Source organism: Eleginops maclovinus, chromosome 20, assembly GCF_036324505.1.
Source record: "Eleginops maclovinus isolate JMC-PN-2008 ecotype Puerto Natales chromosome 20, JC_Emac_rtc_rv5, whole genome shotgun sequence".
NCBI lineage: Eukaryota > Metazoa > Chordata > Actinopteri > Perciformes > Eleginopidae > Eleginops > Eleginops maclovinus.
In genome coordinates, this window is record NC_086368.1 from 30,795,331 (window position 1) to 30,861,378 (window position 66,048).

Consider the following 66,048-nt stretch of genomic DNA (forward strand, 5'->3'; position numbering starts at 1 on the left):
AATATGCAGTACAGACTCCTCCGGTATTTAGTAATATGCAGTACAGACTCCTCCGGTATTTAGTAATATGTAGTACAGACTCCTCCGGTATTTAGTAATATGCAGTACAGACTCCTCCAGTATTTAGTCATATGCAGTACAGACTCCTCCGGTATTTAGTAATATGCAGTACAGACTCCTCCGGTATTTAGTAATATGTAGTACAGACTCCTCCGGTATTTAGTAATATGCAGTACAGACTCCTCCGGTATTTAGTAATATGCAGTACAGACTCCTCCGGTATTTAGTAATATGCAGTACAGACTCCTCTGGTATTTAGTAATATGCAGTACAGACTCCTCCGGTATTTAGTAATATGCAGTACAGACTCCTCCGGTATTTAGTAATATGCAGTACAGACTCCTCCGGTATTTAGTAATATGCAGTACAGACTCCTCCAGTATTTAGTCATATGCAGTACAGACTCCTCCGGTATTTAGTAATATGCAGTACAGACTCCTCCGGTATTTAGTAATATGCAGTACAGACTCCTCCGGTATTTAGTAATATGTAGTACAGACTCCTCCGGTATTTAGTAATATGCAGTACAGACTCCTCCGGTATTTAGTAATATGCAGTACAGACTCCTCCGGTAGGGGGCAGCCGCTTCCAGCAATAGCTGAATGAGGTCAGAGCCCCGGAAGCAGAAGAGGACCTTCCTGATTGTTTTCGTCGTGTTTGCACCGTTTCTTCACTGTTTCTCCTCAGGAATCCTATATAATATACACTTATTTTCTTCTGATAAAATCGTAAGCATCCGCGGCAGAGATGGTGAGTAGCAGGAATACATTATAAATGTTTTAAAATCCTCAAAAAGCTGAAACACATGTAGCTGCTAGTTAGCATGCTAACCTGTTGGCTGGAGTTGAGCATGTTAGCTCAACGGGCGGATAATTGAAAGTTAGAAAACATTCCGGAGATTAAAGTTTAAAAACCTCAAGATAAATAATAGAGAGAGAATATAAATGACATTATGAGAGGGAAAGCTTCTGTTCAGGCCCGCAAAGTAACAGATCTCCAGATGTGTAAATACATAATGATTCAATGGACTTTATGTTCTTTTGTCATTCGGGTTTTTATTAAATGTTATAATAATAATAATAATAATAATAATAATAATAATAATAATAATAAATACGAGTTAAGGAGTCTGGTGTGGACTTAAAGGACTTTCCAGACCAAATACTCTCATTTAAATGTGATTATATTTGTACTGTGTGTGAGCTGCCGTCCACCTTTTAAACTAAATGAGTATCCCTAAGGAGATTGAGTTGTATTTGTATTATTATGAAAGTGTATTCATTTGTCATGTTGCTTTAGTCATGATGAAGTTTTCTGTGTGATGTTATTTATGGATTATTGTGTTGTTTTCTACAGGCAAGAAACGCAGAGAAGGCCATGTGAGTTTATTCATATGCAGATTTAATTCATTCATTCATTTCTGTTTATTATCAATAAATCTCTGCTGATATTAAACTGATCTCTCTGTTTCTCTCAGGACGGCTCTGGCTCGGTTCAGACAGGCTCAGCTGGAGGAGGGCAAAGTGAAGGTCTGTTTACTTTAGTGCAGGTCTATCGTTAAGCATGTGTACGGCCGCTCATTATTGTTGTTGTTTTTATTATTTACCTGTCTGATGATGTGCACCTGTCTCACCTGTCTGATGATGTGCACCTGTGTCACCTTTCTGGTGATGTGCACCTGTGTCACCTTTCTGGTGATGTGCACCTGTGTCACCTTTCTGGTGATGTGCACCTGTGTCACCTTTCTGATGATGTGCACCTGTCTCACCTCATCTGCAGGAGAGGAGACCGTTCCTGGCGTCGGAGTGCAGTGAGCTTCCTAAAGCTGAGAAGTGGAGACGTCAGGTAAACATTAAAGTATCTCCCCTTCCTGCTGTTGGCCAATCATACAGCTTTATATGATCATTACACACTACACTACAACTCCCATGAGCCTCAGCTCCTGTTGCCTTAAAGACCAATGCTGTGTGTGTTTCAGATCATCAGTGAGATCTCTAAGAAAGTGGCTCAGATCCAGAATGGTGAGTTTCAGTCAACCTGTTGTTCCATTGATCACTAACGGTCACCATGGAAACAAGGTCTGTCTGTCTGTCTGTCTCTCTGACCGCCCTGTCTGTCTGCAGCTGGTCTCGGGGAGTTTAAGATCCGGGATTTGAACGATGAGATCAACAAGCTGCTGAGAGAGAAAGGTCACTGGGAGGTCCGGATCAAAGAACTGGGAGGCCCGGACTATGCAGTGAGTACCATCCTGAACCAGTTACCATACTGGGACCACTAACTGTACTGGATATAGACAACATAGGAATTTGGGAACATAAGACTCTCAGATCTTACTTCTGGATCTTAGGACTCTGGAAACTTAGAACCATGAAACCTAGGACTCTGGAAACTTAGAACCATGAAACCTAGGACTCCTGGAAACGTAGAACCATGAAACCTAGGACTTCTGGAAACTTAGAACCATGAAACCTAGGACTCCTGGAAACGTAGAACCATGAAACCTAGGACTCCTGGAAACTTAGAACCATGAAACCTAGGACTCTGGAAACTTAGAACCATGAAACCTAGGACTTCTGGAAACTTAGAACCATGAAACCTAGGACTCTGGAAACTTAGAACCATGAAACCTAGGACTCTGGAAACTTAGAACCATGAAACCTAGGACTCTGGAAACTTAGAACCATGAAACCTAGGACTCTGGAAACTTACGATCATGAAACCTAGGACTCTGGAAACTTAGAACCGAGAAACCTAGGACTCCTGGAAACTTAGAACCATGAAACCTAGGACTTCTGGAAACTTAGAACCGAGAAACCTAGGACTCTGGAAACTTAGAACCGAGAAACCTAGGACTCTGGAAACTTAGGATCATGAAACCTAGGACTCTGGAAACTTAGAACCGAGAAACCTAGGACTCTGGAAACTTAGGATCATGAAACCTAGGACTCTGGAAACTTAGAACCGAGAAACCTAGGACTCTGGAAACTTAGAACCGAGAAACCTAGGACTCTGGAAACTTAGGATCATGAAACCTAGGACTCTGGAAACTTAGAACCGAGAAACCTAGGACTCTGGAAACTTAGAACCGAGAAACCTAGGACTCTGGACCCAGGAACTGAACTCTGGGATCTTAGGACGTACTTAAGACGTGTTTGTGAGGTTTTGACGGCTTGATTCTCAAGCTAAGATGATGTGGTTTTGAGGTTCTGAGGTGCGTTTCTGTGTTTCAGCGAGTCGGTCCCAGGATGTTGGATCACGAGGGGAAGGAGGTTCCAGGAAATCGAGGATATAAATACTTCGGAGCAGCCCGAGACCTGCCCGGAGTCAGAGAGCTGTTCGAGAAGGAGCGTACGTAAACACCGTCTTTACTTCCTGTTCTCTGTCATCGTCACTGTGCTGTCGTCTGATTGGCCCTCTCTGATCATGTGACCCCCCTCAGCTGCCCCGGCGCTGAGGAAGTCGAGGGCGGAGCTGATGAAGGAGGTGGACGCCGAGTATTACGGCTACAGGGACGAAGACGACGGAGTGCTGCTGCCTCTGGAGGCGCAGTACGAGAAGCAAGGTCTGGCTTCTGATTGTCACTCAGGAAACCATCTGTGTGTGTGTGTCTCTAAAACCTCCAAATAAAGCTGTTTGTGTGTTTGTGTTGCAGCTGTGCAGGAGGCGGTGCAGAAGTGGAAGAAGGAGAAGGAATCCCGTCTGTCAGGAGACAAACAGCCGGAGGAAGAGGAGGAAGAGGAGAGCATCTACAGCGCTCACAAAGAGGAGGTGATGTCTCAGCATCAAAGATAGAAAGATTTCCTTGAGTCGACTCCGACATTTATTATGATCCTTGTTGTTGTTGTTGTTGTTGTTGTTGTTGATGTTGATGTTGTTGAGGTGACTTCCTGTTTGTGTGTTTGCAGCCTGAAGATGAGGAGAGCCGGGAAGACCTGGAAGGAGAGGAGGGGGGGGTCACTTTCATGGCACACGTTCCTGTTCCGTCCCAGAAAGAGGTGACACACACACACACACACACACACACACACACACACACACACACACACACACACACACACACAGTGTTGGGAGGGTTGCAAATGTAATCTGTAACAAAAACTACTTCATCAAATTTAACCAGTAATCTCAATGTCTCTGTCTCTCGCTCCTGTCTGTCTCTTTCTCCTGTCTGTCTGTCTGTCTCCATCTCCTTTCTGTCTCTCTCTCCTGTCTGTCTCTCAGGTAGAGGAGGCTCTGGTCAGGAGGAAGAAGATGGAGTTGTTGCAGCGTTACGCCAGCGAGACGCTTCAGGCTCAGAGTCAGACAGCCAGGACGCTGCTGGGCCTGTGACCGGTCTGTCTCTCTGTGACCTGTCTGTCTCTCTGTGACCCATCTGTCTCTCATCATTATGGAACACTCGCGCTCCTATTGGCTAGCGCTCTCAACACATTGTATGTGATAGGCTAAGGGGCGGGACATCTCTAGGCGGTCAACCAATCACAACAGAGTCGGCCAGCTAAGCGTAGACTATAACTGTCTTGCTGTGACCCGTCTGTCTCTCTGTGACCCGTCTGTCTCTCTGTGACCCGTCTGTCTCTCTGTGACCCGTCTGTCTCTCTGTGACCCGTCGGGCTGTTGATGTAAATACCTATTTTTTTATTTTGTCCTGTTTCTCATTAAAAACGTTTTCCAGAAAATGTAGTCGTCCAGTCGATTTGTTCTATAGATTTCGAGGACGGATGATGATGATGATGATGATGTCTTTCTAAGAAGTTTGACTTATTTTCAGAATGTGAATTTTGAGGGAAATTCTTTCTTTTAACTCAAAATTACGACTTTTCCGAATCTTGAATTTTTCGTACAATTTCCTTTATTTTAAAGACTTGTTCCTTTTCTCAGATCTTATTCTAAATGTTCTCTTCTCATCAGAATTCTTAACTTTTCTCAGATCTTATTCTAAATGTTCTCTTCTCATCAGAATTCTTAACTTTTCTCAGATCTTATTCTAAATGTTCTCTTCTCATCAGAATTCTTAACTTTTCTCCAAATTGTCTTTTTAAGAATTTTGGCTTTTTTTCAGTGTCTCGACTTTTCTAACAATTCAGAATTCTCTCAGAGTTTTGACTTGTGTCCCAATTCTTACTTTTTCTGAGAGTAATTTCTTTTTCAGATGCAAATTTTTATTCCAGATTTTTGGCATTTTGTCTTTATGTATTTTCATTTATCACCGGGTTTCACTGCTCAAACACCTCTGGGACCAATAAAGGGTCACCTTATCTCATACACTTTGGGGTTTCAGACCCCTGGGAATATCAGTGATGGTGACTGCACACACACACACACTTAACTCATCAGTCCCCCCCCCCCCCCCACTCGCTGCACACCTTTGTAAACTGTTGGTTCACCTGTGGAGATGCTGTGGTTCTCTGCACCATGTGACCCCGTCTGTCTGGCAGCTGATTGGTTGATTGGCAGCGTTCTGCATCATGTGATGATTAGAGGCTGAACGCGGCATGTGATGATGTCATGTGAGGAGAAAAGTGCCATCAGCCCCATCCAATCTTTGTGTGTGTTGTGTGTGAGGGAGAGTCTGTGTGTGTATAAATGCTCAGCAGCAGCTCCTCTGCAGACAGACAGCATGTGGAGTCGAAGCATCCTGCAGACGTTCAGATCCAGCAGCAGACAGGTCAGTGTGTGTGCATGTTTTATAATGATTGATCATTAAAGTGTTCTCAGAGCTGGTAAAGGTGCAGCTAGTTTTAAAGGCTTTGTATACTGCAGGGTAGCTGCTGGATTTACTGCAGGGGAACTAAAGTCAGATTTAAGGGAGATTATATTTACCATCAGTAATCCTAATCTGCCTAGCAACTACAGGTGTTAAATACATGTAGAGGAGTAGAAGTACAGAGTAGCAGAAAATGGAAAAACTCAAGTAAAGTACAAGTACCTCAAAAGTGTACAATACAGAGTACATGTACTTTTCAGTCCATGCACACACACCTGTAGAACCCACTACAGGAGAGGGAACACCACAGAAGAAGAACAGGGTCTCTTTAATATGTATTACCTGTATCCCAGGCGGGTGTCCTCTTCGATGTGGATGGCGTCCTGCTCCGCGGTCCCTCCGTCATTCCTGCAGCACGGAGAGCTTTCCGGAAGCTTCTGGACCGAAACAACAACTTCCTGTTTCCTGTTGTCTTCGTCACCAACGCAGGAAGCTGTCAGAGACACACCAAGGCCCAGCAGCTGTCTCACCTCCTGGGGGTCCAGGTAGGAGATTTGCTCCCTGTGTGATCTGCTCTCTGATTGGCTCCCTGTGTGATTTGCTCTCTGATTGGCTCCCTGTGTGATTTGCTCTCTGATTGGCTCCCTGTGTGATTTGCTCTCTGATTGGCTCCCTGTGTGATCTGCTCTGTGATTGGCTCCCTGTGTGATTGGCTCTCTGATTGGCTCCCTGTGTGATCTGCTCTGTGATTGGCTCCCAGGTGTCTCCGGAGCAGGTGGTTCTGTCCCACAGTCCTCTGCAGACGTTGGGTGATTTCCATGATAAATGTGTGCTGGTTTCGGGTCAGGGCCCGGTGACCGACATCGCCAAAACGTATCCTTCACATGCGGGCCGCCAAGGCTCATGGGTATTGTAGTTTAGAGACCTTCAGCTGAGGCATACATACATAGATCTGTGTTGGACCCTGACGGTCTCAGTCTGGGCTTTCGGAAGGTTCTGAGTGTGCAGCAGCTCCGAGACCAGCACCCCCTGCTGGACATGGTGGACCACAACCGCAGACCCGACCTGTCTGTGAGTGACCTTTGACCTCTGACCTCTTACCTCTGGTATCTGACTTCTGGTGTCTGGTCTATGTGCTGTTTCGGTCAGTAGTGTCTTCAGACAGCAGAGACTAAATTAACTCCCTGCGTCTCTGTTTCAGTTATCCCCTCTGAAGACGTTCCCCAAAATAGAAGGTAACTACACAACAAACTACACAACAGACTTCACAACAAACTACACATCAAAACTACACCACAGACTACACAACACTCTCACAACAAACTACACAACAAACTACATTTTGTATCTCGTTGACTTTCTCCCTGACTTCGTTTGGCCGTAGCGATCATCCTGTTCGGAGAGCCAATCAGATGGGAGACAAACCTGCAGCTGCTGATTGACGTGCTCCTGACCAATGGGAGTCCAGGACGCGCGTATGACGTCCCGCTTCTAGCCCAGCTGCCCGTGCTCGCCTGTAACGTCGACCTGACGTGGATGGCCGAGGCGCCGTCACCAAGGTAACCGCACAAACAGGAAGTCAGGTAACCTCCTGTCCCCTGGTCTGGAGGTCAATGGTTTTCTGAATGTGGTTTTGGTTGTTAGTCTGAAAGAAGGTCTGTGGTTAACACGAGCTGAACAGAATTTAACGTTTTGTTCTACAACTTGAAACACCAGTCAGTCGGTCCGGTGCGATTTGACCCGCTGTCTCTCCATAGGTTTGGTCACGGGGTGTTCCTGCTCTGTCTGGAGTCCGTCTACAGGAAATTGACGGGGCGCGAGCTGCAGTACGAGGCGCTGCTGGGAAAACCCAACCTGCTGACCTACCAGTACGCAGAGAAACTGCTGAGACTGCAGAACCACAACCACAAGATCAGCACCATCTACGCCATCGGGTAACCACACCCTCTAACACCTTAACCACACCCTCAATAGCACCTTAACCACACCCTCTAACACCTTAACCACACCATCTAACACCTTAACCACACCCTCAATAGCACCTTAACCACACCCTCTAACACCTTAACCACACCCTCTAACACCTTAACCACACCCTCAATAGCACCTTAACCACACCCTCTAACACCTTAACCACACCCTCTAACACCTTAACCACACCCTCTAACACCTTAACCACACTCTCAATAGCACCTTAACCACACCCTCTAACACCTTAACCACACCCTCAATAGCACCTTAACCACACCCTCTAACACCTTAACCACACCCTCAATAGCACCTTAACCACACCCTCAATAGCACCTTAACCACACCCTCAATAGCACCTTAACCACACCCACTAACACCTTAACCACACCCTCTAACACCTTAACCACACCCTCTAACACCTTAACCACACCCTCAATAGCACCTTAACCACACCCTCAAACACCTTAACCACACCCTCAATAACACCGTCAGGTAACCAATGCCTCTTCTTGTTGCCTAGCGACAACCTGATGACGGATATCTACGGTGCTAACCTGTACAACCGTTACCTGGGTGAGCAGCACGCCGCCATGACGACCCAGACTAAGCTTGTGGCCCAGGGGGCGGGGAGTCATGTGACGGAGGAGGCGCCAGTGTCCGCTGAGTGTCGCTCCATACTGGTGAGTGAGCTCCTCTGTGGGACCATTTATACACAACTGATTCCTGCAGGTGTTTAACGCAGGGGTTTCTTCAGGTGTGCACGGGCGTCTACAACCCCCACTCCCCTCTGCCCGGCGACAGTAGCAGCGTGTTCACAGAGACGCTGGTTCAAGGCCACGGGGACCTGCAGCTGGACCAACACCTGGTGAAGCCGCATCACCTGGTGGAGGACGTGGAGGCGGCCGTGGACCTGCTGCTGCAGCGGGAGAGCATCTGACCTCTGGAGGGGACGACCTTAAGGAGCAGTGTCACGTGACCGCCCCCCTGCAGGTTGTAGCTCGGGTGACCAGGTGCCAACCCAGAGACAAAGAGAGTGTTTGTGCGGGACAATGTTGGACATGGGACGTTACTGCCATGCTCAGAGCTAGTTTAGGTTTAAATATAATGTCTATCTAGTGAAAATATTAGCCTATAAGTATTTTCCTTGTTTTGGTTAAGAATTTCTAAAGAAGTCGATCTAATTTTGTCCTTTGCTAACAAAGAAAGGCTATTGAAATGTTTGTGTCATTGTTTAAATCATTCAACTATGAGAAGTTAAATATATATTGTATACTTTAAAAATGTACACTAAACATATTTTATAATATCTATTTATTTACTAATTCCCTCTCCCTAAGTGTGTTTACGTTTTTTACATTTCTCAGTTTTGCTCCGTCTACTCCTTTCTGAAAGCCGTGTTGTAAACACATGAACACAGATGGTGTAGGAGCCTAAATGCAGTTTGTTGATGTATGACTTCGGTGGTTCAGTTCATGTTCAAAATGACAGGAATTAATAACTCATATTTGGAAGTGTGTGCTGTGATTGTGGCATCTTGGTGGCTGTGTGCCTTTTGATGTATTTTTGGTGCACTCAGGGGAGGAGTTTCCGGGGTTAATCTTGGTCAGACAGACAAAAGAATGCAGGAGTGGAGCCACAGTTTTTGATCTCTCTCTCTCTGGATTTTTGGAATCATTTTATAACTTTTGTAAAATGACATTATTTTCTATGCTTATTTTCTTGAATCAAAGTAAACTGTTGAATTTACCGAAGTGTCCTGTGGATTTCTGATGTGGATTACGACGAGGGAAATTGTTACGAGCGTCAAGCTAAGGTTTCAATCATTGGAAAGCTTCAGATGGGATGTGCCTTTTTTGGATGTTGTGATGAAACTGTTGTTCAATAAGGTTTAAAACTGGAAATTCTCTGAAAATAACCAAACGGTGTATTACGACAATGGCGACAGGAAGTGGAGAAATTGCGCAGAAATAGTCGTGCTTCCGGTACGGATCGGGCAGCCTCGCGTGAGAAAGAATACAGCTTTGTGAATTATGGTGTTTTAATCGCCACCGCCCAAGCAATACAACCAACCCATAATCAGCACATAGAGACATTAACATCCCATTTGTAACATTTCTACAAAATAAATATGATACAAACAAAATGATTGAAAACTTTACACTAGGGTGTAAATATAGCTGTTTTTCACAAAGCTGTCTTCTTTTAATGGAGGTATACCTTCATCAAAGGCTACTTCAAGCCGGACAGGATAGGTCTAACTTCTAATCATAGTGGGCATTAGGCTACACCAAGCACAATGAATCTCACCCATTAACAGTCGAAATCTGAACTAAACAGGATGCACACATCCCCACTTCATAAGTCAGCATTGGATAAAGCTAAATCTCCGTTTAGCATGCTAATCACTAGCAATATAAATTAAACTGCAGACACTAACGAGCTCTTATTTGACTACTTTTACAACTTTTTGTGTTGGCATGTAAATATCCAGTCAAAAACGAACATTGGCTTCATGATTGATGCTGGATCTGAACCACAGATCTTTCGGGGTAATCCCGCTCCTCTACCCACTGTTAGGGATGGGAATCGAGAACCGGTTCCTGTTGAGAACCGGTTCCTTGTGTTTCAATTCCATGGAACCGTTTGGCAGCTCGTTAAACGATTCTCTTATAGATTCCAGACCGCACGGTTTATGTAACGTTATTTACGCAGCAAGGTACACACGAATGATTCAGTAAGCCCGGCTTGACGTGGCGTAGTTGCTTGGTTACGCAGGTGACGCTCGTGATACTTTTTACAAGTCTGAAATGGCACCCCTAAGGTTAAAACGGTCCAAAGTGTGGCTTCATTTCACATTACATAAGGATGGCAACAGGGCGTTTTGCAACCACTGCAAATTGTTGATAACATCGGCGGGAATACTTCAAATATGCATAAACATCTGCGCACACAACACGGGATAAACTTTAACGAGTGTCGCGTTTTTGATGCCCTTCGGAGTGACAGCAGCCAAGCTTCTACGACCACCGTGACCTTGGGGGCTAACACCGAAGGCAACTCTGGTGGTAAGTAGCTATCCCACTGACTAATCCTTAATGTGATTCCTAGTAAATTATGTACCACGCCATTTCTGGAAATAAACCCATTTCCTACCTCTCCTTGGGGTAATTAAGGGAGTTTATGTTTCTGGTTAATCAAGCCGTTCCTTGCTAGCATGTTTAATTAGCTTACTTGATGGCAAGGCATCCGTAGTTCTAGGGAAGAATTCTAGCTGTTGCTATGTAGCTAATGAAACATGCTAGTAAGTTGCGCCGCCGATTCAGGGAGCCAGAGAAAGGTGACGCTCATTTATTTAAATCAAAGGGAGGTGGGAAATTAGTTTATTTCCCGAAATTGCTTTTTCATCAAACAAATGCCTTCTTCGTTAGATTTAGAACAAGATGATGACCGGGACGAGACGGGTAGTCTGGCTGACTCAGAGGCTAGCAGCACTTGCTCCCGTTTACCTCTGGCTTCTATTTTCGTCGAGGCAGGCAGAAATAAAATGTCCCAGGCAAAGGTAGAAGAATGTCACCGGGCAGTTACCAAATTTGTTGTTAAGGGTTTGCACCCATTTTCTACAGTAGACGCCCCTGAATTTCGGTAGGTGAATGTGAGGTTGTTGTCAGATTATCAAATGTCAGATTAGAATAGAATAGAATAGAATATTTTCACAGCCCCGTCTTTCCCTGGCTCAGAAGGTGGATCAGGAAATCCAGTTCTACAAAAGCCTGCCCTCCATCCCCTGCAGGGATAGCGCCGCACTGTGGTGGTGGAACAAGCAGGATACGCTGCCCTTGCTATCTGGACTGGCTGAAAACTACCTCTGTGTGCAGGCTTCCTCCACCCCATCTGAGAGGGTGTTCTCCACGGCTGGAGACACCATAAGCCCCGAAAGATCCCGTATCCTTCCAGAAAAAGCAGATATGCTCATATTTCTGCAAAAGAACTGTTAATTTTCCCTACTACTACTTGAGTGCACACACACACACACTCACACTCACACTCACACTCACACTCACACACACACACACACACACACACACACACACACACACACACACACACACACACACACACACTGTGCTTGTGATTACATTGTTCTTGTAATTACATGATTCAGTATTTGTTATTTGTTGTTATTTGTTACATTTTCTTGTACAGAAAAGCAGATATGTTCATCTGCAAAAGAACTGTTAATTTTTTTTACACACACACACACACACACACACTACTTGAGTGCACGCACACACACACACACACACACACACACACACACACACACACACACACACACACACACACACACACACACACACACACACACACTTGTTATTAGAGATTAATAAGTAACTGTCACAATAGAATATTTTTCATTAAAACAAAGATAAATGTTACATCAAACTGTTTATTCTCCTTTTTCCCCCAAATTGGAATCGATAAGAGAATCGATAAGGAATGGATTGAATCGTTTCACAGAATCGATAAGGGAATCGGAATCGTAAAAATCTTATCAATTCCCATCCCTACCCACTGTGCTACGACACTTCTCATGAATGATGAAATGCAATAATGTACAACACCTAGCCTCGGTTTCTGGGTAACGATAAACGAATTCAAAGACCGTACTTCTGGATTTCGCTTACAAACTGACGGTTTTATGCGTTCACGAAACAAAGATGATGGAAATCAAACACCACTTTTCCATCAAAAAGCTTGTTGTAAAAATCATAAATTGTTAAATATAACACCTAGGTTCAGTAGCTCTGTGCCTGCCAGTGTGCGCTATGGTGCGCGCCGACCCTTGCCGACGAGAACCCGCATGAGAGATGTGACGCAGTACGTAACCGCCTCATTACGCGCATGTGCAGCCGGGATGGAACGGACCGGGCACTTAGAACGCCTGGTGAAGTAAAAGCTCTCTACCGTCCAGCAGGGGTGACAAAAAGAAGCCGGGTTTTATAGAGGTCTATCAGCGGCCTCGCTCTGCCACTGTCTGAGCGAAACGTCGTTATAATACCAAACAGTCCAGTCTTTAAATGTTAATAAACTGATAATCCTGCTCTGGCTTAATCCGTCACACAGCACACCTAGGTAGAACAAAGGATGTATTTGTTGATTGTATACAACTGAGTTCTTTCATACCTTCATATTTTAAAAATGTATTTGATATAGTTTTTTGTTTATATCAATATAAATAAGAAACTTCAGAAAACCTGTAAAAGTAAATAACTGTTTTATTCACAACCAAATCCACTGAGCATACACACACGTCACTTCCGTATATTTGTATTTTATTCATTTCTCTGTACTGCACAGGTTTTATAGGGCTATTCTATTTTCTTTTTTTTAAATTTATTTCATGACCTGCCCAAAATGGCGGAACAGGCACGACGTTTGAAAACAGGAAGCGGGACACTCTTTGCGCACGCGCAGTGTGTTTCCCGTGCTCCCTGTAAAGATGTCTGAGCGGCGGGGAGGGAGAGAGCGGAGGATCAGAAACAAGAGGACAGAACCACAGACTCTACGCTACTTAAACAGACAAGGTAAGCACCGGCGGCCCCACAGAGACTCTCTCCCGGCACTGACATGCAGCGGAAGGTGTCGGCCCTCTGAGGAGCCGGACTCCCGGTCTGTAGAGTGGCTAAGTCTGTATAAAAACATTAATAACACAGAGCGGGAGCGCAGCGCTGTGGCAGGGGCGTGTCCGCCATCTTGTGAGAGAAGTGGCGCCCAAACAGCAGCTGTCGCTCAGCGCGGGGGCCGGAGTTAATCGACTTAATGGAGGGAAATACAGGGAGCAAGATCCCGGCTCCGGGTTTTTGGATTAATGTATCCCAGTTCGGCCCACCGTGGACCGACTCTGAGCGACGCTGTGATCGAGTGTTGAGCCCGGAGAGCAGCCGCAGCTTTGTGTTTACTCCCCCCCCCTCCTTTTACTTCCCCCTTCTTCTCCTTCGTGTTTGTTTGGAATGCCGATATGCGCATGCGCCTAGTCAGAGCGCTCAATCCTGTGTATGAGAGCAAAACAAGAAGCTTTATGATCAGAAGAATAATCCTCACAGCTGTGATTCAACACCTGATACACACTGCGTGTTCACTGGGGGTTACATTCACATATTGATTTCTGTGATCAGATTTCATCTAAACATCAGTCCGTTTACCGCCACATTCACACGGGCTGTCACCGTCACTACAGTACACAATATTACACTAGTTCAATCACAGTGTAATATAGTATATTCCTGTTTCCTATAGATGTTGATCTCTCCTTTGGGTTTGATTATGTGTGTTTACAGTTCCTGTGCAATCACCTAATGCTGAAGCACAATCATCAGAGGTGTAAAGTAACTAAGTACTGTAAATACACTTTGGAAACACTTGAGTATTTCAATGTTTTCTACTTTGTACTTATACTCTACTTCAATTCAGAGGTATATTGTATACTTTTACTTTGATACATTTATTTAAAGCCTTTAGTTACTTTCCAGATTTGGATTAATGATGGTAAATATAATCTCCCTTAAATCAGACTGTAGTTCTCCTGCAGTAAATCCAGCAGCTACCCTGCAGTATACAAAGCATTCAAACTAGCTGCACCTTTACCAGCTCTGAGAACACTTTGATGATCAATCATTATAAAACATATCAGAGATATTATTCTGAAATGGACCAATCAGACAATGACTACTTTTACTGTCGCTACTTTAAGTACATTTAGAGGAGAGTACTTTCTACTTTCACTGGAGGAACATTTAGAATACTTTTACTGTGACAGAGTATTCCTACACTCTGGTACTTCTACTTTACTCAAGAACAAGACCTGAGTACTTCTACTTTACTCAAGTACAAGATCTGAGTACTTCTACTTTACTCAAGTACAAGATCTGAGTACTTCTACTTTACTTAAGTACAAGACCTGAGTACTTCTACTTTACTTAAGTACAAGACCTGAGTACTTCTACTTTACTCAAGAACAAGACCTGAGTACTTCTACTTTACTCAAGTACAAGACCTGAGTACTTCTACTTTACTCAAGTACAAGATCTGAGTACTTCTACTTTACTTAAGTACAAGATCTGAGTACTTCTACTTTACTCAAGTACAAGATCTGAGTACTTCTACTTTACTCAAGTACAAGATCTGAGTGCTTCTACTTTACTCAAGAACAAGACCTGAGTACTTCTACTTTACTCAAGTACAAGATCTGAGTACTTCTACTTTACTCAAGTACAAGATCTGAGTGCTTCTACTTTACTCAAGAACAAGATCTGAGTACTTCTACTTTACTCAAGAACAAGATCTGAGTACTTCCTCTTTACTCAAGAACAAGACCTGAGTACTTCTACTTTACTCAAGAACAAGATCTGAGTACTTCTACTTTACTCAAGTACAAGACCTGAGTACTTCTACTTTACTCAAGTACAAGACCTGAGTACTTCTACTTTACTCAAGTACAAGACCTGAGTACTTCTACTTTACTCAAGTACAAGACCTGAGTACTTCTACTTTACTCAAGAACAAGACCTGAGTACTTCTACTTTACTCAAGTACAAGATCTGAGTACTTCTACTTTACTCAAGTACAAGATCTGAGTGCTTCTACTTTACTCAAGAACAAGATCTGAGTACTTCTACTTTACTCAAGAACAAGATCTGAGTACTTCCTCTTTACTCAAGAACAAGACCTGAGTACTTCTACTTTACTCAAGAACAAGATCTGAGTACTTCTACTTTACTCAAGTACAAGACCTGAGTACTTCTACTTTACTCAAGTACAAGACCTGAGTACTTCTACTTTACTCAAGAACAAGATCTGAGTACTTCTACTTTACTCAAGTACAAGACCTGAGTACTTCTACTTTACTCAAGTACAAGACCTGAGTACTTCTACTTTACGCAAGAACAAGATCTGAGTACTTCTACTTTTACTCAAGTACAAGATCTGAGTACTTCTACTTTTACTCAAGTACAAGATCTGAGTACTTCTACTTTACTCAAGTACAAGATCTGAGTACTTCTACTTTACTCAAGTACAAGACCTGAGTACTTCTACTTTACTCAAGAACAAGATCTGAGTACTTCTACTTTTAGAAAAGTAAAGAGGTTTTTGAACATTAAAACATGGAGACATGTCCCAGGAAGGACAACAAATACTAATACACACCTGAACATCAGCAGGATACGGTCCATTTAATTAATTAATAAATATAATTTAAATCTAGATTGCGCCCTCTACTGTTTAAAAAGGTACTTGCATTTAATTGTCTAAGAATCCAAGTTAACTGAATAAAGAAGTTGCATTCTCTCTATGCTGTGTTTTATTTTGAAGGTTAAAGTGTGTCTTCCTCTCCTGCAGACCGATGACGTCATTCTGAAGAGGAGCTGAAATGTCCAATGACAGCCAGGGATCGGTGAAGGGGGAGGTGGCCATAATTGCCTCTCCCTCCGGCTCCGCCTCCTCTCAGGGACCTCCCCTTTCTCCGTCCAAACCACCTGAGCTGCCAGGTAACCTGTCTGTCTCTCTGACCTGTCTGTCTGACCGGTCTGTCAGTCTCTCTGACCTGTCTTTCTCTCTACAGATGAACTGGTGCAGGCCGGGTGGTCTAAGTGCTGGTCTCGGAGGGAGAACCGTCCATATTATTTTAACAGATTCACCAATCAGAGTCTGTGGGAGGTGCCGGTGCTGGGTCAGCATGACGTCATTGTGAGTGACTTTTCCTTTAAGACTGGTTTAACAACAACACCAACAGGAAGTTATTCAGAGAATGTTAAAGAGATATTTAAATAAAGCTCTGAATACAGGGCAATGGATTGTGATGTAAAGGACTTTATCTCTGCCTGTCTGTCTGCAGTCTGATCCTTTAGGTCTCAATGCGGCCCCTGCAGAGGGGGGGGACAGTAACCTTGGTAACGGCCAGAGGAAGAGGAGGATCTCTGAGGAGCAGGGGGCAGGGCCTAACAGCATCAAACGACCCAAGGTACTAAATAATCAAATACAAAATAAAGAAAATCTAAAGTTTAGTTTTTGGTGGCAATAATTATTTCCAAAAGAAAGAAATAATTGTGTTTAATATCTGGACTGCTTTCCCCCAGGAGCTGATATACAGGAACTGTGTAAATGTGGAGTCATTGTTGACACTGCTCTGTTTCCAGGTGGAGCCCACTACACCCATTTCTCCCAGCACCCCCGGGGTTAAACCCTGGAGCTCCGCCCCTGAGGACAAACAGGCCCCGCCAGCCACGCCCACAACTCCAAGCCCTGCCCCCGCTCCCTACAGACCAGCTGTGTGAGTCCACGCCCCTCCTCCCCCCATTGTACATCCGGTCATCACATTGCAGTGATTTAATTTAGTTTTTGTTCTTTTAAGGATCTACTGGGATCTGGATGTCCAGACCAATGCTGTAATCAGAGAGCACCCCCCTGCCAACCACCTGCCCCCCCACCCTGAGATTGAGCTGCAGAGAGCTCAGCTGGTCACCAAACTCCGGCAGCACTACCAAGAACTGTGCCACCAGAGAGAAGGTACCCCTGATGGTCCTGAACAGGACCAGGTTCCTCTCTGGAGGTCTTGACCTGAGACCTGTTTGATTTGATGGTCCTGACATCGGACGAGCTCTAACCCAGGTCAAGTCCCAGGTCAAGTCCCTGGTCAGGACCAGCTGATCCAAGACGGGTCAGGGTTACAGTTGTCCCACGTAAGGACTAATAAATCCCAGATTAGGACCAAGAACTCCTACATATCCTGGGGTTCGTCTTTACGTCAAGTCCCAGGTCAGGGTCGTACTGATCAAAGATATGTAATAGTTCTTGGCCCTCACCTGGGATTTGTTGGTCTTCGCTTTGGACTTGACGTGAGACTAACCCAAAACTTTTTATTTAGCAGTCCATTTTTGTTGTTTTTACCTGGGACTAATAGAAGTTATTGGTCCTGACCTGGGACAAATAGAAGTTGTTGTTCTTGGTCCTGACCTGGGACTAATAGGAGTTATTGGTCCTGACCTGGGACTAATAGGAGTTATTGGTCCTGACCTGGGACTAATAGGAGTTATTGGTCCTGACCTGGGACTAATAGAAGTTATTGGTCCTGACCTGGGACTAATAGGAGTTCTTGGTCCTGACCTGGGACTAATAGGAGTTCTTGGTCCTGACCTGGGACTTGTTTGTTTTGCCATTAGACTCACTCTACCCTTGACCTGGGCCCTGACCCTAACCCCATGACTTGATGGGATTTGACCTGTGATCGGAGTTGTAAGCGCGTCTCTGTGTTCAGGTATCGAACCGCCCCGGGAGTCGTTTAACCGCTGGCTGCTTGAGAGGAAAGTGATCGACAAAGGTCAGGATACTCTGCTGCCGAGTGACTGTGACCCGGTCGTCTCCCCCTCCATGTTCAGGGAGGTCATGAACGACATTCCCATCAGGTACCCGTCTGGACCCAAAGTGTGTCTCCTTAAACCTGCCTCTGTGTTCCAACGTATTGATGATGTCATTAATGTGTGTCTCAGGTTGGCCCGTATTAAGTACAAAGAGGAGGCCCGGAAGCTTCTGTTTAAATACGCTGAAGCCGCCAAGAAGATGATCGAGTCCAGGTAGGTCTCAATCAGAGGTGGGAGGCAGGGAAGTACATATACTGAATTGAACCAATCACAACTCTGTCCTGCTTTGACCTTTAACCTCTTGCCTGCAGGAATGCCAGTCCGGAGAGCAGGAAGGTGGTGAAGTGGAACGCTGAAGACACCATGAGCTGGCTGCGCCGAGATCACTCCGCAAGCAAGGACGACTACATGGTGAGCAGTCGGTGGTTAATTGATTAACGAGAAACCCCTCGGAGTTAGGGTTCCCAGTGTCCCAGAGCTCACCTGGAGCACTCTCACGGCACAGTGGTTGATGAAATGTACTTCCTGTATGTAGGACCGTCTCGAGCACCTGAGGAAGCAGTGCGGCCCCCACCTCACCGCCGTCGCCAAAGACTCTGTGGAGGGAATCTGCTCCAAGATCTACCAGCTCTCTGTGGAGTACAGCCGCAGACTGAGGCAAACACACCTGGCTTTGCTGCCGGACCCCCCCGCAGGTACACACACACACACACACACACCTGGCTCTGCTGCCGGACCCCCCCGCAGGTACACACACACACACACACACTCACACACACCTGAGCCTGCTGCTGGAGCCCCCCACAGGTACACACACACACACACACACCGGAGCATGCTGCCTGACCCCCCCACAGGTACACACACACACCCACACACCTGAGCCTGCTGCCGGACCCCCCCACAGGTAGTCTTATGTATGTGTATTTTGCTGTGTGTTCAGAGGTGAGTGCGTCCCCCCCCCAGCAGCAGCGGTTGGTGTACTGTTACCCGGTGCGTCTGGCCCCCCCTGCGCCGCCCCTCCCCCGCGTGGAGCTGCACTTTGAGAACGATGTGGCCTGCTTGCGCTTCAAAGGGGAGATGGTGAAGGTCAACAGAGGTCACTTCAGCAAACTGGTCAGTAACCAGTCTGAGTCTGGTTTCTGCCCGGTCAGAAATCTATAATTTGACACCGAGATCTTTTATACAGGAAAGGTGAAACTAATTGCCTGTCTGACCCCCCACCTGTCTGTCTGTTCTCAGGAGCTGTTGTACAGGTACAGCTGTATCGATGACCCTCGCTTTGAAAAGTTCCTTACCAGAGTCTGGTGCCTCATGAAGAGATACCAGGTCAGCTGATTAACCAATCCCTGAGCTCCCCTGATGGCCTCTGTTTGGCGGAGGAAGGCTTAACTGTGTGTGTGTGTGTGTAGGTGATGTTTGGCAGCGGCATTAATGAGGGGACGGGCCTGCAGGGGGCGCTGCCGGTCCCGGTGTTTGAGGCGTTGATGCGACAGTTCGGAGTTTCCTTTGAGTGTTTCGCCTCACCACTCAACTGCTACTTCAAACAGTTCAGCTCCGCCTTCCCCGACACCGACGGGTACTTTGGATCCAGAGGGTAAGATGGTCCCCAGTATGAGGTGTTGCAGAGATTACTGTCCCCAGTATGAGGTGTTACAGTGATTACTTTCCCCAGTATGAGGTGTTGCAGTGATTACTGTCCCCAGTAGGAGGTGTTACAGTGATTACTGTCCCCAGCATGTGGTGTTACAGTGATTACTGTCCCTAGTATGAGGTGTTGCAGTGATTACTGTCCCCATTATGTGGTGTTGCAGTGATTAATGTCCCCAGTATGAGATGTTACATTGATTACTGTCCCCATTATGTGGTGTTACAGTGATTACTGTCCCCAGCATGTGGTGTTACAGTGATGACAGTCCCCAGTATTTTTAACCCGCTGTGTGTTTTCAGGCCGTTCCTGTCTTTCTGTCCGGTCAGTGGCTCTTTCGAGGCCAACCCTCCCTTCTGTGAAGAGCTGATGGACGCCATGGTGAAACACTTTGAGGTTCGTCCAATTACTAGTTTAAACCTGACAGGTGTAGCACAGCACTGGGGTCTTACACCGAGCTGTACAGGGGTCTTAAACAGGGCTTTGTCTGGTCACTGTAGGGGCTGTTGGAGAAGTCTTCTGAGCCGCTGTCCTTCATCGTGTTCGTCCCGGAGTGGCGGAACCCAGTGACTCCGGCTCTGACCCGGATGGAGGCCAGTCGGTTCCTCCGGCACCAGATGACCGTAACGGCGTACGAACATGAGTACCGCTCCGGGAGCCAACACATCTGCAAGAGGTACTGAAGCTTAAAACATGTAGATGTACTACTACTACTACTACTACTACTAATCTGTGTATCTGTGTACTTTCAGAGACGAGATGTACTACCGGGCGGTCCACGGTACTGCAGTACTGTTCCTTCAGAACGACGCTGGTTTTGCTAAGTGGGCTCCAACCCCGGAGCGCCTGGCTGAGCTAACGGCAGCGTACCGGCCCTCCCCGTCCCACCCCACCTCCATGTCCTCTCCTGGCCCTGCCAACACCGCCTCCATAGAGAAAGACTCCGCGCCTAAGCCGGCTGATAGGCCGCAGAGTGCTGTGATGTCACCAGGTGGCACCGATGATGACAACAATAACAACAACAACAACAACAACACGAACAGCAGCAGCAGCAGCAGCAGCAGCAGCAGCAGTCCTGTAGAAAAGATGGCCGCTGTGTAGAAGGGCGGGCCTTGTATTGTGCCCCCCCCCCCCCACCTGTGTACAGTTTTCCTGTTTTACTACGTTTGTTTGTTTTGCTCGTCGTCTCGTGTCTTCAGATTGTCCCTCACCAGCACCTGTAGCATTTGTCCACGTACCCACATGCCAATCTGCAGCTGCCAGCAGGAGGGGGGGGTGGTCACTTAACCCGCCCCTTCCTTCATCAGCTGTTCTGATTGGTCGAAGCTCTGACATCACGTCGCCTGGAGCGTATGTTCATGTCCAGGTGTTGCTCAGCACCAAGCAGCCAATGAGATGTCGGAGCTCCAGCAATAAAAATATTGTCGCTCAGCTGTGATGTGATTGGTCCCCCCACCGACAGGGCTTGGTGATTGGTTGACAAAGGCAGCTATAGTTTCTATTGGACTCGTCTTCAAGCCCTGCCTCCCCGGGAAGGCCTGGCCAATCGGCGCACATCTCTCAGAGGAGGTGCATTGTGGGACACGGAGTCAGCACTTCCCGGGTCTCAGTCGGACTTTAGGTCTTCCTGACGGGGAGACGGCAGAATAATTAACGTGTGAGACGGGACTCGAACCGGTCAGAGAGGACCGACGTCTCTTCAGGAGAGCCTTCCGGATTTAAAAAATATATATGTTTCAGTGTCACGGAGCGCTGTTCGACACAACACTGCTTCCTCCCCAAACCACTCTTTACTTCACAGGTACTATTACACCACACAGATCCACAGTGAAATCACATTACTGACGGCCATACGCTGATAGATAACCGATTAAAGACCATTTAAATTCATCTTTCTCTCAACAGTTAAAAGGACTTTTCTGAAACCACTCTTAATTTAGTAATTTTGTAGAACATGAATTCCTCTGGTTGGCGGACTCTTCACACTGTCTTCTGATTGGCCCACTGTCTCCGGTCACTGTCCTCTGATTGGCTGACTGACTACAGGTGCTCTCCTCTGATTGGGTAACTGTCACTGGGTTCTCTCCTCTGATTGGGTAACTGTCACTGGGTTCTCTCCTCTGATTGGGTAACTGTCTCTGGGAGCTGTCCTCTGATTGGCTGACTGTAGATACTGTACAGTTAAACTGATGATATGAAGTCTGTTGATATTTTCCTCATCTGCTTTTAAATTGATTGAAAAAACAAATGTTATTGTCCTCTTTTTTATTTTAATTAATTTAACATTTTTAAAAAGAGATGGAAAGTGTTTTCTGTATGATACAGTTTATGATAGTTTGTTTTAAACTAAACCAAAGTGTTATTAAGAAAATCTATATTACCTTGTATGTAAAAGTGTGTATGCGTCAGTCTAACAGCATTATTTTTATAATTCTCCGCCCTCCTCTCTCTGTTTTTATGCTTTGTTGTTATTTTGGGTTTTTGTTGTGCATGAAAACTTTTGGACAAAATCATCCTGAATGTTTTTCAGACGGGTGTTTGCCGCCGGGCCAACGACACATTGGGTTATAGCTCCAAAAACAGGACATTTAATCTCCATCGTTTCATACCACATGGCATACTGCAGGGGTTATAAAGCAACTGGTAACACATGCTCAATGTTATAACACCTGAGGTCTTCATCTGTGCACGGTCTGTTTTGAGAAAAACACTCCATGTTACCGAGCTGATTTTACCTTCAACATTAAATGGACATTGTTGATGTTATACATATGTGTATGAATGAAGACAGTGTGGTTATTACATATTGCATGTGTTATAACAATTAGATTTAATAAAAAAAGTGCAACACGTTTTATTACTTTTGCAATATGTAATGTGTTGCGTGTTGCTATGACGCGGGTTGCTATGACGCGTGTTATGACGCGTGTTGCTACTTAAACGTTAGTGATCGCGCGCAGTCTCACGAAATGTTTCTCCTCTTAGTTTCCTGTGAAGGAGCAGTCCGACATGTGATATTGTGTTCAGTGTGAATCTGGATTATTCTCTTTTTGTTTGAAATATTTTAAGCTGGCGTTTTCCCCCTGCTTCCAGTCGTCGTGCTAAGCTAGGCTAATGTTGTACGAATCATTTAATATTTGTGGAAAGAGTACTTTGGTAAAGCTGCATTACAGGAGATGTTTTATTGTAATAAATTAATCCTGATAATGAGATCTGATAAAAGTCTCTCAGTTTTGACAAAATGTCGTGTGTCGTACAAAAATATTAAATTATTTTTCCAGTTAAGGCCTATATCAATAATTTCAAGACATGTTTTTCTTATTTGAGGATTGCAATCAATTATTGAATTATGATAAAGAAATATCCCAAAAATATATTTAGATTTTATTTAGATAAAGGTTTTGTGATTATTGGCCCAAGAGTCTCGTATTTGTCTCTTGTTCTTCTTGAATATTAAATGACACACCATGTTTGTAGTCCCCTCAGGCTGTCCAGACAGAAAACGTCTACAATGAATCAGTTAGGAATGTTATATTTAAATATAATCCTTAAAATAAACATTTCATTTTTAACATAATACATTCAATCTACACAGTTCTTTTAATATCCTCATGAAGAGTCCAATACTTCTTCTCTTGAAGTATTAAAACTGTACTATAAAATGTGCGCATAACAGCGAACCGGTTCAGATATAAAAATAATGATCAAGTAAAGAGCTCTTATTGTGAAGGGGCAACCGGAACCGTGTAGCCGCTAGCTGCTGTTAGCTTCACGGCGGAATTAACTTCCTGACACAAACAAATATAAGCTCTTGTGTAAAACATCTATCTTCGGTTGATCAGAAAACCTCTGTCAGCATCCCGGTGTTTTATCACAGTCCCTAACCGGTAACAAGCCGGTAACGGGCCTCTGTAACTGAAATCGCTATTAGCTTTAGTTAGCCTAGCTCCTGAGGACCGTGTGATGGGGGCGCAGCGCAGTGAGGGAGGCCGGGACGGGCTACTGCTGGACGCGGAGCAGGAGGAGCAGAGACCGGTAACTACCGCAGCTAACCATGCTAACACCGGACACCTAATCTGTTATTTTGTTACTATATGCCAGTGGTGTAAAGTAACTAAGTACATCAGCCCTTAAATCAGACTTTAGTTCACCTGCAGTAAATTCAGCCAGCTCTGAGAACACTAATGATCAATCATTATAAAACATATCAGAGATATTATTCTGAAATGGACCAATCAGACAATTATTATCTATTTAATTTAATCTATTTCATATAATAAATAATAATTGTATAAAAGATTATAATACATGTTATGTCATAGTAAGTATTGCATTATATTACAAAATGTTTTATTCAAATAGTTAAATATTAATTCAGGTAAACTGGAATATGAGAGAGTTTCTCAGATGAAGGCTGAACATATTTATTTATCCTCAGTGTTGTTTTCAGTAATCAAACTTTCGACATTAAAACATTTAATATTTCTTTATCTTTGATGAATTAATGTTGTTTTATATAATAACTAAAGACTGTAATATAATCATTTGTGTTCTAGGCGCCGTGGAACCTGATGATCAAACACAGACAGATCCAGCGTCGTGGCCGCCGCTCACACATGGCCGTCAGGTGTGTGTGTGTGTGTGTGTGTGGTTCATGTTGGTGTGGATGGGTCATTATTTGCCAACAACCATTTTTCATCTACTTTGTTGATCTTTAATTAATGTATTTATTTTATTCTATCTGACCTTTCTCTCTCTCTCTTTCTCACCTGTCTCTCTCTCACCAGTCTGGCTCTCACTGACCTCTGTCTCTCTCTGTCTCACCTGTGTGCCTGCAGCTACACAGACCCTCAGGTGTCGATGGATCTCTTGAGGGCAGTGCTTCAGCCGAGCTTCAACGATGACATCATGGCTGTGTTCAGGAAGTACCACAAGGTCAGAGGTCACACTAAACGTGTGATTGTTGTTGTTGTGATCAGTTTGATGTCGTGTGAATGCATTCAGTGAGTGCATGAAACAAACTTTAAGCCTGAATGTGACTCAGAGCCGGGTTGTGTTGCAGTTCTTTGACAAAGCGGCGCAGAACGTGAAGGAGAACGTCAGCGAGGAGGTGCAGACGGATCAGCTGATCCGAGAGGCCTGCAGAAACGCTCTGGAACATGTGAGCTCACCTCCTGTGGATTTGTCCTCATGCTCTTATGTGGTTACCATAGTTTTCTGTGATGTCATCACCAGGCCAAACAGCTGTTTCCAGAGGCGGAGGTGAAGAGGGCGGGACCAGAGGCCGCTATCAAGGTAAAAACGGAAGAATGACGGAACTGTTTTAGTGAAGCATTCATTTGTTAAATTAGTTTTATTAAAGTGACGGGATCACGTGGATTATTATCTGAAGTGTGACTGTGTTTCCTGACAGAGGGCCAGAGCTGCTGATGAGGACTACAGTCAGAGAGGAAGCCCCGCCCCCAAGAAGGTCCGTCACAAAGAGAAATCCGAACTGGGCCAAGCTTCCCTCTTAATGGGAATGAGGTGGCAGTGATGGTTTATTAACGGGGTGTTTGTCTCCACAGAGGAGGGCTCGTCCAGCTGCAGCGGCGTCTGACCGGACCCACGGCTTCCCCTCTCAGTGAGTATCAGGTAGATTTGCATCAGGTAGATCAGTACCAAGTAGACCTGCATCAGGTAGATCAGTACCAAGTAGACCTGCATCAGGTAGATCAGTACCAGGTAGACCTGCATCAGGAAGATCTGCATCAGGTAGATCTGCATCAGGTAGATCTGCATCAGGAAGATCAGCATCAGGAAGATCAGCATCAGGTAGATTTGCATCAAGTAGATCATTCTACATCACCTGACTGTGTGTCTCTCCTCAGAGTGAAGCCCAAGTCTGACTCCATCAAGAAAGAAGGTCCAAAGGTGAGACTACCTGCTCTGTGTTACAGTCCCCCCCCTCCTCACACAGCCGGATGCTGGATGTTATCAGTATAACTTATATATTATAACCGGTGTTTCAGTGGGAACCTTCCAGACTGAACGAGGGCAGCACGTTCGTTCTGGGCTCCAGAGCCAACAAGTGAGTCAGCATCAGGTCCAATGTGAGGTCACCTGAGAAACGGCTGAACAGGAAGTATGTCATCATGTTGTTGTGATGTCACTGCAGGGCGCTGGGGATGGGCGGGACCAGAGGACGCATCTACATCAAACATGCTGACCTGTTCAAGGTAAACAAACACACACACACACACACACACACACACACACACACACACACACACACACACACACACACACACACACACACACACTCTCAGCCTGAGAGCTAGTCTGGACAGCTGGCCCTCACAGACTGACCAAGCTGCTAATAAACGTTGGGGTTGAAGTGTCATTAAGCTTAGGTTCCTAACGGAGTGAGATGACCCGGTCTGTGGCCGCCATGATAAGAGCTGATTCTCTAGATGAGAGGAAAGGAGCTTTGAAACGTCCTTTATAACCTCCTTTAGGAAACACTGGACCTTCCTTTAGGGAAGGAAAGGAGAAAATGCTGTCCCACAATGCCTTGCAGTAGCTTTTACCGTGACACAACATTCGGCCGTTCACTGAAACAAGCGATCGTGACGGAGAAATCGTGTCGTGAAACTTACGGTGCTTATTAAGCAGTTTAAAACGTTCAGCTCTGTATGAATCAAAAAGAGAAATATGAACGTTACTTTTGAACCGGAAGGATCAAATAAAGGCAACATTTCTCAGAGTTTATTGAGCGGTGTGGGGTTTCTTAAACAAGCATAAGTTTCACTTTAGTTTTTTATTTAAATTCCTCGGTCATGTATAAGTATCTAGGATGTGTTTCAGTAGTCCTGAACACAGAACTGTAATCTCCTCACAGCAGACGCACATTAAAGCCGCATGAATACATCGGATGGTGTGAGTGCAATTGGATTCTTTTGAAGCCCGGTTGTGCTTGTGAATGCTCCTATCCACTATTCCTTAACCCCAAAGAATAGAGGATAGGAAGAGATGAGAAGAGCTGATTTTTGGAGAAAATAAATTACCACAACCTGGGGTTTTTTTCAGACAGGGAATGACACACAACACTTCCTGTATGTGTGCCCCCTTTAATACCGTGTGTGTTTGTGTGTCAGTATGCTGCGGACGCCAAGGACAAGCAGTGGCTGGCAGAGCGGCACCACATGAGAGCGACGGGAGGGAAGATGGTGAGGAACTCTGGATATGTTTTCCACCGTTTAAATATTACCACAGACTTAAGCGGGTCCGATGTCATTCATGATGTCATCATTCTTTACCAATGACTGTTAATATCCTGGCTTCAAAATAAGAACCTTTATGGAAGTAAAAATAAATATTGATTCCTACTTAGCCATAAACACAGTTGGGCTGAAGTTGATTTAAACAAGTACAATATGAACCTGGTGTGTTCAGGCCTACCTGCTGATCGAGGAGGACATCCAGGATCTGGCCCGCAGCGACGACTACAGGTGAGTCTTTGTTCTGCTACTCTGAACACCTGCATATCAGTCAGTCCTTCATGAGGGGGAGCTGGTTTATTTACAGTTAATATTAAGGTTATTTAGTCTTTATTCTCAGTGCTGATTTGAAAACCTGCCATGAAATTATTGTATGTACTGTGACACGTGTGCAGGGAGGGTCCGGAGGTGAGGATGGACGAGCTGAAGCCGTTCTCTGTTCCTGTGTGGATGGTGGAGAAGATGCAGAGAGCCATGGAGGCGCAGAGGGACATCGACCACTGACACACACACATAAAAACTAACTGCTTCTCTCACACTCTCTCTCACACACACACAACCCTCTGACCCTCCCCCCACATACCAAGAACTTATTTTTTCTGCTGTTTTTCAAAATAAAAGTTCAGACCGTACAAGTTTTGTGACGTTGCACATTTTATTTACAAAAATAAACAAATCAAACGGGACGTGACATAGCGGGGGCGGGGCTTCACTCAATGCCTTCCTGTTTGTCCTTGATGGCGACCCTGAAGCGCTCCTCCAGCAGAGACAGCTCGCTGATCAGATCCGTGATGGCATTCGTGAACGCTTCCTGTCCAAGGAGGAAACGCCACAGGGTTACAGCTCAGACTGATCACAGCTTCATATTGTGTGTGTGTGTGTGTATGTATGTGTGTTACCTGTGGGCTGTAGTCAGGTGTGGTCTGCACTCTGATGACGATCTTGTGTTCCAGAGGGTGAGGAACTTTATAACCAGCAAACAGGACCTGAGGATCCTTTAACAGCTGACTGATACACAGAAAGACAGAGTTAAAGAAGGCTTTTATTGTGAAATCCTGGTTGGAAAATAGCTATAAACCTTGATGTAGAGGAAGAGACTCTAAACAGAGATCATACCTGATGCTTTAAGTGATGTAATACTATGGTAATAACTATTAACTGATCTGTAATTAAGTCCTTTGAGGTTTAAGACCTTTCACAATAGAAGCTGCTTCTGCCCTTTACTGTCTTAAAGAGATACAGAATAAACTGATAAACAAATGGAAAAATAATATTGTAATTACGATTAGTGCTTACATTTTTAGTGCTTGTAAATATATTACCCATGAAAACATTTGAAAAAGGACTTTTAGTGTAACAGGGTATTTCTACACTGTAGTATTACCATTATTTGTTCCGAGTACTCAGCCTCATGATAGCCTGTTAGCATTGTGTTAGCCTGCAGTTAGATCAGCCCCTATGATGTTGCCCAGCCACTACATTTATTTAATCCCTTTAGTTACTTAATGATGGTAAATATAATCCCTTAAATCAGACTGTAGTTCCCCTGCAGTAAATCCAGCAGCTACCCTGCAGTATACAAAGCCATTCAAACTAGCTGCACCTTTACCAGCTCTGAGAACACTTTAATGATCAATCATTATAAAACATATCAGAGATATTATTCTGAAATGGACCAATCAGACAATGACTACTTTCACTTATGGTACTAGTGTCAGCATGTTAGCTCAGTGTTGTTAGCACAGCATTGGCACAGTTAGCGCAGTGTTAGCCAGTTAGCTCAGTGTTAGTTAGCTCAGTGTTGTTAGCACAGTATTGGCACAGTTAGCTCAGTGTTAGTCAGTTAGCTCAGTGTTGTTAGCACAGTATTGGCACAGTTAGCTCAGTGTTAGTCAGTTAGCTCAGTGTTGTTAGCACAGTATTGGCACAGTTAGCTCAGTGTTATTGGCACAGTTAGCTCAGTGTTGTTAGCACAGTTAGCTCAGTGTTAGCCTCTCTTACGCTCGGATGATGTTCCCCAGTGTGTGGTCCTCTTTGTTCAGAGTAAACAGACAGGCGTTGGGAACCTTCGTGTCTTTGCTGATGCTGATCTTCTTCTCTCCCTCAAACAGCAGGAACGACTCGAAGGCGGGAGGAGCGTTCATTTTACTTTAGTTTGTATATAAATATATATATATTGTACCGAGGAAACACTGCTCCTTCAAAACAAGAGCGAGAGGAAACACTGCCCCTTCAAAACAAGAGCGAGAGGAAACACTTCCCCTTCAAAACAAGAGCGAGAGGAAACACTCAAATGTTTTGGTCAATTGTAGAATATTACTTAAGTAGCAAAACAGGACAAACGATACACATTCAGGATGAGGACATTTTAATAAACTTTGAAGTTCCTGGATTTTATATTTTAAAAAATACTTTATTTTGGGGAATATTTCACATTCATAAGAAGAAATGGACTCTACCAAATGTTTTCAACACAGACATTTTCCAGGAGAAGTTTAACAGATAATGTATACTATTTATAAACTGTATATCAAATATTTAAGTAGATCTTTTAGGAGTTTTAAGATGAATCTGTTTATATTTCTTATGGACTCTTCTCCTATCCAATCACATCGAGTATCCTTCTCTCTGCGGCTGTCTCATTGGTCAGCAGGATGAGGTTTGTTTTTGAACGTTGAACGCTGATTGGCTGTGAGTGTGAGGTACAGCCGTTTAAACCGAGGGGCGGGCAGTTAGTGAGTTTGAATCCGCAGCTCGGAACATACCGAACAGAAACACCGACAGACCGACAGACCGACAGACAGACGTCCCGGTGAACACACGGTGAAACCCCCCGGTCAACAGACATTTAACACACGGTGAGTCCGCCATGAGTTGATGCGTTGGGTTGTAATTTTGCTATTTCACAACGGTAAGCAATGCTAGCAGGGGAGCTAACTAGAGCTAACGCTACCGTTAGCATCATGCTAACCCAGAAACAGTGTTTTGACCTGCATTCTCATCTGATAAGATATACTTTGTTTTCGTTACAGCAGCATGTAAACCAAATGCACTGTTTTCCTGTTTATCTGTTTACCTGTGCACCCCCCGGGCACTACAGTGGGCCCGATGATGGTATCAGGGATAGATCCGGTAGCTAGACATGTCAGAATGAAATTTGCCTCACAGATTTAATCGGCACTGATTTTGCTGATGTTCGTTACCAAAATGCATCCAAAACAAACTTCCTCAACAAAGCATACCATATCACATAATAAAAACATCTGCACAGAACCAGACAGACGTTTGGACACACCTTCTCATTCAATGTTTTTTATTTACTTTCTACATTGTAGATTAATACTGAACACATCAAAACGATGAAAGAACACAGATGGAATTATGTAGGAAACACAGTGTTACACAATCCAGAATATGATTCATATTTGAGATTCCTCGTGGTAGCCCATTTTGCCTTGATGACAGCTTTGCACTCTTGGCTTGTCTCACTCAGTTACACAAGGTAGACACCTGGAATGGTCAACTTGTAGAATGACTTTCAGCATCAGCTGTTGTGCAGAGGTAGGGTCAGACACAGTGGAAAGCTATTTGACTCCTGTTGTAATCCATATTATGGCAAGAACCACTCGACTCAGTGAAGGGAAACGACAGTCCATCATTACAAAAAATGAAGGTCAGCCCACCCGGAACACTTCAAGAACTTTGAATGTATCCTCAAGTGCAGTCGCTAAAACCATCAAACGCTATGATGAAACTGGCTCTCATGTGGACCGCCCCAGGAAAGGAAGACCAGAGGATGAATACATAAATCCTTCACAGAGTTCAAGTAGCAGACCGATCTCAGCATCCACTGTTCAGACGAGAGTGCAATTTGGAGTGTTGTTTTTTAACCTAAAGGGGCCACGTCTGTCTGTCTCTCTCTATCTCTATCTCTCTGACCCGTTTATCTCTCTGACCCGTTTATCTCTCTCTGACCCGTTTATCTCTCTCACCTGTCTATCTGCAGCACCATGGCCTCTCAGAACCAGGACCCGGCAGCAGCAGCGACTCTGAAGGGCAGTGAGACAGGAGGCAGCGCAGCCAGGAGCTCCGTGTCCAAACGGTGAGTACGGCTGCTTTATTTATTATTAATATATTCTGAATATTAGATTCAGCTTAACGGGTCAGATGTCTGGTCAGACGCAGAGACAGCTTACAGGGAATAAAGAGGGGATGGATGTCCGGTGGGTCTGCGGGGGACGAGTGGCAGGCAGCAGGCTGACACTGAGACTGAGATTTCTGATCCTTTCTTTACTCTCCTTTTTTCTGGAGAGGAAGTAAAGGAACCGGAGCTCTGGATCTATTTGTTGTTGGAGGTGCGATATATGACTCAGCAGCTTTAAGACGTGAAGACACTATTATTTTAATGCAGGACCTTCACCTGAAAGTGGGCGGGGCCTAATTTAGGTATATTTTCATGTACTGTGCACAGTGTCTCTGCAGAATACCCAGGTTCAAATCCTGCCCCTCCACACTTTGAAATATGTCTCTGTAATAAAAGCTAAACGTGGAGTCTTTAAAGACTAATATCTGTGTCTCTGCAGGTTGCAGCAGGAGCTCATGACTCTGATGGTGAGTCTATATCTTATATAAATACAGTTGTTGTTTGACAGTGTATTTATACAGACATACAGTATGTACATGTGTGACCTCTCTCTGAGGACATCATGTGACCTGTCTCTGTCTCTCTGACATCATGTGACCTGTCTCTGTCTCTCTGACATCATGTGACCTGTCTCTCTGTCTCTGATGACATCATGTGACCTGTCTCTCTCTCTCTGATGACATCATGTGACCTGTCTCTGTCTCTCTGATGACATCATGTGACCTGTCTCTCTCTCTCTGATGACATCATGTGACCTGTCTCTGTCTCTCTGATGACATCATGTGACCTGTCTCTCTCTCTGATGACATCATGTGACCTGTCTCTGTCTCTCTGATAACATCATGTGACCTGTCTCTGTCTCTGATGACATCATGTGACCTGTCTCTCTCTCTGATGACATCATGTGACCTGTCTCTGTCTCTGATGACATCATGTGACCTGTCTCTGTCTCTCTGACATCATGTGACCTGTCTCTCTTTCTCAGATGACATCATGTGACCTGTCTCTCTTTCTCTGATGACATCATGTGACCTGTCTCTCTTTCTCTGATGACATCATGTGACCTGTCTCTCTTTCTCTGATGACATCATGTGACCTGTCTCTCTTTCTCTGATGACATCATGTGACCTGTCTCTCTCTCTCTCTGATGACATCATGTGACCTGTCTCTCTTTCTCTGATGACATCATGTGACCTGTCTCTCTCTCTCTGATGACATCATGTGACCTGTCTCTCTTTCTCTGATGACATCATGTGACCTGTCTCTCTCTCTTTCTCTGATGACATCATGTTACCTGTCTCTCTTTCTCTGATGACATCATGTGACCTGTCTCTCTTTCTCTGATGACATCATGTGACCTGTCTCTCTTTCTCTGATGACATCATGTTACCTGTCTCTCTTACTCTGATGACATCATGTGACCTGTCTCTCTTACTCTGATGACATCATGTGACCTGTCCCTCTTTCTCTGATGACATCATGTTACCTGTCTCTCTTACTCTGATGACATCATGTTACATGTCTCTCTTACTCTGATGACATCATGTTACCTGTCTCTCTTACTCTCTCTCTCTCTGATGACATCATGTTACCTGTCTCTCTTACTCTGATGACATCATGTGACCTGTCTCTCTTTCTCTGATGACATCATGTGACCTGTCTCTCTTTCTCTGATGACATCATGTTACCTGTCTCTCTTACTCTGATGACATCATGTGACCTGTCTCTCTCTCTGAGATGACGTCATGTGACCTGTCTGTCTCACTGATGACATCATGTGACCTGTCTCTCTCTCTGAGATGACGTCATGTGACCTGTCTGTCTCACTGATGACATCATGTGACCTGTCTCTCTCTCTGAGATGACGTCATGTGACCTGTCTGTCTCACTGATGACATCATGTGACCAGTCTCTGTGTCTCTGCAGATGTCGGGTGATAAGGGGATCTCAGCGTTTCCAGAGTCCGATAACCTCTTTAAATGGATCGGGACCATCGATGGAGCTCAGGGGACGGTACAGACGCCTTCACCCCGACTAGTTGTCTTCATAACGCCTCTTCAGTTATTTATTTCCCCCCAAACCAAAGTATTTCCCCTTAACCTAACCAGGTAGTTTCCTGTGACCCTAGAAGAAGTATTTTAATTTTGAAAAGCTGTATAATAACACACACACACACACACACACACACACACACACCAGGCAATTCTCATGCACTTTAAAGCTTTACCTAAGAAAAGTAGATATAGTTGCGTAATAATTTATTGTTGCATAATTTCCATTCTTACTTTGTAGTTTGGAAACTTTAATAGATATTTAATCTCACCCGTCTGTCTCTCACCCGTCTGTCTCTCAGGTGTACGAGGGGCTCCGGTACCGGCTGTCTCTGGAGTTTCCCGCCGGTTATCCGTACCAGGCTCCTCGTGTGAAGTTCCTGACTTCTTGTTTCCACCCGAATGTGGACATGCAGGGCTTCATCTGCCTGGACATTCTGAAGGACAAATGGAGCGCGCTGTACGACGTGCGCTGCATCCTGCTGTCGCTGCAAAGCCTGCTGGGAGGTGACCAACCCTTTAGCAGTGCAGCCATTAAGCAGCTGTTAAACCAGTGGAACCAGTTTGTTAACCTCACGTCTGTCTGTTTCAGAGCCCAACAACGAGAGTCCCCTGAACACGACGGCTGCTGAACTCTGGGATAACCAGGAAGGTGAGAGGCGTTCACTGACACCCAGTGGAAAGGCCACATTCACAGTTGTAGTTGTCACCTGCAGGGGCTGATGGGAGTTGTAGTTCTAATTAGCAGTTTTGTTTTTTTCTCTTCCAGCCTTCAAAGCTCATCTACATTCCACGTTCCAGAATTGAAGCGTCTCCATTTTTTAAAATGTTCTCCGTTTTCTTCTGTTTGTCTTCTTTGTACAATATTTTTATGTTTGTTCACTCACTGAATCAATAAAGTTCTTAATTCAAAGTCGATCTGCTTTCATTGAACCATAACATATCCTGCTTTACGTTTGAATGTTTATGCGTCTCTAAAGAGCGCCACAGGGATGATGTGTTTGTAGGCTGACCCGGAGGTAAGCTGCACGGGTTCCCTCGACAACAGAGCGGTGTGATTTCTCCAGAGGCTTTTGGGATATCGTAAAAAATAAGATCTGTGGAAAATGATGATGTATTTAATGTCGTAAAACAAAACATGTTCCGTGTCTTAAATGTGTGTCCACCACAGACCTGATTTCAAGCTATTTTTCAAAATCCTACGGAGAAATTTCACTGACTCTGAGACGGGGGACCCAAAAGTTGAAAATGCTAACTCACTTCTGGGATTTTAGGACTCGTTCCTGCAGCGCTCTATTGCACTTATTGTGAGTCGCTTAGGATAGCACGCTACAGGAGAGGGAGCACCACAGAAGAAGAACAGGGCCTCTTTCATATCTTCAGTTAGTTTTGCAGTTTTTGTTCATTTGATTGTTTTATCTGAGGTTGATGAAAGGTTGTTTATTCCAGCTCCAGGTTATTCAGGTCAGGGTTGTTTTATATTTTCATAATTAAAATGACAGCCGGACAACTGAAAGACAGACGGGTGAGAGGCAGACAGGTAAAGGGTTTGAGGTTCTGAAAGGAAACATGTTTTCCATGTTGTCCATTTCCACCTGAAAGTGTACAGCCTTTCACAATAAGAGTTCCCTGTGGACTTCCTTTAGACTGTCTAATGAGCCTTTATCAGGCAGACGCTCTAAGCTCAGTTTTAGGCTGCCTTTAATGCTGCTGTCTTTAAAAACCTAAGAACACAAATTGTTATTTAAAAATATAAATTCACATGAAGTCTCAGACTGATCCTTGGTTGATTACCAGTTACATTTCCCAAATCAGCACTTCTTTTAACGCCCCCCTGTGGTGACTGCCTGCATTGCACCAGCGGGACCCCCTCATGTACTCCCAGGGGTCCCCTTACCCTCAGTCCGGAACCACTGATGTAGAACATATGGAGGCATGCTCAGAACAGTTTAATGAATTAAAAGACGTTTGAAAGACCATGAAGTTATCTCCTTTATTACCGTTAAATATAAATCCCATGTGTGTTCTTCATGCAGCGCGGTTAAATACCTCTCCTCATAAATCAGCTTTATATATTTGGTCTCTTTCATTATCTCTAAATATTGCATCTCACGGTGGTTGTATATAACTATGAAGCGAGTTACTGTCCGTCACCTTCAGGGAAGGAATGAACAGGAGGGATTTAATGAGGAGTCGAAGCGTTCAGCAGGGGGGTCTGCAGCTGGAGGGACGGGGGTCTGCAGCTGGAGGGACGGGGGTCTGCAGCTGGAGGGACGGGGGTCTGCAGCTGGAGGGACGGGGGTCTGCAGCTCGACGGACAGGGGTCTGCAGCTGGAGGGACGGGGGTCTACAGCTGGAGACCAACCTGTGCAGCGAGCACAGAGACGCTGCTGAAGTCCGTAACGTTTGACCCAGGTTTACCCGACGCAGCTCAGGCAGCAGCAGGCCGGCCTCCTGGAGACGATCTCCCCCTCCATCAGCTCCTCCAGGGAGTCCTCCACTTCCTGCAGACCCTCCAGACCCTCCAGACCCCCGCAGGCCTCCACACCGGCCGGCTGGGTCGCCTCCACCGACCAGAACGCCACCGGAACCTGCAGAACCCCAACAGGAAGGAAAAATAAGTTCTCTGTAAAAGTATCATCGTATCGTAGGTGAAAACTGAAGGGCAGGGGGGGGGGGGGATCCAGAGCACGGTCAAACCAAACACTCCCCCCTTGTGTCTCACCCTCAGCTGCATCTCACTCAGCATGGCTTCCAGTTCTGTGATGTGATTGGTCAGATCAGGGGTTGGCTCCTCCTCCAAAGTGAGCCACGGGGCCTGGACTGATGCCACTCGAGCTGCCACCGCAACCACGCCATCAACACATCCTGAGAGAGAGACAGGTGAGAAGACAGGTAAGAGAGGGATACAGGTGAGAGGACAGGTGAGAGAGAGAGAGAGAGAAAGAGAGGGAGAGGGAGAGAGAGAGAGAGAGAGAGAGAGAGAGAGAGAGAGAGAGAGAGAGAGAGAGAGAGAGAGAGAGACACATCATGAGGACACTTTAGAATAACTCTCTGACAGGAGGAGAGACAAAGGTCCATTTTCATAACTTGGTAGATTTTTAGAAAAAGGTTTTGAAAAAGCTGAGAATCTAAAAAAGTTGGAATTTTCTGTTTTTGAGAAAAGTCCAAATTTTGGTTAAAAAGTAAGTCATTTGGAGATTTTCAGAAACTGTTGCTTTGCAAAGTAAGATTTACGCTTTAACAGGAAGGAATAAAGAAATGTGGACGCTCCCTAAAAGGATCAGGTGACCATCAGAGCTCCTGCAGACAGGAAGTGGAAGCCATCAGCTGACCTGTGTTTACCAGAGCGCGTCTGTCGTAGCGCTGCCTCAACGGGAACCGTCCAATCAGATCGCAGGCCTTACGGAGGTCGGACAGGAAGGTCTCTAACGCAGACAGGAAGAGAACCCACAGGCGCTCAGAAACCTGTCTGTCCTCCACACCCGAGGGGGCGGGGCCACAGTCTAGCACCTGTCTGTCCTCCAGACCTGAGGGGGCGGGGCCACAATCTGACAGCAGACGCAGCAAACGCCGGGACAGACCTGCAGATAGACAGGTTAGATACGGACAGACAGACAGGAAGTAAACACTAACAGGAACAGCAGGAGACAGGTCCAAACCCGCAAGGGAGTGCGACGGACGCTGAAGCTAATTTTCGTAGTGGCCAAACATCGGTACTAGAACTTGCCTGTCTTGCATGTCTCTTTCCCATTGACTTACATTGGGAAAGAGACATCTGTGAATAGATAACTTCATAAACCACCCAGCACAAACTCTTTACAGCCCTTATTTGAATCGTTAGCCTTTATAAGTTGGTAAGGTTGGGTCATTTGTGTTAAAAGTCAGAACTTTGAGAGTTTAACAAAAAGTTATCATTTTGAGACATTTTCAGAAAATAATTTTGAAGAAACACTTGGTGAAAAAAAGTGATTATTAAAAAAAGAATCATACATTTTTAAAAGTCAGCATTTAGAAAAAAAAGGCCTTTTACGAACAGTGGTCGTTTTGGAAAACAGTCGGAAATTCAAATTAGGAAACAAAATTTGGAGTTTGGAAAGACAATTTTTAAAAGAAGATGATTAGAACGTGAAATGACATTTCTGTACACGAGCATGAATCCGGTAATCCTTTAAAACATTTAAATGAGCATTTATTTTGAAATGTCGTTAAAGGTTGTCTTTCGGGTTAATAGGGACGTCCACTGAACCGAGCTGAATGTTTCCTGTCCTCCCTGGTCTCACCTCTGCAGATTCTCTGAGCCAGGTTCCTCGTCTCGTCCATCTCGTCCCTCAGGAAGCTACCGTCCGCTGAGCTGCCCAGAGACGCCGCCAGCTGCTGGAAACAGGAAGTGACCCGACCGAGGGCCTCCTGAGCTCGCTCACACTCCCCCCTCTGCCTCCCCCTCAATGCCAGCTCGTCCACCGAACGCCTCCACCGGCTTGTCATCACTCACCTGGGAAGACAGGTGGGAAAGACAGGTGAGGGGAGGACAGGTACGAGGAGACAGGTGGGAGAGACAGGTGACAGACAGGTGAGGGGAGGACAGGTGAGAGGAGACAGGTGAAAGGAGACAGGTGGGAGGAAACAGATGAGAGGAAACAGATGACAGGGAAACAGATGAGAGGAGACAGATGAGAGGAGACAGGTGGGAGGAGAGAGGTGGGAGGAGACAGGTGAGAGACAGGTGAGGGGAGGACAGGTGAGAGGAGACAGGTGGGAGAGACAGGTGAGAGGAGACAGGTGGGAGGAGAGAGGTGTGAGGAGACAGGTGAGAGGAGACAGGTGAGAGGAGACCGATGAGAGGAGACAGGTGGGAGGAGAGAGGTGGGAGAGACAGGTGAGAGGAGACAGGTGGGAGGAGAGAGGTGGGAGAGACAGGTGAGAGGAGACAGGTGACAGACAGGTGAAGGGAGGACAGATGAGAGGAGACCGATGAGAGGAGACAGGTGAGAGACAGGTGAAGGGAGGACAGGTGAGAGGAGACAGATGAGAGGAGACAGGTGGGAGAGACGGGTGAGAGGAGACAGGTGGGAGAGACAGGTGAAGGGAGGACAGATGAGAGGAGACAGATGAGAGGAGACAGGTGGGAGAGACGGGTGAGGGGAGGACAGGTGAGAGGACACCGATGAGGGGAGGCAGGTGAGATGATATTAAAGTATCCTGATTACTTTACGTTACTGATGACCTCAATATTAAATGCAATGCAAATAAACAGGATGTTTTGAAGGTTCTTATGAAAGACAACAGAGCAACGTGACTTTAGATATTGAGGACCAGAAATGAGTCCTCAGTGTTTTTGTTAGAAGTCCTCCAAAGCTGTGTGTGTAAACATCTCTGACTATCTGTTTCCGTATTATTGATGTTGCTTTATTTGCTCTCCCTGCTGCATCACTGAGTCTGAGTCACCGTCCATTAAAACAACATTCATGTAATCTCTAACAATCTGTGATCTGAAACATTGAGACACAAACATATACATATCGAATCAAATCATTCCTATGTTTTTGGTCGCCCGTCGTCCTACCTGCTGCTGACTCCATCCACCCGCTTCTTCTTCTGGGGTGTCGGGCAGGTTTCTAACAACACTCTTCTTCTCCTCTGGGGATTGTCAGGTTTTAATTAACAGCTGAGGTCTTCCCAGGAGGTTCTTCGTTTAACCCTCAGCTCTGTCTGTCAGGAGCTCACCTGCACAGATGGCGTGCGTCAGGTGTTTACAGACAAGAAGTCTCTCTAAGCGCTCAGTTAGATTAATAACAGGACACCAGAAGACACCAGAGGACACCAGAAGACAAACGACCATGGAGATCACTACTGTTCCTGATGCACTGTGACATACATTATGTATAAACAGTTGCTGCTCAGGTATTACAGAAGTATGATTCATATTAATAAATATATTTCCGTTTATTGAAGCAGACCCTTCGCAGGTTCCCCTCACTGTCCACTTGTTAGCTTAGCATTAAAACGTTGTATTTATTTTTATATTTTATTTCCATTTTCCAGCTGAATCATAACTGCACAGAATCTTTATTATTGAAAGCTCTGGAGAAAAAGAGGATTTAAGAAATGTCAGTCAGAGAATCATATATTAAACAGCTTTCTGATTGGCTCTCAGTTCTCCTTTCTCATTGGCCCACAGCTCTTCTCTGTGATTGGCTCAAAGATGTCCTTTCTGATTGGCTCTCAGCTCTCCTGAACAATGAGTACACTGTTGTCCTCTTTGATTGGCTCTCAGCTCTCCTGAACAATGAGTACACTGTTGTCCTCTTTGATTAGCTCACAGTTCTCCTCTGTGATTGGCTCACAGTTCTCCTCTGTGATTGGCTCACAGTTCTCCTCTGTGATTGGCTCAAAGATCTCCTGAACAATGAGTACACCGTTGTCCTCTTTGATTAGCTCACAGTTCTCCTCTGTGATTGGCTCAAAGTTCTCCTCCGTGATTGGCTCACAGCTCTCCTATCTGATTGGCCCACAGTTCTCCTCTCCCATTGGCTCACAGATGTTCTTTCTCTTTGGCTCACAGATGTCCTCTCTGATTGGCTCACAACACACCTATGACATCAGCTGAAGGTAAATAAAACAGCAGTTTTTCCAGCAGGGTGCAATACAGAGAAAAGAGAGGCTCCGCCCCTTCGGTGCTTCTGTCATCACCTGGTCTTGCTCCAATTGGCTGTAACCTCACAGGGGGCGTGGTTAATGCTGGTGTTTGGAGGCGGGCGGGGGAGTGTGTGATGTGTCAGCCGGCATGAGCCTGCTTTATCTCTAATGTCAGATTGTATAGAAGTCTATGAGGAAATGTTCCTTCTCCTCTTCATTTTTCCTGTGAGTTTATCTTTCAGTCTCTAGTTTCCAGTCTTCCTACACAGCCAGATGTTCATGGAGTGAAAGATGGTCCCGTTTAGAGTGATATAGACGATTAAGCAGCGTATGCTTTAGGGCGGGGCTACCTGCGATGACCACAGTGTTGTTCATGTTTCCATCTTACGACTTTAACCCTTGCACAGTTTCTGTTACACCTCATCAATATCAGTTAAGCATTAGCGCTGAGAGGCGGACAACTAAAAGATCAAGACGGCCACAGTGAAAGCGCTGAGCTCCAGGCTTCAGAGCTGTAGTCCACAAGCCAACCGATTAGAACACGGTCTGGTTAGTTGTTGTTTTTGTTGTTGTTGTACGTTGTTGCTATGGCAGCTGTGTTGTTGTCTTGGCGATGTGTTGCGTTGGGTCATGGCAATGTGTGCCGTCGTGTCGCCAGCGCCTCCATCAGCTCGTGGCACAAACACTGACAGAAGCCGTAGAGGACGAGCAGCAGCAGCGTGGAGGGAACCAGACTGACTAGCACCACGCCGAGCCACAGCCGCCCGATCATCAGCAGGTAGATCCCCAGAGGCAGCGAGCTGAAGTACACCTGCAGACAAGCACAGGTTTACTTCCTGCAGTAGGTCCCCTGAAGTACACCTGCAAACAAGGACACATTAACCCTGCAGCCCGACACCCCCCCCATAAGCAGAGCCTCCTCACCAGACACAGCGCCCCCAGCAGGCAGCGTGGGAAGCTGCGAGACGTCCAGGCGCGACACTTGTGAGCCGGCAAGCTGCAGGGCAGGGAGTCCAGGCTGGGGGGGCGGTAAACTCCCACCACATCCACCATGCTCAGGGACTCAGAGGACGGAGAGTCTGCAGGGAGCTCCATGATGGTGATCACCAGACAGTCTGAGGAGCAGGGAGACGGGGCGCCTCCTCCTGGGGGGGAGAGGGGCAGATGAACTTACTGTCAGGAGCTGAAGAATCTACACATGAACATCTAGAAATGTGACTTTACCGGTCAGACTGCTGGGATTGAGCACCACCTCTCGGCCTCCTCCTACTCCTCCTCCTCCTCCTCCTCCTCCTCCTCCTCCTCCTCCTCCTCTCTTTTCTCCTCCTCCTCCTCCTCCTCCTCCTCCTCCTCGGCGGGCTCGGTCCTGACACGACAGAACAGCCAGGATGTGTCGGTCGTCCTGCATCAACCACACCTGAAGACGACAGAGACAAAATGACAGCCTCACCTCCTCGTTAGTAAAGCCTCACCTCCTCGTTAGTAAAGCCTCACCTCCTCGTTAGTAAAGCCTCACCTCCTCATTAGTAAAGCCTCACCTCCTCTTTAGTAAAGCCTCACCTCCTCGTTAGTAAAGCCTCACCTCCTCATTAGTAAAGCCTCACCTCCTCATTACTAAAGCCTCACCTCCTCTTTAGTAAAGCCTCACCTCCTCGTTAGTAAAGCCTCACCTCCTCGTTAGTAAAGCCTCACCTCCTCGTTAGTAAAGCCTCACCTCCTCGTTAGTAAAGCCTCACCTCCTCATTAGTAAAGCCTCACCTCCTCGTTACTAAAGTCTCACCTCGTTAGTAAAGCCTCACCTCCTCGTTAGTAAAGCCTCACCTCCTCATTAGTAAAGCCTCACCTCCTCATTACTAAAGCCTCACCTCCTCTTTAGTAAAGCCTCACCTCCTCTTTAGTAAAGCCTCACCTCCTCGTTAGTAAAGCCTCACCTCCTCATTAGTAAAGCCTCACCTCCTCATTACTAAAGCCTCACCTCCTCATTAGTAAAGCCTCACCTCCTCATTAGTAAAGCCTCACCTCCTCGTTAGTAAAGCCTCACCTCCTCATTAGTAAATCCTCACCTCCTCGTTACTAAAGTCTCACCTCGTTAGTAAAGCCTCACCTCCTCGTTACTAAAGCCTCACCTCCTCTTTAGTAAAGCCTCACCTCTTCATTAGTAAAGCCTCACCTCCTCATTAGTAAATCCTCACCTCCTCGTTAGTAAAGCCTCACCTCTTCATTAGTAAAGCCTCACCTCCTCGTTACTAAAGCCTCACCTCCTCGTTAGTAAAGCCTCACCTCCTCATTACTAAATCCTCACCTCCTCGTTAGTAAAGCCTCACCTCCTCGTTAGTAAATCCTCACCTCCTCGTTAGTAAAGCCTCACCTCCTCATTAGTAAAGCCTCACCTCCTCATTAGTAAAGCCTCACCTCCTCGTTACTAAAGTCTCACCTCGTTAGTAAAGCCTCACCTCCTCGTTAGTAAAGCCTCACCTCCTCGTTAGTAAAGCCTCACCTCCTCATTAGTAAAGCCTCACCTCCTCATTACTAAAGCCTCACCTCCTCTTTAGTAAAGCCTCACCTCCTCGTTAGTAAAGCCTCACCTCCTCATTAGTAAAGCCTCACCTCCTCATTACTAAAGCCTCACCTCCTCATTAGTAAAGCCTCACCTCCTCATTAGTAAAGCCTCACCTCCTCATTACTAAAGCCTCACCTCCTCATTAGTAAAGCCTCACCTCCTCATTAGTAAAGCCTCACCTCCTCATTAGTAAAGCCTCACCTCCTCATTAGTAAAGTCTCACCTCCTCGTTACTAAAGTCTCACCTCATTAGTAAATCCTCACCTCCTCATTACTAAAGCCTCACCTCCTCGTTAGTAAAGCCTCACCTCCTCTTTAGTAAAGCCTCACCTCCTCATCGGGGACGTTGGTCTCGTGGCGGCAGAATGGACAGCTGATGACAGACGGTGAAGACTCTCCTGAAGACAAGACCAATCACAATCATCAATATTATCTCATTGGCTCAAAAGTACGGTGCTGTCTCATTGGTTCAATAGTACGCTGCTGTCTCATTGGTTCAATAGTACGCTGCTATCTCATTGGTTCAATAGTACGCTGCTGTCTCATTGGTTCAAAAGTACGCTGCTGTCTCATTGGTTCAAAAGTACGCTGCTGTCTCATTGGTTCAAAAGTACGCTGCTATCTCATTGGTTCAATAGTACGCTGCTGTCTCATTGGTTCAAAAGTACGCTGCTGTCTCATTGGTTCAAAAGTACGCTGCTATCTCATTGGTTCAAAAGTACGCTGCTATCTCATTGGCTCAAAAGTACGGTGCTGTCCTCATTGGTTCAATAGTACGCTGCTGTCTCATTGGTTCAAAAGTACGCTGCTATCTCATTGGCTCAAAAGTACGGTGCTGTCTCATTGGTTCAATAGTACGCTGCTGTCTCATTGGTTCAAAAGTACGCTGCTGTCTCATTGGTTCAAAAGTACGCTGCTATCTCATTGGTTCAATAGTACGGTGCTGTCTCATTGGTTCAATAGTACGCTGCTGTCTCATTGGTTCAAAAGTACGCTGCTGTCTCATTGGTTCAATAGTACGCTGCTGTCTCATTGGTTCAATAGTACGCTGCTGTCTCATTGGTTCAATAGTACGCTGCTGTCTCATTGGTTCAATAGTACGCTGCTGTCTCATTGGTTCAATAGTACGCTGCTGTCTCATTGGTTCAATAGTACGGTGCTGTCTCATTGGTTCAATAGTACGCTGCTGTCTCATTGGTTCAATAGTACGCTGCTGTCTCATTGGTTCAAAAGTACGCTGCTGTCTCATTGGTTCAATAGTACGCTGCTGTCTCATTGGTTCAATAGTACGCTGCTGTCTCATTGGTTCAATAGTACGCTGCTGTCTCATTGGTTCAATAGTACGGCTGCTGTCTCATTGGTTCAATAGTACGGTGCTGTCTCATTGGTTCAATAGTACGCTGCTGTCTCATTGGTTCAATAGTACGCTGCTGTCTCATTGGTTCAATAGTACGGTGCTGTCTCATTGGTTCAAAAGTACGCTGCTGTCTCATTGGTTCAAAAGTACGCTGCTGTCTCATTGGTTCAATAGTACGCTGCTGTCTCATTGGTTCAATAGTACGGTGCTGTCTCATTGCCTCATTGGTTCAATAGTACGCTGCTGTCTCATTGGTTCAATAGTACGCTGCTGTCTCATTGGTTCAAAAGTACGCTGCTGTCTCATTGGCTCAAAAGTACGCTGCTGTCTCATTGGCTCAAAAGTACGCTGCTGTCTCATTGGCTCAATAGTACGGTGCTGTCTCATTGGTTCAAAAGTACGCTGCTGTCTCATTGGTTCAAAAGTACGCTGCTGTCTCATTGGCTCAAAAGTACGCTGCTGTCTCATTGGCTCATTGCTACGGTGCTGTCTCATTGGCTCAAAAGTACGCTGCTGTCTCATTGGCTCATTGCTACGGTGCTGTCTCATTGGCTCATTGCTACGGTGCTGTCTCATTGGTTCAATAGTACGCTGCTGTCTCATTGCCTCATTGGTTCAATAGTACGCTGCTGTCTCATTGCCTCATTGGTTCAATAGTACGGTGCTGTCTCATTGGTTCAAAAGTACGGTGCTGTCTCATTGGTTCAAAAGTACGCTGCTGTCTCATTGGTTCAAAAGTACGCTGCTGTCTCATTGGTTCAAAAGTACGGTGCTGTCTCATTGGCTCATTGCTACGGTGCTGTCTCATTGGCTCAATAGTACGCTGCTGTCTCATTGGTTCAATACTACGGTGCTGTCTCATTGGTTCAAAAGTACGCTGCTGTCTCATTGGCTCATTGCTACGCTGCTGTCTCATTGGCTCATTGCTACGCTGCTGTCTCATTGGCTCATTGCTACGGTGCTGTCTCATTGGTTCAAAAGTACGGTGCTGTCTCATTGGTTCAATAGTACGGTGCTGTCTCATTGGTTCAATAGTACGGTGCTGTCTCATTGGTTCAAAAGTACGGTGCTGTCTCATTGGTTCAATAGTACGGTGCTGTCTCATTGGTTCAATAGTACGGTGCTGTCTCATTGGTTCAAAAGTACGGTGCTGTCTCATTGGTTCAAAAGTACGCTGCTGTCTCATTGGCTCAAAAGTACGGTGCTGTCTCATTGGTTCAAAAGTACGCTGCTGTCTCATTGGCTCATTGCTACGCTGCTGTCTCATTGGCTCAAAAGTACGGTGCTGTCTCATTGGTTCAATAGTACGGTGCTGTCTCATTGGTTCAATAGTACGGTGCTGTCTCATTGGCTCAAAAGTACGGTGCTGTCTCATTGGCTCATTGCTACGGTGCTGTCTCATTGGCTCATTGGTACGGTGCTGTCTCATTGGCTCATTGCTACGCTGCTGTCTCATTGGTTCAATAGTACGGTGCTGTCTCATTGGCTCAAAAGTACGGTGCTGTCTCATTGGCTCATTGGTACGGTGCTGTCTCATTGGCTCAATAGTGCGGTGCTGTCTCATTGGCTCATTGGTACGGTGCTGTCTCATTGGCTCATTGCTACGGTGCTGTCTCATTGGCTCATTGCTACGCTGCTGTCTTATTGGCTCAATAGTACGCTGCTGTCTCATTGGTTCAATAGTACGCTGCTGTCTCATTGGTTCAATAGTACGGTGCTGTCTCATTGGCTCATTGCTACGCTGCTGTCTCATTGGCTCAAAAGTACGCTGCTGTCTCATTGGCTCAATAGTGCGGTGCTGTCTCATTGGCTCATTGCTACGGTGCTGTCTCATTGGCTCATTGGTACGCTGCTGTCTCATTGGCTCATTGGTGCGGTGCTGTTTCACTGAAGGACCCTGAAGGTGGACTCACCCATGTCGACCATCTTCTTCAAACACTTGGCGCAGACTCGGTGCAGGCAGCCCAGCACTTTGGGTTTGCGGCTGCGAGTGTCGTAGCGGTTGTAGCAGATTTTACACTCCAGCTCCTCCAGAGTGTAAACCAGAGACTGGGCCCAGCTCTGCACCTGAAGGCAGCACAGTCATATAACCTTTACTCATACAGCGCTACACACACAACACAAGCAGACAAGAAGAAAAGTGAGGGTCTAAAGAAGTGAGGTTCATTTGTTTCTCAGGAGCAGACCCCTAGAGGGCTGATGGGAAATCTAACCTGGGCTTCCATCTCCCGGCCAGGCTCCGCCTCCTTCAGCAGGCTCATTCTATTGGCTGTTGTGTTCACCTGAACCAGGAAGCAGGGCGGCGGTGAGCGGGACTTCACTCAACCTGTCAGCTGACTGGAGACAAAGGGAAATGATTTCAATCATAAATAAGATCATTTATAACTTCTGACAACAAGCATCAGGAGACAGACAGACAGACAGACAGACAGACAGACAGCCAGACAGACAGACAGACAGACAGACAGACAGACAGACAGACAGACAGACAGACAGACAGACAGACAGACAGACAGACAGACAGACAGACAGACAGACAGACAGACAGACAGACAGACAGACAGACAGACCATGTACAGAGTATTAGCAGGTACAAACCTTTATACGTCTATTTATCTCACCTGGTTTATTGTTGATGTCTATCTATGAAGAGACCTTGGACAGACACACACATACTGCACACACACACACACACACACACACACACACACACACACACACACACACACACACACACACACACACACACACACACACACACACACACACTTGTGTATTTATAGACTGCAGCTGTTATATAACTGGAGGAGGGGACACTAGGGATGCTGTTGTTGCTATGGCAACAGCTTTACCTGTGCTGGACCTCAGATGAGCCAATCAGATGAAAGATATGTGATCACATGGTCTGATCAGCTGATCCACTGAAACGTGTCATTTCACTTTCTGCAGAACAAACTCCTCTAAGGTTTATACAGCTCACCTGGTGATGAGGACGGTTGAGGCGAGGTGATGGAGTTGCTGTTCTGTCATCAACAGTCTGGTTGCTGGTTGCTTGTAGTTTCTGTATTCCCCTCTAACCATAGCAGCATGGTGGCAAGTTGCTCCAGCTTTAGTTGCAGTAGTTTAGGTTGCTGTAGCGTCAGTTCCTGTAGCCTTAGTTGCTGAAGTTTATCATAGTAGTTTGTACTTTAGTTCCTGTGGTTTTGGTTGCAGCTAGTGAAGTGGCAGCAATTGTAGTTGCTGGGGTTTAAGTTGCTTCTCCCTCACTTTTAATTGCAACAACACTGCAGTTTTGGTTGCTTTAGCAGCAGCTTCTGTTTCTGGCTGAGCTGTCAGGCTGAAACAACATAAATGTCATCAAACATGAACAGTCTGGGGGCTAGTTGCAGTTGCCTTACTTGTAGTTGCTATAGATGCAGTTGCTCTGTCATGTTGCTGCAGATATAGTAGATCCAGTTGTTCTGTCAGGTTGCTGTAGTTATAGTAGTTGCAGTTGCCTTACTTGGAGTTGCTATAGATGAAGTTGCTCTGTCAGGTTGCTGTAGTTATAGTAGATGAAGTTGCTCTGTCAGGTTGCTGTAGTTATAGTAGATGCAGTTGCTCTGTCAGGTTGCTGTAGTTATAGTAGATGCAGTTGCTCTGTCAGGTTGCTGTAGTTATAGTAGATGCAGTTGCTCTGTCAGGTTGCTGTAGTTATAGTAGATGCAGTTGCTCTGTCAGGTTGCTGTAGTTATAGTAGATGCAGTTGCTCTGTCAGGTTGCTGTAGTTATAGTAGATGAAGTTGCTCTGTCAGGTTGCTGTAGTTATAGTAGATGCAGTTGCTCTGTCAGGTTGCTGTAGTTATAGTAGATGCAGCTGCTCTGTCAGGTTGCTGTAGTTATAGTAGATGCAGTTGCCCTGTCAGGTTGCTGTAGTTATAGTAGATGCAGTTGCTCTGTCAGGTTGCTGTAGTTATAGTAGATGCAGTTGCTCTGTCAGGTTGCTGTAGTTATAGTAGATGCAGTTGCTCTGTCAGGTTGCTGTAGTTATAGTAGATGCAGTTGCTCTGTCAGGTTGCTGTAGTTATAGTAGATGCAGTTGCTCTGTCAGGTTGCTGTAGTTATAGTAGATGCAGTTGCTCTGTCAGGTTGCTGTAGTTATAGTAGATGAAGCTGCTCTGTCAGGTTGCTGTAGTTATAGTAGATGCAGCTGCTCTGTCAGGTTGCTGTAGTTATAGTAGATGCAGTTGCTCTGTCAGGTTGCTGTAGTTATAGTAGATGCAGCTGCTCTGTCAGGTTGCTGTAGTTATAGTAGATGAAGTTGCTCTGTCAGGTTGCTGTAAGTGCAGTTGCTAGGTTGCTGTAGTTATAGTAGATGCAGTTGCTCTGTCAGGTTGCTGTAGTTATAGTAGATGCAGCTGCTCTGTCAGGTTGCTGTAGTTATAGTAGATGCAGCTGCTCTGTCAGGTTGCTGTAGTTATAGTAGATGAAGTTGCTCTGTCAGGTTGCTGTAGTTATAGTAGATGCAGTTGCTCTGTCAGGTTGCTGTAGTTATAGTAGATGCAGCTGCTCTGTCAGGTTGCTGTAGTTATAGTAGATGCAGCTGCAGGTTGCAGCAACACTGCGGTGGTTGCGCTTCATCATCAGTGTCATTAACAGTCCGATGTCGTCTCTCCTTCGGAAGAGCTACCAGAAGCTACCAGAAGATAGCAACAGCTAACAGGAGTTAACAGCAGCTAACAGAAGCTAACCGGGTCTGTCAGTGTGTCTCCGGTTCGTCGGTTGACGGTTGCCGGTTGCTGTCCCGGTGACTCACCGTGTATCTGCGTCTCACGGAGGCGCGCGGCCGGCAGCGGACGCGAGCCCGGGTTACCATGGGAACCTGCCTGCAGCTGCAGTACAGGAACACAGAGGAGGATATTCCCTCATAAAGTGAATAATAATCCGTGTAATGCAAGATAGAGGGGTTAGTCTTCTGAAGACTTGAACTTTGTCCTTTTATAATCAAATCATCTATTTCTCATGATTTGTTTCAAACCTGCGTGTTTTGTTACTTTCTACGGAGCCCGGGAGTGGCCATAGAGAGAAAGAATAAACAGAACGAGGCCACGCTTGACTAATTTCGGCCGTTGTCTCACCGATGTATCGGTGCATCCCTAGTTGCAATATGATATGTGCCAGGTTATTAAAGGTTATTCAATCAAAAATAATTTTAAAAATCATAAGACATAAATAATAGAAATTTAATAATTAATAACATTAATAAAAGTCAAATGATTTAAACACCAAATTAAACGGGAATGTTGCTATTAAAATGGTCAAATATATAACAATAAGTCAAAATGTATCAAATCAAAAAAACAATATAAAAACTCCAAAATATTTGAAGGAATAAAAGACCATTTACAACGGGGGGTGTCACTAATAAAAAGCTGATTTAAAAAGATGTGTCTTTAGCTGTGGTTTGTAAATGTAATAATTGTTCAATAAAGTAAACAAACAAACAAACAAAATAAGAATCAGTGCATCATGTTAATAATCCCTGAAGCGGAACCAATGTGCTGTGTGTTTGTTTCGACTCGAACTACCTCTGCGAAGCCGCAGTTGGAGCGTCACTTCCTGTGAATCTCTCATAAAGACGGGCTTGGCGGATACTCCGCAGGTCGAATTTTTCTGGTTTGTTTGGTGAATCCGTCTGCATCGCAGCCACCAGAACCGCAAACATGGTGAGTGTTTACCCGGGGTGGAGGGAGCGGGCTGCTTGCTGCGTTGGGAGGAAGATTTGTCTGGTATCGGCCAGGTTAGACCCGGGATAAGGTTATGGCGGGAGTCCGGATAACGTCGGTCGATGGTCGGTTAACGGATCCATAATGAGTTTATCTGGTGCTTACTGCTCACAGAACCCGGTCCGGTAACGGTTCTCTGTTAAACAGTCTGTAACTCACCGGTTATTAGCAGTGTTTGTTAGCCGTTAGCTCCCCGGGGTCGCGGGTTTAATTTCATGAATGAAACATGTTATTAAACACCCGTAAACGAGCTAACGCTATCGATGCTAAGCTAACATTGTTTGGTTTATTGGTACTGTGCACGTGTTTTCACAACAGTAGCCTCTGCGGCTCAGGTACTCAGAGCTAGGTGAGCTACTCAGATGATACACCCAGGTAGAAGCAGAATACAAGCCTTTATGGTCACAATACAGGTACAGTTTAAAGTGAAGAGCTACTCCGTTTTATGGTGCTACCAAAACATACACAGCTTTCATACTCGTGTAATAAAGTGCAGACATTATATACAGTTGTACAAAACATATATCTGCATGTATACCTTGAATATATATGTTTATTGCATAGGGAAGGAAGACTGTTTGTCTTTGTTCTAATAAAGCTGCAGCGCCTCCCGGAGGGCAGCAGGTCACACAGCCGGGTGTGTTGTGGTTTTACTCAGGCAGCAGGGGTCCATGATCAGAGAGGGTGCCTCTCTTATTACCCTCTGAAGCCTCTTCCTGTCTGTACTAACACTTAAGACTAACACTTATTAATGTGAAGACCGAAAGAATATATCATTTCTAGGATGCTCATTAATCATGACTTGATCAACTTTATTGCACTGTGAAATGATGAGTGTACTGTACATGAGGATGTCCCCCTAAGGCTGTTTCTGATTGGTCCTCAGACGGTGGGGAAGAGCAGCAAGATGCTGCAGCACATCGACTTTAGGATGAGGTGCATCCTGCAGGACGGCCGGATCTTCATCGGCACGTTCAAGGCCTTCGACAAACACATGAACCTGATCTTGTGTGACTGCGACGAGTTCAGGAAGATCAAGTAATGCTCAATGTTAATGACATTAATACTGAGCAGTTTAGGAAGATCAGGATCACAGTATCCTACTCGTTTCAGAATTCCTTTGAGTCCCGCGGTGGGGAAAATCTACAGTGCTTTTCTATTCACTTTATCCGCACTGCACTGTGCCGTTCCCCCATTGCAGGACAAATACAGGACCTGTGTCTCTGGGTGGAAGCATTTAAATAATTAAGTGGTTAATTATATATAGATGTATTAATGCTGTGTCTCCGTGTGAAGGCCTAAGAACTCAAAGCAGCCTGAGCGTGAGGAGAAGAGGGTTCTGGGTCTGGTTCTGCTGCGCGGGGAGAACCTGGTCTCCATGACGGTGGAGGGCCCACCCCCTAAAGATGTGAGTGAGCTACATCCAATGGGAGGCTGCGCTGTGGTGATGTCATCAAACAGGTTAATGATCTGAGGTTTTTATTCTAACAATTTCCCCCCCTCACAGACGGGCATTGCTCGCGTCCCATTGGCCGGCGTAGCGGGAGGTCCAGGTGTGGGTCGCGCGGCGGGTCGTGGTGTTCCGGCCGGCGCTCCGATGCCTCAGGCTCCGGCCGGGCTCGCTGGGCCAGTCAGAGGAGTGGGCGGGCCTTCCCAGCAGGTAACTATGGCGACAAAAGCCCGTTTCCAGGGTTACTTTAACTCCACAGAAGTGAAGCTTCGGTTCAGAGATGGCGGGGTCTCTGAAGCCGGTTCTCAGCCGCCTCTGAATCCTCTCCGCCTCAGAACGAGGAGCAGCCGCACGGTTCATAATCTGGCTCTGCATTTCCTTGTAAACTAAAGCCGATTTTTAAATTGATCCCCTATTATTGTTATTAAAACACATTACTCCTAACTTACATAATTCTAAATACGACCACGCTGTATTTCAGGCCCCCTATCCTAACTGCCCAGGTTAGGCAGCACCGTACACGACTAGCTCTGCGGCTGGATCGACTCGCTCTACTGTCCTAAACAGCAGAAAAACAGAGTAACTTAACCACATGGAAACGATGTATCGCCGCCTATTGTAGCTCAGAAAAAGTCATGGCACAGGCCAGCCTGCCAAAAGAGATGCGCACTGAAGGAAATGAACATATTCCAAAGTGGTGTAATGTATGGTATTATGCAGGGTGCGATTTGACAAAAAAACAGAGGGGGGATGTTTTTTTTAATTTATTCATAGACAAGAACATTGGACTTTTAACTTGCATAACTAGGGAGAAAAAAACGCAAAAAGTAGACAGGCCCTTTTTTCGGGTCCGTGGATTAGTCCCCATCACAACATGGCAAAACTTTTAATAACCCATACATGGATTTCTATTCAACGTCACAAAAACATGCGTACGCACTAACAGGCAGAAAGCACCATAGAACAGCATCAATGCTCTCCATGAAAAGACCCTCCAATTAACTTAAATCAAACACTCAAAATAATTCACTAAATAGCACAACGTGCTGTCAACACTCAGGGACAGGTCTGGAAAACTAGACAAAGTAAACAGTCGGCTCTGGTGACAAATTTGTGGTGGCTTTTTCGTTTTTCCTATCGGGGCATTGTCTGCAGCATTTCGGCCCTCTTCTATCCACAATTCTGCAAATGGGTCCTGTAAAGTAAGATGATATGCTGCTCTGAACGCGTTTCATGTTTGGTTCAGCGCTGTTTTTCCTGCGAAGTTCCCGCACAAAAATGTTACAATGTTTTTGTGTTCGATGACGTTCAGAAATATGCACCGTCTGCCAGAAGGCTGCTGAATAGCCTACTCTGATGTAAAGACACTGAAGATCGTTAGATTTCAAGAGTTTAAGTAGGCTAGCAGTTAAGTTGCATTCATCGCTATCAAGGGGGGGAAATCCTTGTCCCCACCGGAGATAAAAATAATTTAGCAGAGGTAGGGATAGGAAAACCAGAGGGGGGGAAATCCTCACCATCCCCCCCTACAAATCGCACCCTGGTATTATGCATCAGCTCTGCATGGGTCTCTGCTGCTGTAACAGCTCTGCTCCACACTACCTGTATCCCTTATCCCCTCAGCTGAGTACTTACCTGTACAGCTTGCCTTCAGAGACAGGCTTTCTTGTTTTTATGATACTGTATTCTGCTCCTGAAACGCACACTTCCCCGTTTGGGAAGAATAAAGTATTTCTGATTCTGCTCTGAAGGGACGAGCGAGCGTGTCGGCTTATTTTGTGTGTGCTCACGTAATGACTTCCTGTTTGTCTCCAGGTGATGACCCCCCAGGGCAGAGGGACGGTTGCTGCGGCAGCAGCAGGCGCCAGCATTGCCGGCGCCCCAACACAGTACCCCCCTGGCAGAGGAGCCCCGCCCCCGATGGGCCGAGGAGCCCCACCCCCAGGTGATTAAATACACACTGAGCAGAGGATCATCACTTCAGAATCCCTCTGACTGGCCATCCCATAATAACCACCTGTCTCCTGTCCACAGGTATGATGGGCCCGCCCCCTGGCATGAGGCCTCCGATGGGACCCCCAATGGGGATGCCCCCTGGTCGAGGAGCTCCAATGGGAATGCCCCCCCCTGGCATGAGGCCGCCGCCACCCGGCATGAGAGGTAAGCTGTTCCGACCCTTGTGAATCTTTTGGTTTTATTGAATGGAAAGCACGAGTTATCTGACCTTTCCGTCTGTTGCAGGACCACCCCCACCCGGGATGAGACCGCCTCCCCGCCCCTGAAGCCCATCTTCGGACTGACCTGTTGTATAGGTTTTTTTGTTTTAATGTTTTGTGTTTTTTAAATAAAGTTTTTTCAGGATGTTTGAATTTCTGTCTGGCTTTCAGTTACTATAGCAACCTGGAAGAATAAGATTTACATCCGTCACATGCACTCTCAAACACTTGCACTCCTATTGGCTAGGGCTCCAACACATTGAACATGGTAGGCTAAGGGGCAGTACATCTCCTGAGTGGTTGAAGAATCACAACAGAGCCGGCCAGCTGACCAATCAGCAGACTGGGCTCTGGTTTCAGACAGAGGGTGAAAAGAGGTGCTACAGTGCAGGCAGGATGAGAAAAATAAAGAGACTCTACATACAACTGAACATCAGCAGGAGAGGACTCTTTAAAGTAGAGACACTACATACTGATATACACCTGAACATCAGCAGGAGAGGACTCTTTACAGTAGAGACTCTACATACTGACATACACCTGAACATCAGCAGGAGAGGACTCTTTAAAGTAGAGACTCTACATACTGATATACACCTGAACATCAGCAGGAGAGGACTCTTTAAAGTAGAGACACTACATACTGATATACACCTGAACATCAGCAGGAGAGGACTCTTTACAGTAGAGACTCTACATACTGACATACACCTGAACATCAGCAGGAGAGGACTCTTTACAGTAGAGACTCTACATACTGATATACACCTGAACATCAGCAGGAGAGGACTCTTTAAAGTAGAGACTCTACATACTGACATACACCTGAACATCAGCAGGAGAGGACTCTTTAAAGTAGAGACTCTACATACTGATATACACCTGAACATCAGCAGGAGAGGACTCTTTAAAGTAGAGACACTACATACTGATATACACCTGAACATCAGCAGGAGAGGACTCTTTACAGTAGAGACTCTACATACTGACATACACCTGAACATCAGCAGGAGAGGACTCTTTAAAGTAGAGACACTACATACTGATATACACCTGAACATTAGCAGGAGAGGACTCTTTAAAGTAGAGACACTACATACTGATATACACCTGAACATCAGCAGGAGAGGACTCTTTAAAGTAGAGACACTACATACTGATATACACCTGAACATCAGCAGGAGAGGACTCTTTAAAGTAGAGACTCTACATACTGATATACACCTGAACATCAGCAGGAGAGGACTCTTTAAAGTAGAGACTCTACATACTGATATACACCTGAACATCAGCAGGAGAGGACTCTTTAAAGTAGAGACACTACATACTGATATACACCTGAACATCAGCAGGAGAGGACTCTTTAAAGTAGAGACTCTACATACTGATATACACCTGAACATCAGCAGGAGAGGACTCTTTAAAGTAGAGACTCTACATACTGATATACACCTGAACATCAGCAGGAGAGGACTCTTTAAAGTAGAGACTCTACATACTGACATACACCTGAACATCAGCAGGAGAGGACTCTTTACAGTAGAGACTCTACATACTGATATACACCTGAACATCAGCAGGAGAGGACTCTTTAAAGTAGAGACACTACATACTGATATACACCTGAACATCAGCAGGAGAGGACTCTTTAAAGTATCAAACACACAGTGGAAGTAGTGGCATCAGAATATACCTCAGGTAAAGTAGTGGTTCTGCAGGATGGCTCATCCCAGATGAATTTAAGTGGTGGGGGAGTGAAGGGCTGAGGCGGAGCTCATTAAACTCCTTCATGTACCGCATGGAGGAGTTACTGTCAGGAGGCATAATCATTTATCACAGTTTGTTTCTGTGAATTATAACCTTGTGACATGTTTTACTTCCTGATTTCTGCCTTCAGACCCTTTCCGCTGACTGAGCAGCGATAAAGAAAGTAAACACTTTATTGAACAACAAGATAAAACAGCCAACAGGGACATGTTTGTTCAAATACACAGACGGAACCAACAGAGAGCATCTTAAACAGGGAAGAGAGAAACACAACACAGCAACCACTCGTTAGGAAACATCGGTTTTTATACCCCAAAAATTTCAAAGGGTCACGTGGGCGGGCCTCGTGACCTGCCGTCATGTGACCTGCCATCTTTATTATTCACTGCTGGTCGCTGCAGTCAGTCACATGAAGTTCAAGAGGCAGAGACAGACAGGTGAAACAAACGGACGGACAGACAGAAAGGTGAGTGTGTGTCTAACCCCCTCAGCTTTCCCTCTAATAAACTCCGCGGTCTTTGTTTGTGTTAGCTGCTAGCATTGATAGCTAACCGGCTTCCGGGTTTGTAAATGTTGACAAACGTGTGTGTGTGTGTGTGTGTGTGTGTGTGTGTGTGTGTGTGTGTGTGTGTGTGTGTGTGTGTGTGTGTGTGTGTGTGTGTGTGTGTGTGTGTGTGTGTGTGTGTGTGTGTGTGTGTGTGTGTGTGTGTGTGTGTGTGTGTGTGTGTGTGTGTGTGTGTGGGGGAAACATAATGTCTTTTTCTTTTTTTCTGATTTCTTTCCTCAATTTCAGAATTGAGTTTTTTTCAGAATCTGGACTCAGATTATTTTTTCCCAGATGTTTCTCTAATTTCAATTCTTTCCTCAATTTCAGAATTTTGACTCTCAAGCATTTCACTTTTATAAATTTCTCAGACTTTTTACCCTCTTTTCATAATGTTCACATCCCAATTTTTTTTCATAACCATAGGCGGCACTATAGGCGGCGCCAGGGCTATAGCCCAACCAAGAATTGTGTTAGCCCTACCGTAAAACCAACTCATATTCAGAGTCAGGCCCACTTGAGGGAAATTAAACAACACGAAGGGAGACCAAGTTGAAATAGATTTCAAATAAATCATTTATTATTTGAAATATAAGTCAGTAGATGTTTGTCTGCTGCGAACACGACTCGTCTCGCTTGGGGTGAAGTCGTCCCCCGTACTCTTACCATCCATTCGGCTCTCTCCGACACATCCACTGGAAAGCTCTGGAAGCTTATGGTGCTGTTGTGGTGTTGGCATTGATGTTAGCCCCACCGTAGCTGAACCAGATACTCTGGCGCCGCTGGTCATACCTAAAACGTGTTGAAGATGAGTAGCTTGATGAAAGTAAAGCAGGAACTTTTACTTTCCTCAGAATCTTGTTTTCTCTAATTTCATAATAAAAAAATGTTTGACCTTTTCTCAGAATTTTTACTGAATCTCCAAATTTTGACTCTTGAAGAGTTCGTATCTCTCTTCTCAGAATCTTTTAAGAATCGTCATCTTTTTTTCATAATGGTTTTTTTGGTTGCATCACTATTCGCTTTCTCATTTGGCCCTAATCCTCTTCCATAGTCCTCAAATCAGTCATGATTAAAACTTGTTAAAAATCTGAAGCTTCTTGTGATAGTTTCGGAGGATAGTAAAGTGGGTGATGTCACTTCCTGTTGTGTTTCAGATGCAGGTGGTGGTTGTGTTGTGTTACTTCCTGTCCTCCCTGCTGGCTGTCTGGGCGGCGCCGGCTGCAGATGAGGTGAAGTTCCTCCCCGGGCTGCAGAAACAGCCAAGCTTCAAACACTTCTCTGGATACCTGAACGTAGCCAACGGGAAACATCTGCACTACTGGTTCGTCCGCAGGGCTTTTACCTCTACTTTAGATATAAGTCACAGTAGCGATGAATTGGTGGCCTTCCGATTAGGTGACAATATTTAGCCTTTCTACAAAATCAGAGGATCGGCTCTAACCGATTGTGTTCAGGTTCGTGGAGTCCCAGAAGGACCCGTCCTCCGACCCCCTGGTGTTGTGGTTGAATGGCGGCCCGGGCTGCAGCTCTCTGGACGGACTGCTGACTGAACACGGACCCTACCTGGTGGGTCACCTGAGACGAGCGGCCTTCTAAAAATCTATATATATTGATTGTTTAGAAACGTTCAGCGTGACAGTCGCTGTCAGCCCAGTGTCATGAACCCTCTCTGCTGCCACCTCTGTTTCAGATCCAGGATGATGGAGCGACGCTGCAGTACAACCCGTACTCCTGGAACAAGGTGGGTAAATCAGTCATGTGACCATAGCAGCTCAATATCTTTGTGATTCCTGGAAGCTGATTGGTTCAATGTTTCCTTGCAGATTGCCAACGTGTTGTACCTGGAGTCTCCAGCAGGAGTCGGCTTCTCGTACTCGGACGATAAGAACTACGTCACCAACGACACCGAGGTCAGTGATTCAGACTGTCAGGTTTTTTAGCCGGACAGTGGCTCGCAAACCCTCCCCCCCCCCCCCCCCCCCCCGGACTCGGTTATTTAGCAGGACTGGGGATCGGTTCTCGGACTGAGTCTCGGCTCCTGATTGGCTCTCGGACGGAGGTTTGAGTCTGCTGTGTTTTCTCTCCTCAGGTGTCGATGAACAACTACCTGGCTCTGAAGGAGTTCTTCCGTCTGTTTCCAGAGTTCAGTAAGAACAAGCTCTTCCTGACGGGTGAGAGTTACGGGGGAATCTACATCCCGACGCTCGCCGAGAGGGTGATGGAGGACTCCGCCCTCAACCTGCAGGTAAGCACTGATGCACTACAGGATGCTCACTTTAGCCCCCGTGGCGTGCTAACACTGGGTCACCTCTCAGGGCATTGCCGTGGGGAACGGGATGTCGAGCTACGAGATGAACGACAACTCTCTGGTTTACTTCGCCTACTACCACGGCCTGCTGGGGGGGAATCTGTGGAGCACGCTGCAGGCGTTCTGCTGCAGCGACGGCAAGTGCAACTTCTACAGCACCAAGAACCAGAACTGCTCCGCCGCTGTGAGTTCAGCAAAACCACTTCATACCGACACCAGAGAGAGAGAGAGAGAGAGTGTGTGTGTGTTTAAACCAGGTGTTTCTCCTGCAGATCGCTGAGGTTCAGGTCATCGTTTACAGTTCAGGACTCAACATTTACAACCTGTACGCTCCCTGTCCAGGTGGAGTCCAGAGACTCAGGTGAGCTATGACTTTTATGCAACGTGTCACACCTGTCCCTCAAGTCTTTAGCTACTGTGATAGCTCACCTGTTGCAGGTGTAACAGCTGACTTCCTGTTTGTTCTTCAGTATTGAAAAAGGGCAGATGGTGATCAGAGATTTGGGAAACTCGTTCATCAACCATCAGTCGACTCAGCTGTGGAGCCAGGTGAGGACAGGTGTTTATGCTAGAGTTCCTTCACCTGTCTGAAGGTAGCTTCTCCTCTTACAGCGTGTTTGTGTGTAGAAGTTACGAGGTCTGGCATCTCTTCACCTGTCTGTGAGGCTGGACCCTCCCTGCACCAACTCCACCCCCTCCTCCCTATACCTGAACAACCAGTACGTCAAAACTGCTCTGCACATCAGCCCCAAGGCTCTGGACTGGGCCATCTGCAGGTAACACTGCAAACCTGTAACACTACACACCTGTAACACACCTGTAACACACCTGTAACGCTGCACACCTGTAACACACCTGTAACGCTGCACACCTGTAACGCTGCACACCTGTAACACACCTGTAACGCTGCACACCTGTAACACACCTGTAATGCTGCACACCTGTAACACCGAGTAGACTTGGGTATTAAAAAAAGTAGGCAATCGTAATCAATAATAAAATGACAAGACAGGTACGCCATGGCTGAGCAGCAGTAATTTACTCACCTGCTGCTCTTGGCGAGGTGTGTGCCCCGGCTGTGTGACTGAAGTTGTAACCGTGTGCTGCAGCTCCGAGGTGAATCTGAACTACGGCCGTCTCTACATGGACGTCAGGCAGCAGTACCTGAAGCTGCTCTCTGCACTGGTCAGTAAACACACCTGTTCTCACACCAGTTCCTCTGGTGGCTTCAGATCCAGCCCAGCCATCCCTACAACCCTCCATCCAGTTATACAGATCTAAAAAGTGCTCTGCTCTGATTGGCTGATGTTTATTTGCAGAAGTACCGTGTCCTGGTGTACAACGGGGACGTGGACATGGCCTGTAACTTCATGGGGGATGAGTGGTTTGTGGAGTCTCTGCAGCAACAGGTAACTTTAATATTCCTCAGGTGTGTGTGTGTGTGTGTGTTAGCAGTGTTTCAGGTGTGTGTTACCTGTGTGTTTCAGGTGGAGGTGCAGAGGCGTCCCTGGATCTATGACGACTTGGACGGTCGGCAGGTCGGAGGCTTTGTGAAAGAGTTCGACAACATCGCCTTCCTGACTGTGAAGGTAAACGCCTCACTTCCTGTGATGTCGTCTCTGTGGGCGGGGCTCTGCTCGGGCTCACCTGTCCGTCTAATGACCGTGTCTTAATGTCAAATATTTACCTTTTTTTTAAAATATCAAATTAAAGACGTGTCGCCGTTATTAAACCATTTATTGCAAATTAAACTGATTTAATTTTTGACCTTTTTTGATTCGTTCTCCTGCAGGGTTCTGGTCACATGGTTCCCTCAGATAAACCAATCGCTGCCTTCGCCATGTTCTCCAGATTCATCAAGAGGCAGCCCTACTGACCTCTGTGACCTCTCTGTGACCTCCGCTCTGTGTTCTGATTGGGCACTCCGGGCTGCCGTACTTCCATTTGTGTTTGTTTATTTTTTCTTATTGTCACTGCCAGCCAATCAGCTGCCGTTTGAATGAATAATATGAAACGTCTCCAACCAATCACAGCGCTCCTCTCGACCGTTGCCATGGAAACTGCCTTCTGTGTGTGTGATGTTTGAATGTGAAGCTTGTTTTTGAATAAAGGGAAAACCAGTAAATAAAGTCTGACCTCTGACCTTCATTTCTAACATTTAAACATCACACTGATTTACATTTGATGGAGCCATCCACGGACTTCTGTTATTTATGATACGTTTTGTTTATTGTAAGTTTACTTTCTTACGCTCGTGTAATCCAAGCCGAGCCAATAGATAGGTTTATGCTTTTGTTTTGATTAGCAGTTTTGGGACACCGGGGGGAGAGAGACCAGTGACTGTAAGTTGGTAACGGCGCACCCGGTAGGCATACGGTTTTACCATAGGGTGTGCGAGAGGCACACAGAAGAGAAGGGGTTTACTCTGATCTGGCATCAGCTAAATAAAATGGACTTGTGCCCAGACCTTTCTTTAACCCATGAGTAATATCTGCTGACGGGGGCCTCAGCTCAGTTTGTTTTCAGTCCTATTTTTTTGGTTTCGGCCGCTACAATAGTTATTACAGTACTTATATCTGTCAGAGGGGGAGAAGCACTCGGGTCTTCTCCTTGAGTATAAGTACAGTTTCCCCTCCTAAATCCTGAGTGTGGAGATGAAAGATGGCACCACACACACACCCTTCCTGTCAGCCTCTCATCACACAGTACACACTGACTGTTTATATAAACACACACACACACACACACACACACACACACACACACACCTGTAATTACGCAGTTTCTCTATGTGATTTATTCCTTATATGTTTAACATTATTACTTTATATTACGAACAACAAACACAGTTCAACCTTTTTATAACTGTTCTGATATTTTAAAAACCAACCCCCCCAGACGTACACTGTTCTCTCTCTCACACACACACACACACACACACACACACACACACACACACACACACACACACACACACACACACACACACACACACACACACACACACACACACACACACACGTTTGTTGTGTGTGTGTGGTTAATAAGGGTGTGTGCATGCAGAGGTGTGTGTAACATCCTCACAGATGAAGCTGAACGTGCAGAGACCTGTCTTAAGGTTTGTGAAGTTTAAAGACTTTATTTTACAAAATGTCTCGACGTTGAATTACAAGCACTTGAATGTTGATGAACACCAGGACGGCTGAGACCGAAACCCAAGATTGCTCCGGTCATTAATGAAGAGGCTGGCTTCCTCTTTACTGAAGACCTTTGTTTGGAGTGAATAAAGAGAACTACTAAATGCCTGACGTGGCTGATGTAGATATTAGGTAGAATGTCCGCAAGAACTGACTCGACAGCCACCAGAACGATGTTCCGATGGATCTCAGGGGGAATCTCCTGCACACACTGGACCTGAACCTGGACCCTGAAGGCCTTTCAGACTCAAGACTGATATCAGCCGGGGAAATGGACCGGGCTTCCCAACATCTTCCAGCTCCGTCTCTTCAGTGCAGGACCAGTAAGTCACGTTGAAGAGTTCCTTGTTTCCTCCCAGTGTTTCCTCCCAGTGTTTCCTCCCAGCGTTTCCTCCCATCGTTTCCTCCAGTGTTTCCTCCCAGTGTTTCCTCCCAGTGTTTCCTCCCATCGTTTCCTCCAGTGTTTCCTCCCAGTGTTTCCTCCCAGTGTTTCCTCCCATCGTTTCCTCCCAGTGTTTCCTCCCAGTGTCTCCTCCCATCGTTTCCTCCCAGTGTTTCCTCCCAGAGTTTCCTCCCAGTGTTTCCTCCCAGCGTTTCCTCCCAGTGTTTCCTCCCAGTGTTTCCTCCAGTGTTTCCTCCCAGTGTTTCCTCCCAGTGTTTCCTCCAGTGTTTCCTCCCAGTGTTTCCTCCAGTGTTTCCTCCCAGCGTTTCCTCCCAGTGTTTCCTCCAGTGTTTCCTCCCAGTGTTTCCTCCAGTGTTTCCTCCCAGCGTTTCCTCCCAGTGTTTCCTCCCAGTGTTTCCTCCAGTGTTTCCTCCCAGTGTTTCCTCCCAGTGTTTCCTCCAGAGTTTCCTCCCAGCGTTTCCTCCCAGAGTTTCCTCCCAGAGTTTCCTCCCAGAGTTTCCTCCCAGAGTTTCCTCCCAGTGTTTCCTCCCAGCGTTTCCTCCCATCGTTTACTCCCAGTGTTTCCTCCCAGCGTTTCCTCCCATCGTTTACTCCCAGTGTTCCCTCCCAGAGTTTCCTCCCAGCGTTTCCTCCCATCGTTTACTCCCAGTGTTTCCTCCCAGCGTTTCCTCCCAGTGTTTCCTCCCAGCGTTTCCTCCCAGTGTTTCCTCCCAGTGTTTCCTCCCATCGTTTCCTCCCAGCGTTTCCTCCCATCGTTTCCTCCCAGTGTTTCCTCCCATCGTTTCCTCCCAGTGTTTCTTCCCAGTGTTTCCTCCCAGTGTTTCCTCCCAGCGTTTCCTCCCATCGTTTCCTCCCAGTGTTTCCTCCCATCGTTTCCTCCCAGTGTTTCCTCCCAGTGTTTCCTCCTAGTGTTTGTTCTCAGAGTTTCCTCCAGTGTTTCCTCCCAGTGTTTCCTCCCATCGTTTCCTCCAGTGTTTCCTCCCAGTGTTTCCTCCCAGTGTTTCCTCCCAGTGTTTCCTCCCATCGTTTCCTCCAGTGTTTCCTCCCAGTGTTTGTTCTCAGTGTTTCTTCCAGTGTTTCCTCCCAGTGTTTGTTCTCAGTGTTTCCTCCAGTGTTTCCTCCCAGTGTTTCCTCCAGTGTTTCCTCCCAGTGTTTCCTCCCAGTGTTTCCTCCAGTGTTTCCTCCCATCATTTCCTCCCAGTGTTTCCTCCAGTGTTTCCTCCAGTGTTTCCTCCCATCGTTTCCTCCCAGTGTTTCCTCCCAGTGTTTCCTCCAGTGTTTCCTCCCATTGTTTCCTCCCAGTGTTTCCTCCAGTGTTTCCTCCCAGTGTTTCCTCCCAGTGTTTCCACCCAGTGTTTCCTCCCAGTGTTTCCTCCCAGCAGCCGGCAGGGCCCTCAGTGCAGGACAGCAGATCTCCTCCTTGCTGAACAAAGCCCAGACTAAGCCCTGCTCTCTTTTGCTTCACTTTGGACAACCCACTTCCCAATGGAGGCTGTCACTCCCAGGTCCCCAACCTTACCCAGGACTCAGGAAATCTCTTCAGGTGAAAGTTGAAGATGTAAAGGTCAGGCTCCCCCAGATGTTCCCAGTTCACCTTCCCTCTTCACGTAGGAAAACCAGCTCAAGATTTGGCAATAAAAAGCTCAAAATATGCTTTCAGAGCACATTGAACGTTTCTGCTTCTGTAAGCAAACAGAGACACTTTAATCTGGCTTTGTTTGATTGGTCCTCTAAATTATTACATTACACTCAATTATCCATGCAGGTAAATGTACTGAACAATCAGAACACATTTAGAGAGCTTACAGGTAGAAACTCCATTACATCTGAACTGAACTACTGCAGGGTTGAAATGCTCCGTACCTTGGAGATAAAATGAAGTTAAACCAGTTACCAGTGAGCTGATGAGGTGTGGCTGCTGTTTGTGGAATGAGACACAGCTCTGTGCGACAGGTGAAGCAGCAGCATCAGCAGAGGAGGTCTGACAGAGCTCACCTGACTCACCTGAGACAACGAACAGGACCAGGAACAGTTAGTTGTTCTTCCTCCCTGCAGAGAGACAGACGGACTGAAAGACAGACGATCAGATTCACCTTCAGACCAAACTAACACCTTCCTCCAAGACCAGGCCAAACACCTGGGCAACCTCAGCTTCAACATCTGGAGATGAAGGACAGGGTGTCCTACTCTCCTCTCAACCTGGACCCAAACACTGCTCATCCAAACCTCAGCCTGTCTGAAGATCTGACCAGAGTGAGACGAGGAGGAGAGAGACAGGAACTTCCTGATAATCCAGAGAGGTTTGATCAGTACCCCTCTGTCCTGGGCTCTGAGGGCTTTACCTCAGGGACTCACAGCTGGGATGTCCAGGTTACAGACAGTACAGTCTGGGTTCTGGGTGTGTTAGCAGAGTCTGTCCAGAGGAAGGGAGTCATAAAGTCTGGATTATGGAGGATAGGTTTCTATGAAGGTGAATACTCAGCATGTTCTCCATCAGATCCACTCACTCCTCTCCTCCTGCAGAAGACGCTCCAGAGGGTCAGAGTGAATCTGGACTGGAACAGAGGAAAGCTGTCGTTCTCTGATCCTGACACTAACACACACATACACACCTTCACACACACTTTCACTGAGAGGATGTTTCCATACGTTATCAGTCTGGAGGAAGTGAAGGTATTACCACTGGAGGTGTGTGTGAGCAAACTCCAGACCTGATGGAGTCCTTGGTGACGTGAAGTCATGTGACCGTGCTGTAGTTCCTTTATAGCCCAACATTAGCCGCCTTTAGCTTAGCGGTGGAGACGTGAAGTCATGTGACCGTGCTGTAGTTCCTTTATAGCACAACATTAGCCGCCTTTAGCTTAGCGGTGGAGACGTGAAGTCATGTGACCGTGCTGTAGTTCCTTTATAGCCCAACATTAGCCTCCTTTAGCTTAGCGGTGGAGACGTGAAGTCATGTGACCGTGCTGTAGTTCCTTTATAGCCCAACATTAGCCTCCTTTAGCTTAGCGGTGATGATAATGCTCTGAATTATTGCAGAGCATTATCATCGCTGCTACGTCTGCTTTCATCTATGAGTCTGTTTTTGCCACAAATGAAATGATTCTCCATCTTTTAGAAACACATCTCTTTTATTGTGTTTAAATCAAATGGCGTATTTATTTCCCCCCAAAATGTAATGAAGTGAGAAAACAAGTATTTACATTGTGTTGGAAATGCAGTACTTGAAAGGAGCTTCAGGTCAAGGGGCTTTTCAGGTCTCATGTTCATCGTGGTCTCAAGGGGGCTGTCGACACTGAATGCTGAGCCTCCTGAAGATGCAGGGATCTGGTAGTGGCCCCGGCCCCACCATGCCTCTGTATAATCCACTAAGGACTAGAGGGAGCAAACAAACAATCAGAGTGTTGTATGCCGAGGTTTACAGTCCAAACCCAGATTAATACAAATCCTAATTCATATGTATTGAGTTAACGTTTGATGGAATTCGTTGTTTGTGCTTTTTGTTATTTATTTGTATACAATCAGCACCGACCATTGTCTCATTTATATTTGCATGTATTGTTCTTTCCATTCCTAAACGACCAACACTGGTTATGCATTGTCCAAACCCAATATTGAGATTTTGGACTTGAAGATTTCATGGAAAAACTAAACAAATGTACATTTTGAGTTTATTTTTTATTGGAATATGATTTGGGGATTTATCCACATGCATACACCTGCACGTTGTGTGGTCTGATTACTGCTAAACATCACACCAGAGCTCATTGTGGATATTCAGACACTGCTCAGGGGTTGTTTATTCAGTTCAGTGCTGCAGCAGTTTCCTCTCTAGTGGGCTCAGGCTGGCCCCTACCGGTCAGCTGGTGGAGCTGCACTGGTGTGTTAGAATATAAAACAAGACTTTACACAAGATGACATTACACACCTTTAAAGACTCCACTCAGCAAAGGCTGGTGATTTAGTACAGATAAAATACACAACTTTAATGAAATACATGTTGCTTTAACAAAGAGTGAGGGTCCGTTCAAGCACAAGTAAATCAATCCAGGATTGTTAGAGACAGCTCCGAAAGGTTCTGGATCTTTGGACTGTAAATGAGCGCAGCAGAGCTCTGTCTCTCCGGTTTCACTACTTGTTGATGTCTGCACAGAACTACTCTGTGCACGGCGTGTTTCACGAGGGACACAGACAGCGTTGCACATGCTCCGTTAGTGCAGCTGGCTGGGTGCACACTTCCTGTTAGGGGAGGGGGGGGGGTTACAATCACTTCCTGTCCCTGTTATTTGGAGTGAAACGGCACTTAAAGCTGGGAGATTCACGGAAACACAAAAAGGAGTAGGACTGGGTAGGGGGAGGGTTTATTGGAATTGGCTGTACCCCCACCTACGCGGTCTCCCTCTCTGGCCTCTGGGAGGAATGCATGAGGGGGAGGAGCGGCGAGATCTTTTGTCCTCTTGTCTTCCTGCCGACCAATCCTGGCTGTGTGACGTATCAGCTCTCTCCATAATTCTCCCGTCAGCCCTAGCAGTTCCTCAACGGAACCCTAAAGTGGGTCTGCCGGTCCTGGGGAGTCACGTTAGGTCC

At 46.0% G+C, this 66,048-nt stretch overlaps 11 protein-coding genes across 12 annotated transcripts in view; 7 read left to right on the plus strand and 4 right to left on the minus strand.

Annotated features, from left to right (window-relative positions):
- Positions 1-649: 649 nt before the first annotated feature.
- On the plus strand, positions 650-4,736 carry isy1 (ISY1 splicing factor homolog). The gene is made up of 11 exons (XM_063910985.1): positions 650-810; positions 1,417-1,439; positions 1,538-1,589; positions 1,840-1,905; positions 2,039-2,081; positions 2,184-2,296; positions 3,291-3,408; positions 3,500-3,622; positions 3,713-3,828; positions 3,966-4,055; positions 4,282-4,736. The coding sequence occupies exons 1-11, from the start codon at positions 808-810 to the stop codon at positions 4,387-4,389; spliced, it is 855 nt and encodes a 284-aa protein (XP_063767055.1). The 5' UTR covers positions 650-807; the 3' UTR covers positions 4,390-4,736.
- An 882-nt stretch (positions 4,737-5,618) lies between these two features.
- On the plus strand, positions 5,619-9,482 carry zgc:77375 (uncharacterized protein LOC402927 homolog). Its single transcript, XM_063910974.1, has 9 exons — positions 5,619-5,725; positions 6,118-6,309; positions 6,525-6,637; positions 6,742-6,835; positions 6,966-6,999; positions 7,149-7,323; positions 7,522-7,698; positions 8,256-8,415; positions 8,490-9,482. The coding sequence occupies exons 1-9, from the start codon at positions 5,678-5,680 to the stop codon at positions 8,670-8,672; spliced, it is 1,176 nt and encodes a 391-aa protein (XP_063767044.1). The 5' UTR covers positions 5,619-5,677; the 3' UTR covers positions 8,673-9,482.
- A 3,532-nt stretch (positions 9,483-13,014) lies between these two features.
- Positions 13,015-22,655, plus strand: pcif1 (phosphorylated CTD interacting factor 1). Its single transcript, XM_063910962.1, has 16 exons — positions 13,015-13,320; positions 16,133-16,281; positions 16,356-16,480; positions 16,629-16,754; positions 16,930-17,063; positions 17,145-17,299; positions 18,048-18,195; positions 18,280-18,363; positions 18,462-18,561; positions 18,686-18,845; positions 19,094-19,266; positions 19,393-19,479; positions 19,563-19,747; positions 20,101-20,194; positions 20,299-20,474; positions 20,551-22,655. Exons 2-16 carry the CDS (start codon positions 16,164-16,166, stop codon positions 20,897-20,899), a joined length of 2,214 nt encoding a protein of 737 aa, XP_063767032.1. The 5' UTR covers positions 13,015-13,320; positions 16,133-16,163; the 3' UTR covers positions 20,900-22,655.
- Positions 22,656-23,525: 870 nt separating this feature from the next.
- LOC134882947 (deoxynucleotidyltransferase terminal-interacting protein 1) lies at positions 23,526-27,692 on the plus strand. Of its 2 annotated transcripts, none has more exons than XM_063910982.1 (13): positions 23,526-23,833; positions 24,355-24,425; positions 24,586-24,733; positions 24,861-24,959; positions 25,034-25,093; positions 25,212-25,268; positions 25,366-25,421; positions 25,669-25,711; positions 25,810-25,868; positions 25,956-26,016; positions 26,935-27,006; positions 27,233-27,288; positions 27,453-27,692. In XM_063910982.1, exons 1-13 carry the CDS (start codon positions 23,762-23,764, stop codon positions 27,559-27,561), a joined length of 963 nt encoding a protein of 320 aa, XP_063767052.1. In that variant the 5' UTR covers positions 23,526-23,761; the 3' UTR covers positions 27,562-27,692. The 2 variants fall into 2 exon arrangements, with proteins under 2 accessions (XP_063767052.1, XP_063767053.1); XM_063910983.1 differs by having other exon boundaries at positions 24,637-24,733.
- polr2j (RNA polymerase II subunit J) lies at positions 27,690-29,306 on the minus strand. The gene is made up of 3 exons (XM_063910995.1): positions 29,059-29,306; positions 27,957-28,065; positions 27,690-27,868 (listed from the first exon to the last, which is right to left on the minus strand). Exons 1-3 carry the CDS (start codon positions 29,199-29,201, stop codon positions 27,767-27,769), a joined length of 354 nt encoding a protein of 117 aa, XP_063767065.1. The 5' UTR covers positions 29,202-29,306; the 3' UTR covers positions 27,690-27,766.
- A 384-nt stretch (positions 29,307-29,690) lies between these two features.
- ube2c (ubiquitin-conjugating enzyme E2C) lies at positions 29,691-34,165 on the plus strand. Its single transcript, XM_063910993.1, has 7 exons — positions 29,691-29,915; positions 31,064-31,159; positions 31,641-31,668; positions 33,128-33,214; positions 33,555-33,759; positions 33,845-33,904; positions 34,022-34,165. Exons 2-7 carry the CDS (start codon positions 31,068-31,070, stop codon positions 34,057-34,059), a joined length of 510 nt encoding a protein of 169 aa, XP_063767063.1. The 5' UTR covers positions 29,691-29,915; positions 31,064-31,067; the 3' UTR covers positions 34,060-34,165.
- A 1,066-nt stretch (positions 34,166-35,231) lies between these two features.
- On the minus strand, positions 35,232-38,853 carry zgc:109913 (regulator of G-protein signaling 9-binding protein). Its single transcript, XM_063910986.1, has 5 exons — positions 38,819-38,853; positions 37,536-37,747; positions 36,588-36,836; positions 35,978-36,120; positions 35,232-35,843 (listed from the first exon to the last, which is right to left on the minus strand). The coding sequence occupies exons 2-5, from the start codon at positions 37,738-37,740 to the stop codon at positions 35,670-35,672; spliced, it is 771 nt and encodes a 256-aa protein (XP_063767056.1). The 5' UTR covers positions 37,741-37,747; positions 38,819-38,853; the 3' UTR covers positions 35,232-35,669.
- Positions 38,842-47,601, minus strand: LOC134882948 (E3 ubiquitin-protein ligase RNF182). The gene is made up of 7 exons (XM_063910984.1): positions 46,789-47,601; positions 46,022-46,145; positions 45,722-45,875; positions 42,782-42,849; positions 41,116-41,308; positions 40,816-41,036; positions 38,842-40,702 (listed from the first exon to the last, which is right to left on the minus strand). The coding sequence occupies exons 2-7, from the start codon at positions 46,067-46,069 to the stop codon at positions 40,520-40,522; spliced, it is 867 nt and encodes a 288-aa protein (XP_063767054.1). The 5' UTR covers positions 46,070-46,145; positions 46,789-47,601; the 3' UTR covers positions 38,842-40,519.
- A 1,764-nt stretch (positions 47,602-49,365) lies between these two features.
- Positions 49,366-53,392, plus strand: snrpb (small nuclear ribonucleoprotein polypeptides B and B1). The gene is made up of 7 exons (XM_063910987.1): positions 49,366-49,513; positions 50,460-50,611; positions 50,870-50,981; positions 51,081-51,233; positions 52,839-52,968; positions 53,058-53,183; positions 53,265-53,392. Exons 1-7 carry the CDS (start codon positions 49,511-49,513, stop codon positions 53,303-53,305), a joined length of 717 nt encoding a protein of 238 aa, XP_063767057.1. The 5' UTR covers positions 49,366-49,510; the 3' UTR covers positions 53,306-53,392.
- Positions 53,393-55,210: 1,818 nt separating this feature from the next.
- Positions 55,211-59,990, plus strand: ctsa (cathepsin A). Its single transcript, XM_063910967.1, has 14 exons — positions 55,211-55,472; positions 56,708-56,874; positions 57,008-57,119; positions 57,244-57,294; positions 57,377-57,463; positions 57,643-57,798; positions 57,869-58,045; positions 58,134-58,222; positions 58,332-58,410; positions 58,489-58,637; positions 58,971-59,046; positions 59,181-59,270; positions 59,349-59,450; positions 59,654-59,990. Exons 1-14 carry the CDS (start codon positions 55,416-55,418, stop codon positions 59,735-59,737), a joined length of 1,476 nt encoding a protein of 491 aa, XP_063767037.1. The 5' UTR covers positions 55,211-55,415; the 3' UTR covers positions 59,738-59,990.
- A 5,908-nt stretch (positions 59,991-65,898) lies between these two features.
- The window catches only part of LOC134882942 (52 kDa repressor of the inhibitor of the protein kinase-like), a 439,430-nt gene continuing 439,280 nt past the window's right edge, over positions 65,899-66,048 (minus strand). The window contains exon 3 of the transcript XR_010168206.1: positions 65,899-66,048. This exon is cut by the window's right edge and continues 20 nt beyond it. The gene's annotated coding sequence lies outside the window, so the exon portion shown is untranslated.

Excerpts from the sequence above, each read along its gene's own strand:
- isy1 (XM_063910985.1), top strand. Across the intron at positions 3,829-3,965 it reads ACAGCGCTCACAAAGAGGAG|CCTGAAGATGAGGAGAGCCG; the intron begins GTGATGTCTCAG and ends GTGTGTTTGCAG. Across the intron at positions 4,056-4,281 it reads CTGTTCCGTCCCAGAAAGAG|GTAGAGGAGGCTCTGGTCAG; the intron begins GTGACACACACA and ends TCTGTCTCTCAG.
- zgc:77375 (XM_063910974.1), top strand. The coding sequence starts at position 5,678 with ATGTGGAGTCGAAGCATCCTGCAGACGTTCAGATCCAGCAGCAGACAG. Across the intron at positions 7,324-7,521 it reads GCCGAGGCGCCGTCACCAAG|GTTTGGTCACGGGGTGTTCC; the intron begins GTAACCGCACAA and ends GTCTCTCCATAG. Across the intron at positions 8,416-8,489 it reads CTGAGTGTCGCTCCATACTG|GTGTGCACGGGCGTCTACAA; the intron begins GTGAGTGAGCTC and ends GGGTTTCTTCAG.
- pcif1 (XM_063910962.1), top strand. The coding sequence starts at position 16,164 with ATGTCCAATGACAGCCAGGGATCGGTGAAGGGGGAGGTGGCCATAATT. Across the intron at positions 17,300-18,047 it reads ACTGTGCCACCAGAGAGAAG|GTATCGAACCGCCCCGGGAG; the intron begins GTACCCCTGATG and ends CTCTGTGTTCAG. Across the intron at positions 18,196-18,279 it reads ATGAACGACATTCCCATCAG|GTTGGCCCGTATTAAGTACA; the intron begins GTACCCGTCTGG and ends TGTGTGTCTCAG.
- LOC134882947 (XM_063910982.1), top strand. The coding sequence starts at position 23,762 with ATGGGGGCGCAGCGCAGTGAGGGAGGCCGGGACGGGCTACTGCTGGAC. Across the intron at positions 25,269-25,365 it reads GAAGCCCCGCCCCCAAGAAG|AGGAGGGCTCGTCCAGCTGC; the intron begins GTCCGTCACAAA and ends TTGTCTCCACAG. Across the intron at positions 25,422-25,668 it reads ACCCACGGCTTCCCCTCTCA|AGTGAAGCCCAAGTCTGACT; the intron begins GTGAGTATCAGG and ends GTCTCTCCTCAG.
- polr2j (XM_063910995.1), bottom strand. The coding sequence starts at position 29,201 with ATGAACGCTCCTCCCGCCTTCGAGTCGTTCCTGCTGTTTGAGGGAGAG. Across the intron at positions 28,066-29,058 it reads CTGGGGAACATCATCCGAGC|TCAGCTGTTAAAGGATCCTC; the intron begins GTAAGAGAGGCT and ends TCTGTGTATCAG. Across the intron at positions 27,869-27,956 it reads CACCTGACTACAGCCCACAG|GAAGCGTTCACGAATGCCAT; the intron begins GTAACACACATA and ends CTCCTTGGACAG.
- ube2c (XM_063910993.1), top strand. The coding sequence starts at position 31,068 with ATGGCCTCTCAGAACCAGGACCCGGCAGCAGCAGCGACTCTGAAGGGC. Across the intron at positions 33,760-33,844 it reads GCTGCAAAGCCTGCTGGGAG|AGCCCAACAACGAGAGTCCC; the intron begins GTGACCAACCCT and ends TGTCTGTTTCAG. Across the intron at positions 33,905-34,021 it reads ACTCTGGGATAACCAGGAAG|CCTTCAAAGCTCATCTACAT; the intron begins GTGAGAGGCGTT and ends TTTCTCTTCCAG.
- zgc:109913 (XM_063910986.1), bottom strand. The coding sequence starts at position 37,740 with ATGACAAGCCGGTGGAGGCGTTCGGTGGACGAGCTGGCATTGAGGGGG. Across the intron at positions 36,837-37,535 it reads GGCTCAGAGAATCTGCAGAG|GTCTGTCCCGGCGTTTGCTG; the intron begins GTGAGACCAGGG and ends GTCTATCTGCAG. Across the intron at positions 35,844-35,977 it reads TGAGTGAGATGCAGCTGAGG|GTTCCGGTGGCGTTCTGGTC; the intron begins GTGAGACACAAG and ends GGGGTTCTGCAG.
- LOC134882948 (XM_063910984.1), bottom strand. The coding sequence starts at position 46,069 with ATGAGCCTGCTGAAGGAGGCGGAGCCTGGCCGGGAGATGGAAGCCCAG. Across the intron at positions 45,876-46,021 it reads GCCGGGAGATGGAAGCCCAG|GTGCAGAGCTGGGCCCAGTC; the intron begins GTTAGATTTCCC and ends TGCTGCCTTCAG. Across the intron at positions 41,037-41,115 it reads CAATCCCAGCAGTCTGACCG|GAGGAGGCGCCCCGTCTCCC; the intron begins GTAAAGTCACAT and ends TCTCCCCCCCAG.
- snrpb (XM_063910987.1), top strand. Across the intron at positions 50,982-51,080 it reads AGGGCCCACCCCCTAAAGAT|ACGGGCATTGCTCGCGTCCC; the intron begins GTGAGTGAGCTA and ends CCCCCCTCACAG. Across the intron at positions 51,234-52,838 it reads TGGGCGGGCCTTCCCAGCAG|GTGATGACCCCCCAGGGCAG; the intron begins GTAACTATGGCG and ends GTTTGTCTCCAG.
- ctsa (XM_063910967.1), top strand. The coding sequence starts at position 55,416 with ATGAAGTTCAAGAGGCAGAGACAGACAGGTGAAACAAACGGACGGACA. Across the intron at positions 57,464-57,642 it reads ACGTCACCAACGACACCGAG|GTGTCGATGAACAACTACCT; the intron begins GTCAGTGATTCA and ends TTCTCTCCTCAG. Across the intron at positions 58,638-58,970 it reads CTGGACTGGGCCATCTGCAG|CTCCGAGGTGAATCTGAACT; the intron begins GTAACACTGCAA and ends CGTGTGCTGCAG.